The 63,230-nt window shown below is 53.5% G+C and overlaps 3 protein-coding genes across 6 annotated transcripts; all 3 read left to right on the top strand.

The window, feature by feature from the left end:
* The first annotated feature begins 7,414 nt into the window (after nt 1-7,414).
* On the top strand, nt 7,415-16,871 carry zbtb18 (zinc finger and BTB domain containing 18). Of its 4 annotated transcripts, none has more exons than XM_086122193.1 (3): nt 7,416-7,823; nt 10,094-10,197; nt 12,697-16,871. In XM_086122193.1, the coding sequence occupies exons 2-3, from the start codon at nt 10,182-10,184 to the stop codon at nt 14,226-14,228; spliced, it is 1,548 nt and encodes a 515-aa protein (XP_085978319.1). In that variant the 5' UTR covers nt 7,416-7,823; nt 10,094-10,181; the 3' UTR covers nt 14,229-16,871. The 4 variants fall into 4 exon arrangements, with proteins under 4 accessions (XP_085978320.1, XP_085978319.1, XP_085978318.1 ...); XM_086122192.1 differs by having other exon boundaries at nt 10,004-10,197; XM_086122194.1 differs by lacking the exon at nt 10,094-10,197 and having other exon boundaries at nt 7,415-7,823.
* Nucleotides 16,872-32,287: 15,416 nt separating this feature from the next.
* LOC147198730 (equilibrative nucleoside transporter 1-like) lies at nt 32,288-45,256 on the top strand. The gene is made up of 13 exons (XM_086121949.1): nt 32,288-32,417; nt 35,615-35,723; nt 36,254-36,335; nt 37,130-37,311; nt 37,848-37,987; nt 38,856-38,990; nt 39,418-39,515; nt 39,597-39,678; nt 39,758-39,840; nt 40,097-40,205; nt 41,829-41,914; nt 42,095-42,294; nt 43,519-45,256. Exons 2-13 carry the CDS (start codon nt 35,695-35,697, stop codon nt 43,628-43,630), a joined length of 1,338 nt encoding a protein of 445 aa, XP_085978075.1. The 5' UTR covers nt 32,288-32,417; nt 35,615-35,694; the 3' UTR covers nt 43,631-45,256.
* An 11,432-nt stretch (nt 45,257-56,688) lies between these two features.
* On the top strand, nt 56,689-57,861 carry olig3 (oligodendrocyte transcription factor 3). The gene has a single exon (XM_086122376.1). It carries the CDS (start codon nt 56,715-56,717, stop codon nt 57,624-57,626), a length of 912 nt encoding a protein of 303 aa, XP_085978502.1. The 5' UTR covers nt 56,689-56,714; the 3' UTR covers nt 57,627-57,861.
* Nucleotides 57,862-63,230: the final 5,369 nt, after the last annotated feature.

The following is a 63,230-nucleotide window of genomic DNA, read 5'->3' as shown; positions in this document are numbered from 1 at the left end:
AGTCAAGTCAACGGTATTTATAGAGCACTTTCAAACAGCCATCGCTGCATACAAAGTGCTGTACATGGAGCAATTTAACATGCACAATAAACAGTAAGACAAATCGGTAATAAAGGCGGTAGAAAGCACCAAACGGTAAAACCAAGAACAAATCTAAGTCATGCTGAGTCGAATGCCAAAGAATACAAGTGAGAATACGAGTCTTAGCTCATCAGTACGGCACTAATTGTAGTGGTCCTACACAGAGGAAAAAGAATCTATGACTTCAAGCACGCAAATGCGATTTAGCATTCACATTTTCATTTGTACAATGATGCTTAGCGAGCCGTTGTGTGTGTAAAAAGTGATGTGGCCGTCCGTCCTTTACTCTTTTGCATGATAGATGTGGACTTTTTTTTCTCTCTTTCAATTGTGTACTGTCGGAGTTGACCTGGTTAGTTGTGGAGTTATTCTTCTTCCCTTTGGTGTTAGCACGTGTGTTTCTTTGTGCAATGTGCAATGCGTGTGTTTGTGTGTACCTTCTGCTCCCGTGCAGACAGGTTGTGCACCCCCCACCTCTACCATCCCATGCCCCAAAACACCCCCGCCCCCCCCCCCACCCACCTACATTGCATGGCCCCCAGATTGTAGCAGTCTGCTTTCTCAGGTTGTTCAGCTGCCGTAAGCCTAAAATAAATACGTTCATAAATAAATAAAGACACGAGGTGCTTGGGGCCAGAGGAGGCAACGCACATGTGTATTTTTATGCTGCGATGAGTGCAATTCTATTGTTTTTATTGCTACATGTGTTATTGTGCCCCCCGTCCCTGTCCCTGTAGTATCTGTAATCATGGGACATATGTCCAAAGAAGAAGCACTTGGGCAAGAAAAGCACCTTGTTCAAACAACGACGCGATTCCGAGACATTTCCATTCATGTTGCGTGGCGGGATGTCGTACGCTCAGGTCAAGCTTGACACGAAGTAGCAAAGAGGGTTTTCGGAAAAAAAGTACCCCTCACACGTTCAAGAATAGTGCTGATGTACTCTTTGTCATCGTGATGATGTGATACTGAACTCATTCCAAATGATAATAATAGAAAAGAAAAAAAAGTGCAAATATTTGGCTGAATTTCCCAACTTCACAACATGGATTAGTTTGTTGCCTTGAAAATATCGGCGCTATTTCACCGTCGCCGCGGTACGGCCCCGGGCCGCTTGTGTTTTTTTGAGCCTGTGATTTTTCACAGCCCCATTTTGTTTCGCGGACAGTCTGCGTCGGCGCGGCTGGATGGAAGGTTTGTGGAGCCGACGATGAGGAGAGAGGAGGGAGCGTCGCCGCTTGGAATTGAAACGGATTTACACGGGACAGAAGAAGTGAACCAACCTTTTTTTTTTTTTGTCAATGGACGCTACAGCTACTTGCTTGTTGATTTAAAAACTTAGCTTGTAGCTGACGCGTGCACATTTTGAGCACGACGTCTCTGATCCACTGGTGAAAGGACACTTGGATTCTTGCCTCTTTCTTCTCGAACTGCTTCAAACAATGAAAGCTTCTCCAGGTCGAGTGGTTAAGATTGCATGACTTGTTATTTTATGATAACTGTTTCGTTAAGGGCCGTGTTACGGCTGCAGCTGTTGTGAAAGCGCGATATGACTAAAGATGCACCGTATCGTATTGTCAGTCGTCGCAGCATAAACCGCTCCGGGCCACTAGGGGGCACCCTGTTAGCTTCCACGGCAGGCGGCAGCTTGCTTCTGCGACCCGCGTGCCGAAGAAAAACCAACAATGGGTTCGGATTAGTCATCGAACATCTGGAAGGGAAAGGCTCGGCCCCGGCCCTCCCCTGAGGCTCACTTCTGGAATAACTCGTATTTGATGTGCCGCTCCGGCCGAGAAGAAAACCAAGAGCGAGACGTCTCCGGAGGGAGCGCGCAGGAATCGTCGCGGCCGCCGCCAAGTGAGGCTGACGGCGGCACATCTGTCCGCATCTGGATGCGCAGAACGTGTTTGGCTTTCCGGCAACTGGCGCAGCCACGCACGGAGGCACCAAAGCTTTTTTTTTTTTCGATCCTGACACTTCATGCTGGCGCTCCTCCGCTTCCTTCATTGACACAACCATCCTCCTTCACGTGCGCACACACACACACGCGTTCTCTTAGCCAGCAGATCCATTAACACCCAATGTGTGCAAATATGCCGGTGGCTCCCCCGAGGAGGCTGGCCAGGAATCGTCGTCTTGCTTTCAGACAAACATCTGTCCAGAGGAGGACAAACGCGTCTCTTTTCGTTCGCAATCCCCCAGCGTGCCGTTGCGGCACGTCATGTGGTGGGGAAGTCGTCACAAAGAAACTAGGACATTACTTTTTGGGTAAACAACTTGACTCAAATTTTCGCAAGGAAGTGCTAAAAACCACCGTGCGGCAAACACGTCAGCGGGAACAAAACGCAAACAAATGATACACGGCAATGAGGGCTTCTTCTTTTCACTTCTTCACCTGCAAGGGAATAGAATAGAAAGTATTCATTGCCATTGTACGGGGCATCCAAACTCCAAATTTGTGTTACGGCGGAGCACCCCGTGAATCAGAAATAACCGTATGATTGACGGCCATGATGAACGTAGTGAGAACCCTCACTAGCGTAGCTTCTTCCCGGAGCCTTCACCGATTCCAAGATTGTTTCTTGAGATAAAACCATTTTTTGGGGGGGTATACCCCTAACCCTACTTTGGGTTGGAAAAAAAAGGTGCAAATACAATGGCTGTCAATGATCCTTTTGCAAAAAGCGGGCCAGGCTGATCCCACTTTTATACTTTTAAAATTGTTTGTGATCTAAAAATGCACATTTCAGTGACTTTTTTTGCGACTTGTTGACAAAAAAAAAAGAAGCAGTCCTGTAATCACACATGAGGTCATTCAGTCGAAAAAAACAAATGTCATCTGTCAACTTTAGCAAATCAGATCATGTTTTTGTTTTGTTTTGTTTTTGGAGGGGGAGGGGGGTGGTGCGGGGACAAAACACTACATGATCACTCACTGCGGTGTCCAGTTGTTGTTTACCCGGTCAGGCCGGCTGAAAGGTGACACACAGGGGACGGACGCCACGTGTTAGCCCGGCGTCAGCTCACCATATGGGGCGGGAGGACGAGAGCTAAGCCCCGTGCAAGTCCCGACACATGGATCTCGCAAACACGGGCAGATGCCGCCTCTGTGGTGCGCACACACTCACACAAAAAAGAAGCCAAATCTGCCCCAGCATTCTAACGACATGATGATGGAGCTATTTACTGGTTGATGGCAGCCCAACATGTTGTTGTGTTATTTTGCTCTCCCAAACTAAGATCAGCTTCATTCGGCCCACCGTGCGGACATTTGCAAACAAAATGCACTCCGTTGATCGAAACAAGTCCGTTCTCAAAGCTACAAAAATGCTCACAAAGCCATGCGAAGCTTTGGCTTGAAAATTAAAAGCGAGCACGTGAGCTATTGACGTCGGTACAATCAAAATAAGAATTTGAATTTTTAATCAAATGTGAAATTCTGTATGTTTGTTTTTTTATAATTGGCTCGTTAAATGTTTAAAATAAATTGAATTGAATACAACTTTATTGTCAAATGCGCTGTACGTACGTGTAACATACAGCCCAGATGAAATTTCTTCTCTCTCAACATAAAACAAGAGGAGCCGCTGCGGCTGTCCGCGCCGCCATCATAAATAAATCTCATCAAAGCAGAATAGGATATTTGAATTTCAAATAAGATGAAACAATTTGATTTTGAAATCACGTTTTGCAAGCATATTTTATTCTGTTCCATTAAATTTTTATAGACAACATTTAAAATGTAGATTTTGCCCACGTTTCACTTCCTCGCATTGTAGTTTGAGTGAAAATCCTTGCCATGTATCCAAATAAAATTGCATCCCGTCTCACGCCCTTTGAAAATCTGAAAAAAAACCCCGTTAACAACTCAACACAAAAACAAGCCGCAATTTAGCAGCGCTGAATATTAATAACGCTGCTAAAAATAAAAAAAAAACAATAAGTGTGCCGCGGGCTTACAAGGCTAACATCTGGACGGTTTGGCAGGCGAATTGAGGCGCTGAGAAGCCTCTTCTATGCTGCTCCAGATGCGCGCACGCACGCACGCACACACAGTGAGAAGCATCCATACATGCACATGTGCAAACACAAATACAGATGTGCACAGAGGGTCACCGCAGATGCACACGCACACAAAGCAATATCTCAGCCCCAGATGGAGACGGCGCGAGTGGCAGCTGAGGTGTGGCATTGTTGGCACAGGTAGCATGTTGTCAACAGCTGGCGCAGGTTAGGCATTCCTGGGAATTGGAGCCACAAGGCAAATGTTCCCGCTGGCTCCAGGGGTGGGGGGGGGGGCACGCTGGTGGTGGCGGCGGCTGACTGGCACAACAACATCACCCCCACAATGGGCGGCGGTGGCAAAACACTCCATACTTCAATATGTGTCTGTGACATGCTGATAGGTTGACGTCGGAGTGTGTGTGTGCGCGCGCGTGTACGCGTGTGCGTATTAGCCGTCTTACCGCCCAGGGACTAATTTCCTCCACGGCCACAGCTGCTGGCCGCCATCTCCTCTGACATCTGGAGCGGAGAGGGACGGGCGAGCAGGCAGACGGACAGCTCGAGACACAGAGGATTGACTTGTACATCACATCTCTCTGATCTCTCCCCAATAAACACAATTTGTTGCGGAGGCTCAGAGAGACGCGCGCGCACACTTTGTGTCTGATGTGACCGCCCTGAAAATATCTCCGTCCTCACCGTTTTGTACGATACGCCACCCGCAACCTATTTTATATCTCGAAATAAACTAGCTAATAAAAATAAAACTAGCTCAACGGATGTCATGTCATTTCGACACGTGGATGATAGTCACGGTTGCGAGTTAAAACACGAGAACCGACAAAAAGGAAGCGAGAAGAAGAGAGCAACAGCCGGGAAGACAGACTGGAAGGGAGCAAAAGAGCAGAAGAAAGAGGAAGACTTGCCTTCTCGACATTTTGCCTTGCCTTATTGCCAGGACAGAGCTGCGAGCGATATCAACACAACACCATCCTGAAATCAGATTCAATCGCCAAATTGGGACGCGAAGAAAGCGCAAGTGAATGACGCCATCATTTTACGATACGGCTCAAGTCTCTGCTGTTCGCGGCCAGCGGCTAGCCGCTAGCAACTAGCAACGAGCTTTCTTCTTTTTCAGTGATGTTTGTCATTCATTCTCCATCTTTAAAGGAAGAGGATGTGCTTTCAATTGCACTTTGAGGTCTTTTTCATTCACACGCCATCACTGGACAGATGTACAACCCCCCCGCCCCCCCAAGACACACACACACACACAGATTGGAGGTGTCATTAACCAATTTAGCTTCCAGATGTCCATCATGGAGCCACAGCCAAAGTTGCACAGCTCCATGTGGGCTTCGCACAAATCCACACACAGGTGCAAACATCCCCCACACGCACGCTGCCAAGTTTCACTGTGTGGATGCTGAGGCAGAAACGGAAGCACTCACTGAGCGTGTGATGTACAGAAAGCAGACGAGATGTTTGATTGACAAGCGCACATCTTGATGAAAACTTGCTGGCTTTTCTTTTTTTTTTTTCATTTTTCTGAACATTCCTAAAAATGAGTCTCGGTACCATCTGGGAGACAGGCCAGTTAAACACACAGTTGGTCTTCCTGGTGACTCACACACACACACACACACAGACTCGCTCAGAGTGGATCTAAAAAGTCTACACACCCCTGTTCAAATGCACATTTCTTTTTGTGTGTGATCAAGAAAAATGAGACCAAGATGATTCTTTTGCAAACCATGAAAGTGACCTCTAACCCGTGTCCAACTCAAGAGAAAAATCCGATCAAGCAGGCGAGCACACAAACAGCCACGATTATATGGTTGCAACAATTGTATCCATTCTCAAGTAAGCCAAAAGTGATACGAGTGATGGGGGCGGTGAGGCTTGACCAGGACGATATTGCCATTCTACTAGTGGGCTGAAGTGACATGCACATGAAGACGTGCGCCTAAAGTTGGATATCCTTCACATAGAAGAAATGCTCAACGGCTTTCAACGCGGCGACTGGCGAGCTCTCCGCGGGATCTACAGCGACCTTCGGAGGTGGAAAGGTGTACTGCAGGCTAAAGCGGGCCCGGAAGAGGAATCTTGTGATCCACTCAAGTTCGCGATCTGTCTTATTTGAAGTCGTTCGACCTCCGGGGGCTAAAATAGCCACAACACAGAAAGAATCCTTTGGGAGGTTCCCAGTTGGTCCGTGTACGCTCGCCTCCCCGCATGTGTGCTTGCCTGCGTGAGTGCGCGCGCGCGCGCGCGCGCGCACACACAAGGGCCTCATTGTCCCACCGAGCCGTGAAAGTGGAGCCCCGGAAAAGTGACGGGCAAAAACAGGGTCACCGTTCATTTGCATTTGAACGAGTGCTGTGGCTATGACACCGCATCATGTCAATTCATTAGCCGCCTATTAGTGACGCCAATTAGTTTACTAGGACGCCTTTCGCCCACGCAGGACGCGGGACGTGTCCGTCTCCCTGCTGGCCGGACTTTCCGCCAAGGTGCCTGTCCCAGTGACCCATAAAAAGAGACATTTTTCAAAATGATCTTTTCAACACTTTTTCATGTTCACGGTTGGACTTTTACTAGCCACCTCAGGGTTATGAACACGAAAAAGGATTTTTTTTTCTCTCTCATTAAAACCTCTTGGAAGGTCCGTATCCTATAAGGCAAACAAAGAGAGAGACGATTAAACCTTGCTTTTTACGAGGGCGGGATCCACGTTTGGTGATTTCAGAAATAGAATGGCCTCACTGGAACGTGTTATGAGTTAACCATGTGATTTGCCCGAGTTGTTGTTCAAAAATATTGGCGTTATTCTTGTAACGTATGTTGAATTCCATCGCCGATGTTTCCACAATGCACTTTCTCCCGCGTCACTGCGGTTGGACTACATTATCCACGATGCACCTCGAAGCGACAGCGCTCCCTCCGCCTTCTCCACCTGTCTGTAAGTCTTATTTTTGCTTTAATTCATTTTCAATTCTATGTAGAATGACGGAGAATCGGGTGAGGAACTTTTTTTGCGTCTGTTTGAACTGAACCAAAACACATATTATGACCGTATTCGCCTTCGGTACGAATAATCCTGTGAGTAAAACCTCTATGAATCAATATCAATTGATAATCGTGGATAATATTTCGAATGAGTTATGACAGTATGTGATGGGGGTTTTTTTGACACTGTCCTCCCGCTGTGGTTTCCTCGAGGTGTTCCCACGGCGCTGCACCTGCTCGCTGCGGCCGGACTACAGTACCCACGAGGCCCCGCGTCTCTCCCTCGCTCCCGTCCGCCCGTCCTCCCCTCACGCGGTCGTCTAACCGACCCGTCGGTTCGGCCGAGCCGCTTCTCCCTCCGCGCCCCTTGTCGGTGTGCGTCTTGCCGCCAGGTCGGAGTCAACCTCTGCCGACCGCCGATATACGAAGGCGAAGAACAAGAATACATCGCCGCCCCCCCCCCCCCCAGCTCCTTGTCGAGCCTCCACCATTGGCTCCCAGCCTTGCCAGTCAAGTCCCAGCCCGAGTTGTGTGAGCTGTTGTGTGTGGGGAGCAAACAGCAGGCAGGAACAGCAACAGCTCGGAAACATCTGGCCGCCGCAGAGTCCCTCTCCCCTTGCCCCGGCTCGACAAGCCCGTTATGGGAAGCGACGCAAAGTCGTCGTGAGGGGGGAAGCGAGGGAAGGCGCTGAGGAGGATTCGGCGGAGGACGTCGGAGCGTGCTGCCTGTAAGTGGCGCTCGGTCGCTCGAGTGAGTGGAGAGGGGCTGAGGGAGCGAGTGAAAAGTAGCTTCCTTATCCCTAGCATGACCGCGTCGCGTTAGCTCGCTCCTTTTCGCGGCCGTTGTCATAGCAGCGGGGCCTAACGGCGGGCGGGAAGGCGGCGAGGCGGCAAAGTCCTTCCTCTGGCGGACGCGGCACCCGGTCCGCACGCCAGCTTTCTTTCGACGCTCGCCTCCACTTCTTAGCTAGCTTCCGCGGGGGCTCGGTGTGTGCGTGTGTGCGCGCCTCCTTCGACGCGGGCGTCTTCTTCCTCGCCGATGGAAAACGCGCAGAAAGAACAACTCGCTCCAAAACTCTCCGCGTCGCCGCGACGAGTACGACGCGACTACTCGGCTCGCTGCGACTTTATTACACTGACTTGAAAGACGGCCGCCCGCGGCGTTCATTCGAGTCAATTCATTCAAGTTTCTCCTGATCAATTGGCGACGTTTTCGTGTTCGGACTTGCTCTCGCCGTCCGTCTTTATACCAGGGCTTCTCAAAAGGAAAGTTCCAAGGTGCCAAAGTTCCAAACTGCAGTACGTGCAATAGCTACCAAGTGTCCCCCCCATCCCCCTCCCCAAGACCCCAAATCCCATTGGGATGACAGATTTTGTTTTCGAACAGCTCAATCCATATTTCGTCGTCGTCGCGCGGCACATTCAAATCTTGATGCATCACCGGTAGCTGGAAATGTTGCGCAGCAAGTGATTGACTGATGCAGGGATGACAGATTGGCCGCCAGGGTCGAGAGCATAACCCAAAATATCAGGATGTGTCCTTTTAGATTCAGTGTTTGGTTTTATTCCAGAGAAATCTGTGGCTGATGGAAATTAATTTGAACCCCCCCCCCCCCAAAAAAAAAAACAAAAACGGGTCCGACCCCAAAAGTTCCCAATTGTGAGGCAGCCTCGCTAAAGTCTCGTCGGCCGTGCTGCCGGGCCATGCAAAATGTGTCCCAAAAATCATCATCATAAATATACACGATCAAATCTCACATTCGGTCCAAACCAAAGTGGATTTTTTTTGGGGGGGGGGGGGGGTCTGATGCAGATTGCGAGATTAGGCAGATTAAAAGCCAGCAAACATTCATTAATCGGCCCATTCATGAAAAGCGATGAGGGAAAGAACGTCCCACCACGCTTGCAACAGTCAAGCTATGAATTGACTGTTGGATGGTATTTTGTCCTTTACTCTTTGACTTTGCAAGAGAGACAAAAATGGGGCCTTTGTATTTGCGTCATTATCCTTGTGATTTGAAACGACCTAGTTCACGTTTGCTGATGAAAAATGGCCGATAGCGGCGAGCTGCACATGTTTTGCCAGCAAACTCCTTCCACGGCAATGGAAACGTTTCCCTTCCCAGATCGGAAACGAAAGACAAAGACTGGGAAAAAGACCGATTTTGGAATCCTCTCCCGAAACGCGTCGCCATTCGACATTGTCGAGAAGCAAGAGGCTTTGAAATCCACACGCGCGCCTTCACTGACGCCATAAGTGGCGCTCATCGTCCCAGTCCTTAAAGAGTGTTTGTTCCTTCATGTGGTAGCTTGTCCGACCGAGGGGGGGTCGGCGCTCGGCTCAAAGAATTGAGACGAGCGGCGGAGCGTGAAAAAGTGTAAAACAATATCAGCTGCGCGCGTGTGTCGGTCGCCAATGCGCCTTTTGTCTCCGAGGGAGCCGCCGGAACAACTTGCGGCCCTTCGTCGTCGGCAACTTTTCCCTGCCTTCTTTTCGGGCACATTGGGAAAAAGCCAAACGAAAATGCGCACTGCCGCCGCTGTTCGTCGCTCATGCCGTTTTCCAGAAAGAGAAAGAAAAAGGGGGAGGGGGGGCGACCAAGTTGTCGCTTGAAATGAAAGAGGAGTCTGGTGGCAGGAGTGGAGAGGAGGCAGCATATGGCTGTAGAAAGAGCACAGCTGGAGGTAGCATCTCCATCTGAGGATGATGTCAGAGCAGCTGACAGGCTGCCATCCACCCACCACCCCCCTCCCTGGCCCTTTATTGTGAGGCAGCCTGGGAGAGTTTGAGTGTGTGAGTGTGTGTGTGTGGCAGTTAGTAGCAGGCAAGAAGAGGTGGGAGGTGATATCTGGTTCCCCCTCCAACATCGCCGCCACTTTGCATCTGTCCCTCGCACTTTCAACACAGCGAGCTGCCGCTGCCGCTTCTTTCTCATTTGGCCCTTCTTCCTCCTCCTCCTCGCGCGCCTTGGCCGGCTCGCCCGCTACCCACTCGCAGGCGAGGCGAGAGAAGGCAAGAAGGACGCGAGCCAGCGCGCAAGCCACGCGGCTCCGGCTCCCCGGCCACGCTGGACATCATCGAGTGGATGCGTGGCGCCGCAGGTACCGTCCCCTACCGCTTGCCCGCGCCTCTTGCGTTTGCGGGGCTTCGGCAACGCTCGCGCTCGCACTCGATTTTGAAATGCCGCTTTACTTTCTGATGGACTTCGAGTCTTTGAAACGCGTCGTAGGGTCGCCGCGTTCCGACGCCGTTGGCGCTCACGTATTTGAAATGTTCTCCGTTGGCACTTGGGCTTACTGTTGCTTGAGTGTGGACGAGAAGCGAGATGATTTTAAAAAAAAAACAGCCAAACTTGACGAGCGACTTCAAACGTTTGAAATGTTGTCGTTTTGGCGCTTGGCGTCGCCGTCGCTCGGTGCGCCCGAGAAAGGAAGACGGGACGGAAGCGGCATCGTTTGTTTGTCCGCTGACGGTGCCGAGTGCGGCGTAGCGGATGGCTGGCTCGGTGTCGCGAGCATTTCAAAGGTTCCGCTTGTTGTGCGCCTTTTCCTATTTGAGATGTTCTCGTACTTTTTTTCCTCGGGGTCCGGTGCGGAAACGCCGGGGCCGATTTTCTCTTCGGGTCCCGGCGCGGTTCGAGGCGTTTGAACGGCTAACGCTCGAAGCCGAGCGCGGGCTTTCCCAGCCCGTTTTACGAGGCGGCTCTGAAGAAAAGCGCCGCTCTGAAACGTCAAAGGCGAGTTTCTTCCGATCCGCGGAGGTGACTTGAAAACGATCGGAAAAGCGGCGCTGGCGTCCCGCGGCGGAGGATCCTAATTTAGAAGTTTGGGCTTTGCGCTGTCCGAATTGGCTAGACAGCTGTAATCGCACTCGCTGCCCGTCGTAATCTCTTTATCTGGCTAGCAGCTGCCATATGGCCCCCGTCAGCTGGATCAGATGTGGATAAGCCCTCCCCCGACCGCCTTCCTTGCTGTTCGGGCCGGGACCGGTCCATGCCTGCGTCTTTATTTTTAGGCATCTTAAGGATTAGGATTGATGCTGTGACGAGCGGGGCACTTACAGTGATTGTCTTGTAAATCTTCTTCTTCTTCTTCGGCGTCTTCTGGGCAGAGGAGGAGGAGGAGGATGTGCAAAGGGTTTTCTCGTAAGACCGCGTCTCGGGAGCATGTGGAGAGGAGGGGCTAGGTCACCCTTGTCCCCGTAAACCCCCCCTCCCCTCCCCCCATTACACACACCCTCCCCTGCCCCTCATTAAAAGTGGCGCACACGCCGCACACACACTCGTCCATTCTTACCGAGGCTTCATTCAAATGAGGCCATTTGAGCGTTCGGGCTAACGAGCGGCGCGAGAAAAGCCAGCGAGCGGGCGGGCGGCAGGCATGTATTTTCTCAGGCGGCACAAAGCGACGTGGCTAACAGGTGGGTCTTTGTAAGATGGTGGTGGTGTGGGGGGAGAGGGGGGGGGGGCACGGTTGAGTTTTGTCAAGCCGTGTGCGGAGGCGGCGGTTAGGTGGGTGCGTTTGTTGTGGAAAGCCGCTTAGCTAAAAGGGCCGTGGCGGGCCAGGCCAAAGTGGCTTCATAAAAATAAGCCGCGTAGGAGCGGCGGCGGGCCGCGGCGCAGAAAAGACGAGGCGGCGCAAATATTCCGGCACGCCGCAAAGGAATGCGCACCTGACTTTGGATGGCTTTTCCTCTCTCGCGCACACACGCACAAAAGTCCCCAAAATGTCACGCGGGCATCGCAATCAATTCTCTTATTGTCAGAAATAATTCATTTCTGTTTGAAAAAAAAACATTCCATCGGATGTATTGATGTGATGAATTTAAAAAAAAAAGTAAAATGAAAATAGCACCGGTGAAATGTTGGACTCGGCGCGTGGCGTAGCGATATCATGCCGGCGTCGCTTTTGGAATTGAAGCGCACGGTTCCATTTGGTGAGACGCACCCGGACGAGACCTTATTTTGTCAGGGGCGACATTTTTCCCGCTATTCAAGTGAATTGACGAGATGAGCGGCATGGCATTTTCCCTTTTTGTCTCGAAACGACATGAGAGTCGAGTCGCTCCCGTCTGAGCCCCAAACAGACGACCGGAGCACACTTGGACCTTTTTCACTTTCCCAATTGATCATCCGAACTGAATTCCATTTTCAAATTTATTGAGAAGCAGTTTATGTAAGACGGTGATTTGATTTGGGGTTTTTTTTTTCCTTTTTTGGGGGGGGGGGTTTGAATTACTGACAGAAATCCTAATTTGAAAGAGTGGAACTCCTTTTTTTGGTGTCAAATAGACAAGAGCGTAATGTGCTTTGATGTACTCCCCCCCGGCCCCCCGTCCACTTTTTGAATTTGCCGACCGAAAGAAATGACATTTCGCCTCACGTGGCAATTTTTCGAGACGAAGCTCGCCTACGGTAGACGACGAGCGCATTTGATTTCCGCCCGCGTCGGAAGCAAACGGCCGTCGCGGCAAGCCGCCCGTTCCTTGAGGCGCTCCCGAAACGGCGAGGCTCGCTCGGTAGTCCGGTTGCGCCGTCCCCCCCCCTCGGAGGAGGCGCGGTAAAACAAAGAGCAAAAAAGGTTTTGTGGGCGTCTGCGCAGGTTATGAGGACAGCAGGATGGAGTTCCCCGACCACAGCCGGCATCTGCTGCGGTGTCTGAGCGAGCAGCGGCACCAGGGCTTCCTGTGCGACTCCACGGTGCTGGTGGGCGAGGCGCAGTTCCGCGCGCACCGCGCCGTGCTGGCCTCGTGCAGCATGTACTTCCACCTCTTCTACAAGGACCAGCTGGACAAGCGCGACGTGGTGCACCTCAACAGCGACATCGTGACGGCGCCGGCCTTCTCGCTGCTGCTGGAGTTCATGTACGAGGGCAAGCTGCGCTTCCAGGACCTGCCCGTGGAGGACGTGCTGGCCGCCGCGTCCTACCTGCACATGTACGACATCGTCAAGGTCTGCAAGAAGCGGCTCAAGCGCGAGGCCGCGGCCGGCGAGGCGGACGCCGGGCGGCGCGAGGACGACGGCGCCGGCTCCGGCTGCTCCGACAAGGCCGACAGCCCGTCGGAGGGCTCGGCGGGCCCGCCCGCCGCCGGCGTCCCGAGCGACGAGGAGGAGGAGGACGAGGGCAAGGCCGGGGCGGGGGCGCCGTGGCCGAGGATGCCCTCCGCCGAGAGGCCGGCGACGCCCGCCAGCCCGCGCCGCGGCGAGGCCGAGCTCAAGGCCGCCTCGCCCGCCGCCAGCCCCAGGTCGCGCCGCTGCGCCGGCTCGCGGGGCCGCCTCGACGGCGCCGACTGCGTCCTGGACCTGTCCGTCAAGGCGCCGGCCGGCCTCAACCACCAAAGCGCCGGCCACTCGGGCGGCAGCCCGCCGGCCGTCAGGGTGAAGGTGGAGAGGGGCGCGGCGTCGGACGAGGACGAGGACCCGCTGGCGGGCGGCGACTACGAGATGGAGCACAGCGGCGAGGCGGCGGCGGGGCGCGGCGGCGGCGGCCCCCTGTCGGCGCGGCGGCGCCTGGGCCTGGAGGCCCACCTGTCGGCCCTGCGCCGGGCCTCGCTGGCGTCGGAGCTGGAGCGCGACGACAAGCCGCCCGGCGAGGAGGTCCCCGCGGCCGACGGCGGCGCCCCGCCGCCGTACGTGTCCAACATGCTGGCGGCGCCCCACGCGCAGATCTTCATGTGCCCGCTGTGCAACAAGGTGTTCCCCTCGCCGCACATCCTGCAGCTGCACCTGAGCTCGCACTTCCGCGAGCAGGAGGGCGCCCGCGCCAAGCCGGCCGGCGGCGACGTCAACGTGCCCACCTGCGCCATCTGCAGCAAGACCTTCTCCTGCATGTACACGCTCAAGCGGCACGAGCGCACGCACTCGGGCGAGAAGCCCTACACGTGCGCCACCTGCGGCAAGAGCTTCCAGTACTCGCACAACCTCAGCCGCCACGCCGTGGTGCACACGCGCGAGAAGCCGCACGCCTGCAAGTGGTGCGAGCGCCGCTTCACGCAGTCGGGAGACCTCTACCGCCACATCCGCAAGTTCCACTGCGAGCTGGTCAACTCGCTGTCGGTCAAGAGCGAGCCGCTGGCGCTGCCCAACGTCAGGGACTGGGCCATCGAGGACAGCTCGCAGGAACTCTGGAAGTAGACGCGCCCGCCGCCGTCGCTTCTCGGCCGCGGCTTGGGAAAACATCTCGGAAGGGCCGCCGAGTCGTTATTCCCGCCCCGCCTAAAAATCTCGCCCGTGTTCATCGGGTCAAACCGTACGGGCGGTCACGCGGCGACCCCCGCCCCTCCCCCTCCGTTTCCAGGCCCGCCCGCAATACGTGAAGGGTTGCCGTGCAGGGATCACGGCTCCAAAAAAAACATCCCCTCCGACGTGCTTTCCCCGCCCGCGTTTGCAAGACGGCGGAGGCTCACTTTGTTTTCCGATTCTCGCGGCGCCCCACCGCGGCAAAATGTCCACCGAGAGCCGATTGATTTGGCGGCGGGTTGACGTCGACGTCATTTGAACAAATCGGCCCAGCGTACGTTTTGTTTGCGAGCCGCGACGCTCGAGCAATAACCGAAGCGCCGCCGCGTCGGCGTCACGGCCGCGGCTGAACGCCGGCCTCGGAACGGTCGAGCGTGTTTGGCCAACGTTCTTCCTTGACACCGATTTCTGGGGAAGCGCAAATGGGCGGCGGGACTTCCCCCTCGATGTCGACTTTGAAAATGTATTTGCGCGGGTCCGTTGTACCTGAGGCCATCTCGCGGGAGGGCGCGGAAATATCCCGCCTGCCACCGCGCGTGACAGCGTAGCCCGAGCGAGCTACGCGGCCGGCCGGCAAGAAATTCGCATTCTCGGCTGACTTGCGGCGGTCGGGAATGCGCCTTTGAAAGCCACGCGGGTGTCCCGGCGAGTCTTGCACTTTACTAGCACATGAACACACGTTACTACTGACTTTTCTTTTTTTGGGGGGGGGGGGGGGGGTTTCTCTCGCATTCTCAATGTAACTGAAGGTCCGGCCTTTCAATTTTTCATTTCTGTCTTTCATCTCACCGCTCGACAGGCAAGACACTCAACGGGTATCACCATGCGCACTTCGAAGATGTGTGTGCATGCCTGTGCGCGCGTGTGTGTGTGTGTGTGCGTGTGCGTGTGTGTTGGTGATGAGATTCTCCACCGGCAAGGCGGCACCATTAGCCTGTTCAGGGAGCGACTGACAAAATGAAACTCATGCAATGCACAGCCTCCTTTTCTTATTCTTCTTATTACGATGACTAATTTTCAATCGGCCTGAAGTATTTTCTAGCATTGGACAAATGATTAGCGAGGAATCATTTTTCTTCAATGTAGCCGGCGGTCCTTTTGTGATGAAAAGTATTTCATTTTTTTTCCTCCTGCTTTTGTTTCAATTCATTTCCGGTGATGATGATGATGGTGATCAATCATTTTATTGGATTTTATTTTCTCTTTTTAACCTCCTGTTGCATGACGTCTACGCTTGTACATTTGAAGGTTTTTTTTCCTTGAAGACAATAATGTGAATTTGCTGTATTACTGTACACATTGTTATTGATCAAATTTGATTTATTACTATTATTATTTTTTTTTTTTGGTGAATATGCTACTACTGCTCCAGGGCGAAGCCAAGCTGACCATGACTGGTGGGGAGGGGGAAAAACGCATGCATGGGATTTTGTCCGAAAAAGTTGGCCATTTGTGGCCGGGAAGCTCTTGAAGCCGGCGTGTGTGTGCACTGATCTCGGCTGTTTTTGTGCGCGCGCGTGTGTGTGTGTGTGTGCAAGCGTGGAAAAGACAAGCACCTTTTTAAGCTATAAAAAAACAACAACAACAACAACATGAAATTGCGTGCTGGAAAGATGCCTTTCAACTCCATCTTTGCGACTGAACATGTCTATTGAAAAAAATAAGAATCTATTTGGGAAAATGTCACGGAATTGTCCAAATCAAATCCACCAGAGCGGATTTTTAAAACGTTGTTTGTGGTTTAAAAAAAAAAAAAAATATATATATATATATATATATATACACACATTTGTTTCTATTTGGGAGATGGAGCTCGGTTTGGAATCGTCAAACGTCTCATGCAATCCCCCCCAAATAAAGAATTGCTGAATGCTTCATCGCCCTTAAGCGCGCGCGCGTGTGTATGTGTGCGCGCGCGTGCGCGGCCAGCCCGCCCATTCATCCAACCTGCTGCAGTTTGCGTCATCACTGCTGATTTTTTTTTATTTATTGTAATATTTTTGGTTGTACTCGAGCGCCTTAAACTGCTGTAGTCCAGGCTGATTGTTGCTCTGATTTTCTTTCGGAATTATTATTATTCATATTATTATTATTTTAATTTAAGCGTATTTGTAATAATTTATTTGCGAGTGTCAGGCTGTGAACAAACCACAGTCGGACCTTTTTGCTGTGTTTACTTGAAAACGAGACGGGTGCGGGTGCTCTTCTTTTGATGTTCATGAAATCAAAATTTCAAAAAACCTCTTTTATGAGGAACGGGAAAAAAAGGACAATCACCATCTTGCGGGGTCAAAACGGGCCGATTTTTTTTTCAGATCGAATCGCTCCCTTGTTGAGAGGAAAATGTGTTTATTTTAGGGGTTTTTTTTCAATTCGTTTGAAATGGAGATGTAGTCGGTTTTAGCTTTGACAATCATCGTTTGTTTTTCTCAAAGGGGAGTCAATTCGAAATGTGTTTCGTTTTTGTCATTTCCGGTGTGCTGTTGGCGTTTTTCAATTGTGTGCAAACTGCAATAAATGAAAAGATTCTTCGTTGGACCGCTGGCACTTGTTTTTTATTTTTATTTTTTGCTCAGGGAGCCTTTCCGGGCTGGGTTATCCCAAAAATCAATTCACCCGTTCGTTCTGTTTATATCCTCACCCGACGCGGGCGGGAGCCAACCCCGGCCATGCGGCAGCCCGGACTGGAAGCGCGGGGCACAGGTGAAATACGGGAGGAACCGCGGACCAGAAGCCACCCGGGAGCCGGCGGTGCCGTTCGCTTGGCCCATTCGGGGCCGATCCTTGATGCTGATCCGCCCAACGAAAAGAGAAGTCGCTGTAAAAACGAACACCACCATTTCCGGCTTTAGGCGCTGGAAACCTTGAGGGGAGGGGGGAATCCACCGGAAACGTACAAGGCACTCGTTTCAATTCGTTGATTGAAATGAATGTTCAAGTTGACATTTCAAGGACATGATTCGACTCGCATATGATTGATTTGCTGTCGTTGATCCAAATTGCGTTGGCAAGTCAGATGGCGGCCGTCTCTCGCTCCGCCTGCGAGTCTTCTCCGCCGATTGCAGCCGAGTCGGACGGCTCCCGTGTAAGTTTATGTTAAATTATTATTTCTATTTTATATTTGAGCATCATATTTTTTTGTGTTAAAGTTACCTAGGTTATATTCCGTTGAATAATTGCTTGAACAAGTTTATGTCGATATTGTCTGATTGGCTGAAGGAAACCAGGAAGTGTTTGTGTTACCGGAAGAAGATGTGTTCGTTCGAGAGTTACGGAGCAGACGTTGGAAAATCAAGAGCTGCGTTCAAACGAAGTCCGTCTCTCCTTTTTGCCCATTCCGAACGTAGAGCCATCCATCCAAAACCTACGAACCCCTCAATTTACACCCGTTTTGTTGCCCGTCCGCTTCGACTCCTGACACCGCTCGACGCCTTTTTTTTCTCTCGACTCAAGTCAACTTTTCTCGATCCGTAAATCCAAATCTGCCTTTGTTTTTTTTTTCCTCGAGCACATCCGGTTTTCACAATCACAATCATCATCATCAAGAGGTGCAATTCTTTTCTGAAACGGCAAACGCTCGAGCGCATGGGAAAATCCGTATTGCGCAAACTCTTACGTGTCGTCCTTAAAAAGAAAAAACAAATATATCGGCAACCTGCTGTGCGAGACAAAAAGCAACATTTGTGAAATCGACCTCAACAAATATTTTTCGGCTGACGCGAAATTTGCCGTTGATCAACACCTTGTCAAAAGTGGTCTGCGGAAGGTTTTGGCGGGCTCTCGCTGCGCGCGTCGACGCATGCAAACTTTGCTCAGCAGCTTGTTGCCCCCCCCCCCCCCAACACGCACAGCTTGTAAAGCTCCTCAAGGAGTTTTGCCGCAAAGAAATCAGCTTTGAGCTGCTCTTACAGATGCATCGAGAGCTGGGCAGCCATCAGTAGGCCACAGATGGCCTCCTCAGTCAGCCCACCTCGGCCCCCGCCCCCAAGACACACACACACACAAGCGACATAAGCTTGCTTCTAATCTCCATGTCTGACAAACGCCTCATTTTGCTGCGAGGAACCTACAAAGAAGCACAAGCAAGTTCAGAAGGGATGCTTGAGGGTCCCTCGGATTCACCTTTTGAGGTCACGAGGTCAGGCAAACGGTCGCGACGAGAGACGTGGAGACAATTCTCCTTCTTCACCATAAGAAAGAGCGCATGTGCCGTGTTCAGTTCACTGCGCGGCTTTGCAGAAATCGGAACGAAACGGGTCCAAATGGCCCAAATCAAAGGCAAACCAAATGCCCCCCCCCCCAAAAAAAATAAAAAATAAAGCCGCAAAAGTTCTCTCATTCGTTTTCATATTTCATGGGGAAAATGGCAGCACATGTGATGTTTATTTTGTTTTGTTGTCCAATGACAGGTCCACCGAAAATCTCATCATTGTTGATGTCCAAATCTTTCTTCTACTCGGTTGACACCAAATATGACCGTTGCAGAAAAACAATGCCCCAAAGTAGGATCCTTGATCCTCGATTTGAATACAATTCCAATGAAAGCGTCCAGTTAAAAACGTGGGTCACTCGTGAAATATTTTCATGCACTTTTTGCGCATCTTCTAACGACCCGCTACAGTATTTGGTGAATCCATCCCTCCCCAAAAGATTTTTCTGTCACCGGTCGTGTTGCGCTGTCCTTTGGAGGGCCAACCGAGGTTTGGGGAGGAACTTGTTTTTGCCTTCCCATCAGCGGGCGGCCCGAGCGGCGGCGTGTCCGAAAGGCGGCGGAAGAGACGCTTTGGCGTCGCGGGCCAACATCTGCTTGCCAGCGAGCGCTCGGTCACGCCGGAGCTGCGCGAGGTCGGCGGTGAATGTAGGTCATTCGTTCCTTTGTTGACTTGGGGCAAGAGGAGGTCGGGCGCGTCGGGCTCGGGGACAAAGGGGCGGGCGGCCGCGGAAGTATTTGGCCGCCCCGCTCGCCGGAAGCCGTCTCGCCGGACGAGCGCCGCGCCGCCCTGTCCATTGGTACCGTGAGTCGGTCGGGCCTGTCCCCGCCGCCTCGTCCGCCGTACGCGCATCGCCTCAATCGCGCCGAGTGTAAAGCGCCGGCCGGCCTCGTCTTCCCAGAGGCTTTCCGTGCGAATCAAACAAAAATCAAGCTGCGGTGAAAAGAAGGGCCGCACAGAAAGAGAAGAAGAGCGGCTTTTAGCTCCCCGCTCCTGCTAAGAGCGCCCCCTCTCGTGGGGAGGGCCCCCCCTCTGGATGCTTTTCATGCGTGCGAGAGACTTGTCGATTGTCTGCGCGAAACAACAACCCCCCAAAAACGTCACGGGTCGCGCTCCTGCCGGCCCCTGGCGAGTGAGACGAAAAATGGGAGTGAGAGCTGGGCCTGCGATGAGCGCGTGCGCGCGAGAGCGAGCTCCCCTCTTGTCTGCATATTTAAAAGGAGCCCCCTTTCTCAAAGCACTCAGCGCAGCAGGACAGAAGGCGAGCAACAAGCGGCCCGCCGCATGCACACAATACAGTGGCGCGACGCTGGCCAGGGGAGGGGGGGGGCGGCGGGCGCGATGTGTGGGAAGAACACTGGGGGATGTGTGTGTCGATGGGGCGGGGGTCCCCATCGTCCATCCGGCCGGCCGACCCACTTCATCCTCCCTCTTCCCTTTTCGGGGGGTGGGAAGGAACAAAAGGCGACACCACTTGAATATTTGTGCGTCTGCATGTGTGGGAGAGAGAATCGCAGCGACTCTCTCTCCCACACACGGTTTTGGGGCCCCCCTTTGCACAAACGCACAGAGAACACGGTGGGCACGACAGGCTGAAGACAATCCGTCCGAGTCGTGTACTCGCCGGAGGAAAGCCTGCGCGGAGGATTCGGTCTGGGCGGCGGTGAGCTGCTGCCGAGTAGCCAAACTTTGAGAGAGAATTTTCCTTTCCCGGACAAATCCGCTACTCTACTCTATGCGTGTCCCCCAAAAACTCAAGCCAATACCAAAAACAATTTCCAAAAACAAAAAGAACAAGAGAAGAAAGCATGTTATGACACCATCAATGTCCTGTTTTGAGCGCTTCCGAAGATCACGTTTTCACCTTATCGCCTGATCAACGGCACGTCCTCGCGTGCGAGCGGCAGGCGACCGCTTTCGTTTGGGGTCGGGAGGCCAGTCGCGTCAAATGATGATTGAAAGAGCAAGAACGTCCGTCTTGAAATCTGTGTGGTTTTTCAGCACTTGGCCTGTTTTTTCCGGCAAGGTATTGCCAACAAGATGGCCGCCGCCGTGCCATCTAATTGCCTATTGATGACTCAAAGGCCGCGGCGACGCCGACTTCCCGTTCCCGGCCGGCCGGGCGCGACCCGTCCGCCGTATTCTCGCTGGCATCTCGGCGCTCACCTGCGCCCCCGCGCCTCCAGCCAAACACGCGGCGGTGACATCGGAAGATTCCCGCTCATCCAAAATCAGACGGGAAATGTCACGTATGCGGCGGCCCCGCCGCGGGGCCGCGTGCCGAGCCCCCGGCCGCTCCGATCTGGGCTAGGGAGGGAAAGGAAATGTCCCGCCTAAGGAAATGGCACAGCCGGCGGTGCACTGGCACGGATGCATACGGTGGATTATCGAAGGCGGCTCGGGACCATCTGTCCGGTGTGACGGAACAAGTCGGGGAGGAAGAACGGGCGCAAACGGCAAAGGGGACACGACACCGCCGTACGGCCGGAGCGGGAAGGTTTTCTTTCGTCGCCACCCTCCCGACGTTCGCGTCCGGGCCGGCCGCGGCAGAGGCGGGGGGACGTCGAGTAGGCGCAAGGGGCCGATTTTCCTTGCGCGGCGGTCAGCGACCGCTGATAAACTTCAGCCGTTCAACGGGAAGTTGCGAGCGTCAAGCCGCGCTTTGTAACCTTTCAAAAAAGGGAAGACAAGCGGCTGCTCTACGGAGTCAAGAAAAAGAGGAAAAAGGCGGAGCGGCTGGCGAGCAGCTGCGGCCGTATGGCGCGCGCAAGCTGTTGTCGCTTAACGACCGGGCTGCACCCGAGCACATCTGCACGCCGCATCATCATCAGCTCTCTCCGGCTCCGTCTCCGGCTCCGGCTCCGGCTCGCTCTCGCCGCTCGTCGGCCCGGCTGACAAAGTGAACGATACGGAAAATGGGCCCCGTCAGCGCGCCCATACGGCCGCCATCTATATCTGCCCCCGGCCGGGCGAGGGGAAAGCGGGACGGAGACGCATTGCCGGATGCGACGATTAGCAAAATGCGGTCGGATCTTGACTTCCGAGTGCCCCAACTTTGGCCTTTTTTTTTGGTCTTCTAAAGCCCGGCCGCCTCCCAAGCCGCGGCCAAACAGGTGTGCGTTTAGACCGGGAGAATGTAAACACGCGCGCGCACCCACACAAAGAAGATGTGCGTGGGTGCGCGCGCGTGGGGTTGCAAAAGCGCGACCTCGGCGCTTCCGCCGAACACAACAAGCGCCTCCTGGGCAAATATTTCAAGTCAAAACGGGCCGGGCCCATAAAAAGCCGAGAGGCGGCGACGGTGGCGGGCTCTACCTCTGCGGAGGGAAGGGTGCTGGGGGCAAATTGACAGCAGCTGGCCAAACCAGTCAGGAAGTCGCCGACGCCGACACCTGTCCGCGCCGGCAACTGTCCGGTCCCCCTCGGCCCCCTCCCCAATCTCCACGCGATGTCATCCACCGCAGTGGGGAGCCTGGAGAACCTGGAAAGCCTGGAAATCCTGGAGCCCCAACTTGCCGGTCGGCAAAACACCACCCGGGGGTCAGGTGGCTTGTCGATGCAATCAAACAAACAATTGGAGGAGAAATTGGATGGCAACGCTCAACGGCAGCGGTGGGAAAAATCAACGCAACGGTTGCACTCTAGAAATGTGCCAAGAGGACGCAAAGGCGCCGAGGGGACACGTCCGATATTACTTTGTTTGGGAAGTGGATTGTAGCAATGCGCAAAAGACTTTTTGCCAAGCGGCAAAAAGGGCTTTAACTTGGTGGACGAGTGCGTCGTGGAAGGGGGGGAGTGCCCCCGCGTCTCCTTTCGCTTCGGTGGGTTTCGTTTTGATGGAAAATGTGGCAAAAGTCGGAGAATGGGGAAAGAAGCGCCCACGCGGCCGCATCCGTGCGCCGTCGCTCGCTCTCATTTCCGCTACAGAGTCGTCCGCGTCGCTTCGGACGCTCTCTTCGATCCCGTGAGCGACCGCGGATCCAATAGGATTCGCTTCCATTCCGTGAAAGCAGTCTAGACTATTTGCTCCCGTGGCATTTACGGGCGCACGCGTGGATTAACCCCGCGTCACCTCAAAAGTCGGACATCTCCCGATCTACTGCTGTGAGCGCAAAGGTACACCCGGACACACCTAAGCCAGCCCTTTCGTGACCCGCCACGGCCTCTCAGCTGGCTGCCCCCCATCTGTTGCGTCCCAGGGGAGTGTGTGTGTGTGCGCGCGCCTGCATCTGTGTGTGTGTGTGTTGTTGTCGTCAGGCAGGCGTTGGCTCCGGCTGCCCATTGATCAACAGCTGCCGGGCTTCTCATGCTGAGCGGGACGGCTGCGAAGGCGACAGCAGCTGGGCCCCGAGGGCGGGGCGGGGCGGGGGTGGTCCGAGCACAGCTTCCGAGGCCGCAGCGTGTTTAGCGAGCGGGGAGCTGAGCAAAAGGCCCAGAAGACAATCGCAACAAAAGTCACAAGAAAAGCTCGAGAGGAGGCCATTGTGTTGCATTCAGGTGCGGTACGTAAAAAACAAACAACCCCCCCCCCCCCATGCAAAAAAACAAACCAAATAAAACTGCCGGCCTCACATCTGTGCGCGCCATTCAGACGTAGTCAAATGCGCACAGGAAGGCCGGCGAATGGATGCAAAGGAGCCGCAGGTGAAGCCGCAGGCGAGGCCGCAAGTGAGGCCGCAGGCGAGGCCGCGCTTCAAACGAGCTCACGACGGCGCCGGCACTCCGACGACGACTTTGCGCGCGCAGGCTCGCCTCCGAGTCCCGTTTGGCAACACAAAACATGTTGTCATCATGGGGCAAAGGGGCGAAGAAACGAAATGACGAGAGACGCATTCCGTAAAAAAAAGGTGTGGCGAGCCTCCGGGTGCAATGCACATCTTCCAGCCTTGTGATGTTAACATTTCGATAAGTTGGATCATGGGCCAAAAAAAAAAAAGCCGTCAGAAGACAGAAGATGATCCCACTCGAGTCGGCGCGCGGTGCTCATTGAGCCTTCCCATCATTTGCGGCTCGAGGGCGTCACCTAGTGTTCAAAATGAAACTTTCAACTACCAGACGCCGATTTCACCTTTTGCCCATTTGTAGCGTCCGTGCTCTAAAATGACACGATTGAAGTGCTGTAAGATTCAACAAAAATGATACAGAACAAAAGACATCGTGAGGTGACGATATCCGACGAAAACAATGGAATGCGTAGCAGAAAAAGTCTTCCAAACTTCCAAATACCGTACGCACGTTCACCCACCCGCAATGTGTCAAATAGTTTCTCCGTATGTGTCTTTGGCAGTGGCGGACCCTCGGGGCCAGCGAGGCCTTCTCTGCTGGCCTAAACATTCATACAATAACATCCATTTCATTCATGTTATTTTATTTTCATAAATTTGTCAACAAAATTATTCTCTACGTCATATTATTTCCACTTAGTCGAGTGGCTTTCAATGCTATCTAAATCAGCATGTATTGTTATTTTAAATAACATTGAGAGCCGCTCGATAAATAATTTATTATGACGGTAGAGTTTTTAACCAATCATATGTCAGCATATTTGTGTCGCCAGGTCAATTCAACTCGCTCGGGGCCTTCTGATTAAACAGAGCAGGCCCCCGTGCGCCGTAAATGAACGGGCACGGTCAGGATGCAATAGCCAATCGGATCACGAGTCTGCGCGCAGGGGCCAGCTGGAAGGGCTGACGTCGACACCGGACGTGCGCGTTCGGTGATTGGATGAGCGCCTGCTAGAGGGAGCCGTCGCTGCGTTTTGACCCAAAATGGCCGAAGGAGAAGACGTCGATCCGCTTGCTGAACTTTCCACACAATTTTCAAGACGGACCTTCCACGAAAAGCTGCATATTGCGCCAAGAGGTCGCCCAACTCCCGCGCTAGCTAGCCTGTCCCAGCAAGGAAAAGGCTTTGTCCGTCATTTTCAGACGAGCAATTAGGAACGCTACCCGTGGCTCGCGGCCTCTGAGAAACGCTGCAAATTGGACCGCTGGGAATGCCGATTTGGTGTTTGGAGCCACACTGGATTGTTTTACCAAGGCGGCAAGGAAACATCAGAGCACGGCTGGCCACTTACAAGCGACGGTGCGTTTGGGGACACTGGCGTAGATCTGCAGCTCAGTGAACAGGCACTACATCGGTGAGTCAATGGATTTTATTTGACATTTCTTCTTGTCATTTTATTTCGTGAGTATTAAATTCACGGTAACGAAATAAAATGACAAAGCTACAAAAATGTAGCAAATCTGCTCACCTGCAATTTCTAATGGCGCATTGTTGTCACCTTCGTGCACGAAAGTTCGTTCAATCTCAGCTGCTCAACATTTTCGGTTATTTGCTGTTGTGTAGCCGATTTTCAAAATGCAAATGATCCGTTGACTTAATTTTCAAAGAATAGTTTGTTTTGTTATTGTTTGGTTGGTGTCTTCTATGAAACTGCGACATTGCGCGATTTATTGGACAGACTTTGTTTAAAATACAGTTTATATATGTATATCTACATATCTCACTAAAATACATTTGCAAATATTTTGCTTTTCTGGCTCTTAGTCCAAACGGTTCCCGAGCCGTGGCCGAACTAGAAAAAGCTTCGTGACAGCAATGACGCAAAGCCTCCTCTAGGTGGTACTGTCGGAAAAGAAAAAAGGTGCTCCGGATGTGGGCGTGAGCTTTCATTCTTACGCGCGTGCAGCGACTCAAGGCTCATTTGGGAGTCTTTGATTGCATCGGGAGAAAGCGTTCCGAAGTGCTCTTGGGAACGTCCGACTCGCGTATTTGACGTCCGGTATTTGTCTGTGGGCGCGCCTCGCGTTTTGCAGCGGGTCGTTGAAATGTGTACCGCATTTCTTATCCACTAGATGGCAGCAACTATCCAATGTTGCAAGACTAAGCCACTTGCGGATCGTTGCGTACCCGTGAGAACGCAGGTGAAAAAAAAAGAGGCTGACAAACAACTCGCGGTTCTCTCTGACGGTACAAAAGTGTACGCGCCTATCTTTGCGCCTTACTGAAGCCAATTTGTATATCGCTGGCAGTGTTGGGCTGAGCGAATAGCAGTCGGTAAAAACTGAATTCGTCTTCATCGTCACGTCCCAGCAGAGGGCGGCCCGCGGCAGGAGTATCGAACGATGTTGACGACATAAATCGAATCAAATCAAAATGCTGCAGTTGAAATGATCCAAATCGCAGCTTTATATGCTGCTTCACTGTAGTTGTAAAGGGAAAGTTGGTCGCCAAGGCCCTCGTCCACCGCGCGAGCCGCAGGTCAACCAGAGAGATTTGTTGATTAAAGCCCTAAAAGGCTGCAATGCTGTATGTAAAATGCAAACGGCGTGGACGAGATTTTTCCTTTTAACATATCTTGTAACCAATCTAACGTATGCGCGCAAGCCATTCTCATTCGAGTGTTTGCTTCCACGGCCACGAGAAGGCCTCGAGAGATTGTCCTCGATGTTTGCGGATCGGTGTCGAAGAGGATCGCCGGCATCCCGCAGGGCGTCCTCTGGAATGTCAAAAACATGCAAAGGAAACCGGTGAGTGCTCGAGTTGCAGATTGAAACGAATCGTCTCATATTTCTGTTCTTATTGCTCACGGTTAATATGAGGCATGCGGCACAGCCACCCGCCGGTTTCCATCTTGTGGCCAAATGGGGGGCCGGGTGACGTCGGTTCACCGTCTACTCCATTATTAATACGGAGCAGCTCACCGGATCGGCTTTTGGGGCGGCTCCGCCCTGGCGTCGACCTCCCTCGCCCGCGCCGCTCCCGATCGGCTCCGCCGAGCAACAAATGACAGAAACGCGGAACCGTTCTCAAGCGGGAAATGCCGCCAAATTTTGAGGCGTCCCGACCCTATTGTCTTAGGTTGGCCCAAAGCCCGCGGTAGGGAGGAGCAACTTGTTTTAGCCTTCGGTGCTTGCTACTCTGTTATTGTTTTATCGCCGCCCTGGCCCCCGTCCACGGCTCCGCCCGGCCAAAGAATTTCTTGCCGATTATTTCGCCGATCCCAGTTTGAGACGGTTTGAGAATGTTGGAAAGGAAGGCCAAAAGGCATGAAGACGCGCGTGTTGTGATAGCCGCGCAGGAAGTTGAAAGCGGAGCCCCGGCCGGGCCCCTGGAGATGAAGCGCCACGGCGGGCGGGCGACCGTGTGACACCGCGGATCCGCACCCGCCGCGATCGTGCGCGTGAAAGAATTGGGAGACTCCCCCGCCCCCATGAAACTGAACCAAAAGCAGTCGCGAGCGTGTCCTGTCAATGAGTGACGTACTCGCACACCTCCGCATGAAGTGGGAGTTCCACAGGAAAAAAACCCCTCAACGGGCTACATCTGTTGAGTCGGGTCACAGTCGATCATTGCTTGTTACCTCCATGTTGGTTTCTTTTTGTTTCTACTGCGGCTTCCTCCCACGTCCCCAGAACGTGCTCGTTCGGTTCATTCGAGACTCTAAATTGCCCACCCGCAAGTGCGAATGAGGATCCCGCCGTCCCGCGCGGCAGAAAATGACGGGGAGAGGCGGCGGGTCCGTTTGCGTTGCTTTTGCTTGAAGCGCGGCGGCGCCGTTGAGCAGAAACTCTCACTGGTCCGATCGCGACCGAGCGCGTGCGTTGGTAGACGGTTGTGTGGCACTCGGGTGTCGGGAATTGGACTTTTAACCCCTCCGCGCGCGGCCGGGGCGTGCCGGCGGAGTCGGAAAAGACCTCCGAGAGCTCCGCGACTTGAGAGTTGCGTGACTAATTCCGACGTTGGCTTTTACCGCGCCACCTTATGGGAACATTCCTCTCGGATTGAATTTGAGCAGAGTCGCTCGGATTCTTTCCGTCGACCTGACCGAGGAGGAACCGAGACAAACAAATATTTAGGTCAAAGCGCAGCCGCAGCCCAACGGACGGACGAAGACGGATACGCGCGGGCTAAACCGCCGGCAGGAAATGACATTCGAGTCTCGGCTCCGCATTTCAGACAGGCGTGCGCTTTCGAGCGGAGCGCCGACACCCACCCGCGCGGACGCGCGGCAACACCGTGCGCGTGGCGTGCCTTAGCCGACTCGACCGCTTGACTTCGCATGCACGCGACAAGTCACATGTTGGACGCCGAGGCGCCAACCGGGAGTCCCGTCTCACCGTCGGTCGGTCCAATTTGCCACCGCTGCGCGTTCACGGGCATATTTTCGTCAGGTGACGCGAGGACAGAGCGACTTTGTTGTTGACTTCTCGTTGTCCGAATTGTTTTCGCTCCGCGCGCGCCACTTTGCCTTCAGCGCCGGCCGCTTTCAGGTGCTCCGGCGATACACTTGCGTTGAGAGTTGAGTTGAGCCTTCTTGAAAAGACACCGCGAGTCCCCCGAAGCTACCGACCGCAGTCGTTGGTTTATCGCCACAGCGGCGGAAAAAAAATGAGTCCAAAAATAAATCAAAAGAATTCCGGGGAAAATTCCTCCCAGACTGCCCAAAAAAAGCTCCACTGATTTGGTGTTGCAAAACAAGCGTTCCCCAGCGAGATCGTCTCAAAAGGAACAAAATCAATCAAAAGAAACCTTCTTTGGCATTCGGCTCCAGTCGCGTTGACTTAACATCATGGAACACACCCCAACCCCGGCAGAGTTGGCGCACCCCTTTCACCGGCCGGCCCAGACCGACTTTATTCCCCGTGTTTGCGTGGCTTCGGACGACAACGGCGGCGTCGGGAATGGAACGAGAAGAGGAAGAAAACAAACCCCCACAGGCGGCTGGAATACGGGTGGCGGGAGAACAATCGCGCGTGGCAAACGGGATACGCCTGGCGGTGCCAAAATATTGTCAGGGAAGAGCAGTCCGCCCCCGGGCGCTTTTTCATTCGGGCTCGGCGGGACCGCCGGCGGCCGCCGATGAGACAAAAAAGAAAAAAGAAGCGGTTGCGATGAGGATTTTGGTTGGGTTTTTGTCTTTTTTCTTCAGACGTAGTCCTGAGAGTGAAGGAGGACGCGCGGGTCGGAAGAGAAGTTGTTCTGCGAGTGCCATTTGGGCTCGCTTGGAGTCCTTTCTTCGTTCTTCAAATCGAGCGCGGCGGAAAGAAAGAGGCGGAGCGCCGCACTTTCAATTCCTACTCCGCGGTTACGGAGAGACTTCTCTGGCCATCGCCGGCACCCTCGTCGGATGGAAAAAAGGTGGGGGGAGACGAGAAGGACACGCAGAACCCGCTCGTCCGACGAGATTTCCTTTTCCGGGAAGATCACGCGCCGGGCATGACCGTCACGCGTTTTACAGCCGCTCCTCAAACTTTGCTTCAATGACCAAAAGCTCCGGGCCCGTCCGACCAAATGTGCCAAAGACCGGCGCGCCTTGCCGGATGTTCTCAACCGATTGCGCGCACGCGGCATCCACTTTCTGAAGATTCGCAGCCTAATGAAATTGACTCTCAAACTCGAGATGTCCGCCGTTATCCGCGGAAAATGAGCGCAAGACAAAACGCTCCTCGGCGGACGTCGCGCCGAGAGGCCCGGAGACGCGTCGCCGTCGCTAATTGCCGACGTGTAAATATTTGATTGAATTTCCCGCGCTAGCGAAAGTCCGCGGCGTTTCATGAGAAAAGATGAGCGGCGGCCTTTTTCGGCAGATCCGCCGACGATCGGAGACGAGGTGCGAAGCGAGGCTTGCGTCGAGAGGTTTTGCCTCTCGCTTCGTTTCCTGCGCATGTCTCAAAGTGTGGAATTTGTCTCCGGCGCCATCTACCCACACGTTGACCTTTTTCCACGAGAACGCAAGTGCGACCGCACGTCACATCGCAACGTGGGAAAGGCAAAAACGATAAGAGAAACGCCCCCCCCCCCCCTCCTCAGGTGCTCCGCGGGACCCCCCCGTCAGAAAAGTCATTTCCGCACAGACGCGTCCATCCCCCAAAATGCGCGAGACGGTCACTCGGCAAAGCGGACGCCAGGGTCAAGCGTAGCAAGCGGTGTTGAAAAGGAATCTTTTTCAAGGGAAGGGCGAAAGAAATGAAACATTCCGTGACAAATGTCCACGTTGGAGAAATTCAATTCCAGATGAAAATAAAAAAAGGAAAACGAGACGTTCAAAATCAAAGGAAACGCCATTCAAATGCAATTCGATGCAAACGGCACAAAAAATAGATGCAAGGAAATGTGGAAAAAGTCATTGCGGAAAAAGACAGCAGGAACAAAGTACATACACCCCCCCCCCCCCTCAAAAAAAATCATTTAGATGAAATAAAACATGTCAATACATAGAAAAACATGACTTCAATGAAATATGGCGACTTTCAAAAATATTCTTACTTTTTTTTAAGGCTGGAAATTGCAGAAAATCATCATTTGGATCCAGCCGTCGATCGATGAAAATGTGCCGGAGTGTCCAAAGAAGTGGCCGGGCAATGCGTCGCATCGCTTTTCACATGGTTTTTATTTTTAAACTTTTTTTTTTTTTTTTAATGTAATGGAATTTTATTTCTCTATTTTGGTAGGTAGCGAAGATCGGCGCGTGCTCCAGAGCCAGCAACCCCGCACGCGTCGGTACTCGATCCCGGCACGCGGTATCCGCGGCGCTGGCACCGCACCGCGAGAAATCCACTCCGCGTGGCACATTTCGAGCGGCGCGACAAAAGATTTCGCACCGGCACGCCACGGCCGTCCGCAAAGTCGCTCGGGCGTCGCCGGGCGCGGGAAGGACAACGGGCGGATGCCGCTTTCTCGGACCTCCCCTTCGGAGGACCGGCCTCTTCCTTCGCCGTTCTTAATCGCGGGTGGAATTCACCGGTGGCGTCAGCCAGGCCGTCCGGGGGTCGAAGGGGCCCACCCCTGCTGAAATTCCTCCGCGTCTCCTCTGAAATCTCACCGCGCGGTGAGAAAGCGGCTCGGCGCCGGCCGGCCGGCCGGCCGCTCGCGGCGCGTCCCGCGCAGGATCGTTCCCGAATTGGAGCGCTCGTCGGAGGGGCTTTGGGCTTGTTGTTTGTTTGTTTTTCTTCCTCCTCAACCTCAACCTGCCCCTGAAAGAGAAGAAGGAGGCCAAAAAAAAAAATGCAACTCGATTTGTCTCGCAATGGAGAAATTGGCAATCCGCAACAGCAAAAACCATGAAAAGGAGGAGACGTTGCGCAACGCACACGTTGTCCGGGTGACGTCGCCGCCGGCGCAGCGACAAATCTGAGCGAAACTCGACGCTTCCGTACAAGGAAGAGGGGAAACTGTTCCGCCTCCATTTCCACTTCCGGCACGAGGGGGGAAAAAAAGAAAAGCCCATAAATAAAGGGCACGCGGTGAGGACGGCGGCGTTTTGGAAAGCGCTCTTGCTTTCACGGCAGCGCCACCGCGCTTTTCCAGGCCCGGCCGCCCACGTCTCTCGTCAACGGCGGCGTCTCGTCCGAGAAAACTTTTTATAGCGCCGGGTGCGGATGTCTGCACGCTGCCACCGCGACTCGGTTTATGAGCAAACGGCGCGGGCGGACGCCGGCCCTGACCGCAAAAAAGAAAAAAAGCCCTCAAAAACACCAGTGCCGTGATGTCGCCGGTCACAGAAACTCAGGAAAACAAACCTGAACTCATTCAATGCCGTGGACGTTTGTTCTTGCCGTTTGGGTTGAGTTTTTCCCCCGATTCCAAACATCCAATGCCAGGTACTTGCGGCGACGCCGCTCGAGCGAAGCGCGCCTCGCCGCTCGAGAGTCCGCCGCTCTCTGCCGAACGCGCGTCTTTTGGCTTCGACCGATCAACTAGCCGAGGCGACGGCCAAGTTAGGAAAGACGACGCGACGCTCGAGGTCGGGCGGACGCGCTCTTCGCTAATCTGTATGTTTCTTTTCTTTTTCTGTCCGAATATCTATTTTTCTACAAACGAGAGCCGTCTTGTCCGCGACGTCTTTATACATTTAGCCAACGTGTTTATAAAGAGACCGAAATCTCTTGATACTTCTTTAGGTATCCTTTTGATTTTGTTTGTAGAAGTCCTCCCTGCGTCATTACGCAACGGCGTCAAAAATATTTATGAGACTTTCCGCTTATCTAGAAATGCGGGTGTGCTGACAAGGAATGACTAATATGAGTTAGCGGTCGGTGCACCAAATGATCATTTTTAGATTGGAAGGATGCCATTTCTTATATTATTTCAACGCATAGGAATGTATTGGAACGAGACATCCGGTAGGCGGGGCAAAGCCCGAACCGGTTGCCAGCCAATCGCAGGGCGCGCGGAGACCGACGACCGTCCGCGCTCACGCTCGCGCCGCGGGACAATTTGGAGTGTTCAATCAGCCCGCCGTGCGTGTTTTTGGAATGCGGCGGCAAACCGGAGCGCCCGGAGAAAAAACCCGCGCGCGCCCGGGGAGAACGTGCAAAAGGGAGGTCGGAGCCGGGATCGAACCCACGACCTCTGCGCTGTGAGGTCAACGCGCGAACCAGAACGTTAGCACGTTGGGCTCCGCGAGCGTTCCGGTTTTTCATATGGGCCCTTTGCCAAATTAGTTCCCCATTACCGTTCCCATTGATCAAATGACAATAATAATAATCACGAATAATAAGAACGGGAATACAAAACATATCGCAAAGTTTGACATTTTATATTCTTCCAGCTCCTTCTGATGATGGATTTTTGGGGGGGTGGGGGGGGACAATGGGACTTTCCGAATTTATCAACTCGGTGCTCTTCATCTTTGAACACGTACTCATTTAAATGTAATTGGTGTAATTCGAGACGGTAGAATGTGGAATTCAAGTTTCATAAAGCACGTGCTCGTAAATTGTCGGTTCTGGGGACGGCCTTTTGTCGAGGCGGTGACGTCTTGTCTGGACGCGACTTCTTTTTCCAATGAGTCATTGAAGGCATCGCGAAGACACGCGCGCACACACATACACTCGCGCGCGGGTACAGCACGAGAGAGCCCGACAAGGTAGGAAAACTCTCCGTTCGCCCCACGAAACGCGCCGTTATCGCCCGGTGTGTCGCTCGCTACGAGTCTCGAGTGTTTTCGCAAGTCCAAACGTGTTCTCCCCGGATACGCTCGTCGTTTTACACACAAATGAGCGCAGTCGTTGATTTCTTGACGCGTGAATTTGGCACGGTTGCATTCAGGTTGACAGCGCGGACTTGTCGCGCGGGTGCAGCGTTTGCGAAAGGATACCGACGAGGGGAGAGAGGACGACGAGGGTGCCGAGCGCCCGAGCGGCGTTTGGGCGACACTCGAGCCGACACGCCGCCTTTGTTTGCGGCGAATTTAATTTAGCGCCGTGTGTGTGTGTGTGTGTGTGTGTGCGCTTCACGCTCTTGGCTAGTTGCTAGTTGCCTCGTGGTGTGCGTGTGATAGCGCCGCGCGGTCGTAAGTGGCGCCATGATGATGACGGCGGGTCGAATGTTGTTGAGCGAATGGGCCCATTTTGTCACTTGATAGTGGCACATGCGGACAGGTGTCGCAGCGGCACTCCGATGACAGCCAAAGTGCACAAATTGCCCCAAAATGGCTCTCGATGTCCGGCATCGGTTGCCATTTCCCCGATTACCAAGCACCTTGATCATTTTTCCTCAACTAATCAAACGTCTTAACATTGGGGTGTCTCTAAAAGGGACACATTTGGACTCCGCTGACACCGACCGTGTCGAAAGTGGGCTACGCGGGCCCCCAAAATGGCAGTTTGATGGCTCGCTCGCTTGCCATTTTGTTGATTCCCATCAGGCACATGAGTTCTCATTTTTGTGGCAATAACTGCGCTCTCGTAACCTCTGCCGAAATGACTGAATTTCAAAAGGCCACATCACATGTATGACTACCATGACATCAAAGCGGAGAAAAAAAATGGCCATTCACAGAGCGGACAAAGTGCCAACGATTCTGGTCATATTTCAATGTCTTCTGCCTGCCTTATCTCGGTGTCTTCTCACGTCACGCCCAAGCTGTGAAGTGACACGTTTGCATATGTGTACGTCCGGTGCGAGAACGTGTAGACCCGCCTTACACTTGATGGCGCGCGCGCGCGCGTCTTCCTTTCAGTTTGGGATCTCGACTTTGGGCGGAGGTCAGAAAGCAGTCGCGAGTTCAAATGGAGGGTCGGGCTATGAAGGATCGTGGCTGATAACTTGCATTTTTCATGTCGCACCCGAAACAAAAAAAGCACCACGGGGACGATTCGGTGACAGATTACGTTTCCTGCGGGCAACCGCGTGCGTGCGTGGCTTGATACCATTTCTCTCTGGGGTTTTTTTCTCACAAGGGAAAGTAATGCGGGTTGACCTAAACTCGAAAAGTTGCAAAACGATTACTCAAACGTCGAGCGCGGGAAGCGCCTCATCAAATGGGAATCTCGTCGGTTTTTATCTTGAGCCGGTTCGTGACGAGAGATTGCGCAAAGGTGTCCTATTACGAGTCGCATAAAGAGCAACGCCGGCGCTTTCCCGGTCGGCCGCACGTGCCCGCGCGCTATTTGTGTCGAGCGCGCCGCAGCCGACCGACGCGGGGACGACGAGTCCGAACGGTGGCTTCGTTTCCCCCCCCAAGAGCAACAGCTGATGAGAGCGTGACTGCGGCGGCTCGGCCAAAGACGCAGTTGTGCTCCGCGTTTGGATTTGCGCCGCACATCCAAGTGGCCGATTGGGATCTATGCTGTTGCCTTTATCTGATTTATTGGGGGTGCGGGGGGGGGGGGGGGGGGTTGCGACAATTTCCATGTACACGCCAAGTAACGGCATTAGAAATTTTCCCCCCAAATGAGTCGGCCAAAATGGGAGCGGCCGCTTCATCCCGTCACGTACGTGGCAAGGTGGCGGTGCGCCCCAAAAAGCAGGCAAGAGGGAGGAGCGGGGCGTACTTGACCAATTGTGTTCAAACGGAGAGAAAACTAAATCCAAAAACAGAACGAAACGAATCCAAAGTAGCAAACAAAAACCATGACTGAAACTCAAAACCATCAATGACAGAAACGTGACGGCAACAATGAGTGTTGGGGCGGGAGTCCTTTCATAGAACCAATTACTTAACGACCAACAGGGGGCAGCCCTACAGTGCCACCTGTTGGTCGCAAACAGAATCATGACACATCCCGGGTGCGGCGCAATAAGAATTTCCAGTTTTGAATGGCTTTCCCAGAAATGCGAGAAGATATCACCGACCCCCCCCCCCCCCCCCCCCCCCAAAAGTCAAGTCAAACAAACTTGATGATTTGGTTTCGTCTGCGAAGCCTTTGCGCGCTTGGCCCACTCAGAAGCCGACTCCCGTTTGAATGTGTTCGGCTCCCCGCGACCGCCTGCCACGATGGAGTCGGACAAAACTAGAACTTTGCTCAAGGTGCGGAAACTACGACCGGTCGCTGGCAAAATTTGTCGTGCGCGTTTCTGTGCCATTTTAGATTTTGCCGAGGCGATGGTGTTTTTTTGCTCGGAGGAGCCGACGTTTGATGTCAATAAATCCAAAATGGGGTGATTGCGTTGAATATGTTGAGCGATCGAAGTGGACGAGAGCAGGGCACGTACGCGCGTCGATTGGTGGAATTCAAATTTCGAGCGCTCCCCGACGCCGCGTCGCACGCTACGTGGCGAGGCTGCCACCGTCAGGCGGCACATCGGCGCGAAAATGCGCCGCTTCGCGGAGGGACCGATTGAAGAGGGAGGCGGTGAGGAAACGAGCTCCGATCTGACGACCGCTCGAATCTTGCTGGGCACGTCTGAAGGAGTCGGGAGGATTTAGCGGAGGAGGGAGGTCAAAGAGAGAAGGGTGTGTCCCCCAAAAGAGAGAGAGAGTGAGAGAGGCAGTGGCGGCTCTACATTTTGAGGACAAAGCGTCACCGCCACTTTGCGCTACGGTGCGCACTTTAGGAGACCTCTTGCTTTGCGCTCCCCCCCCCCCCCCCCCCCCCCCCCCGACTCCACATGAGGACTTTTGACGCGGTTCTGCATGCGCGCTCATCAACTGCAGTAATCGCGTAAGTTTGCCACGTGCCGGCATTTCTTGGATCCAGCCAGTCCAGTTGTGTTGATTCTGTCCGTGTGAACTTTGAACTTTGCCCAGTGAGTTGTTCACATTCACATCTCTTTATCATCAGCGGCCAAAGTGTTTGGGACGTTTGGCGCCGCCCGTTGACCCTTATCTTTGTTTTTCAGAGCCGCTGCGCCGCCTTGATCGAAACCGCCAAGTCGTCGGGCGCTTTGCGCGCGTGCGTCGGAGACCGCAAACGACCGCCATGACCGCCGCCAACTCCCCCAGAGACAAGTAAGCCGAGAGACGCGATTCTTTCAACCGCGCCGCCTTTTCCACGCTTTGGCAATTCCATTTTTACAAATGAGACAAACTTTATTTCTGTTTGGGGTCATTTCTATTTTGTGGATTTACGTGGCGGGGGGGGGGGGGGTTAAATGCCGCCACGATTTGATTTTGAAGCGGCGACGTCGGGTTCATGTGACGATGGGTCCTACGTGTGGCCGACGTGGACTTGAAAAGGTCTTTGAAATGGAAATGTGAGATAAGATGACCTTTATTTGTCCCGCCCACACTGGGGAAATTTGCAGTCGACAGCAGCAAAATGGGGGGAGGGGGAGGGGGGGGGGCTAAAGTGTTTCATTGCACAAAATAAATGTTTCAGAAAAGAACTGTACACGGTTCAATATACAGTAAGTGTAATCTAAAAGAAAGCATTAGCAATATATTTGTAGAATAAATGAAATTTTTAGAAAATAGCAACGTAGGCTCCCTTGAAGGCCGACGACACCGACTATGTCCTGGATGGCGTCTGTGTTTGTCAGGTACAATGCAGTGTGGCTCATATTCTTCATCCTGGGCTTGGGAACCCTCCTGCCGTGGAACTTCTTCATGACCGCCACCATGGTATGCCAAAAGTCACATGCGCGTGGGGTCGGGGGCGGGGGGGGGGGCATTTGAATGGCTGACTCGTGGTACTTTGTAATACAGCTGATGTCACGCAACCAACTTTTCAAAGCAGCCACGGGACGCTTCGAGATCCTCCATGCTCATAGTTGGCGCGAGGGAACTCGCCTCCGCTCTAATTGGCGGGCCAGATCGCGGAATGTTTTGAGCACGATAACGGATAAAGCGTTCCAGGAAACCTCGGTTTACTCCACCGTCCGTTTGTTGAGCAATTCATGCGTGCTACTGGTACCGGTCTCCCAGCCGAACATCTGTTGAAACGCTTAAAGCAAAGGGCGGAGTGTGACGTTCGGAGTGATGAACTCATTCGCTCCCGGAGACGAAAATGGCCTTTTCAAGACCCCCACCTCGGGAGCCCGTCGCATCCCCCCGAGGAAGGAACTCTCATCTCACTCCCGGACTCGTCGTGCCAAGATCAAATTGCGATAACCTTCCTTCGTCTCCGATTTGGACATGAGAGGCGGGACGGCCCGCCCCTCGTTGACATCGGATCCCGATAGAAACGCGAGTCTGTATTTTTCCTTTGCTTCTTGACCGAATCCGAACCTCTCGCGAGCCCGAATCGATTCGTATCGCGATGCGATAGCAGAAACGACGACGTGGCGTCGGGTCTTTAGTCCGCCTCGCGGAGACATAAAAGAAGCCGCGCCCGAGGAGGGCCGTAAGGAAATGGCCGGCTCCCCTCCGCAAGAACGGCGGAAACGTTCATACTTGCGGTATCTGCGTCTCGCCAGTACTTCACCAGCAGGCTGAAGGATCCGCCGAGCGAGCGCTCCGTCAACCGGACGGCCGACGGCACGCCGGACGGCGGCGACGCCCGCAACGTCCTGGAGTCCAAGTTCAACAACGTGATGACCTTGTGCGCCATGGTGCCCTTGCTGGCCTTTACCTGCCTCAACTCCCTCATCCACCAGAGGTAACCGGCGCGGCTTTCCGCGCGCGTTCGCTTTCGCGCTTGCCGTCGGCATTTCCTCGTCAATCAATCCCTAAAAAGAGTAGAAATTGAAAAAGCAATCTGTCGCGACGGGCCTTTTGCAAAATGGAAAACCTTCTTGCAGCTTTTAGCGAGGCGCGTCGATGGTAGTTGACACACGCAAACAAGGATGTGGTTTTGGACACCTCGGGCTTCAGCCATAACATACACTTTTAGTCGTGACAATTATGTGTGTGTATTGAGAGAGAGAGAGAGAGATGTGTTCTATTCACAGCCCCCCCCCCATAATAGTGGGAGGACTGTTCTGGTCAAAGGCGCCCTTTTGCCCCCACCGCCACGTAAGGTGACGCGATGCGTGTGTGTACGGAATGTTTGCTTTCATTTCGGAGCTCTGGACTTGTTTCCCCCCTGAATGTTGTTTGTGTTCACAGCGACTCCTCTTCCGCGCTATCGCGTAGCCGGGCCGTTGAAATGTTGACATTTGTCACTCTTTTGGGGGGGGGGCGGTTGCGGCGCAGGATCCCTCAGAAGCTGCGCATCACGGGCAGCCTGGCGGTCATCCTGGCGGTGTTCCTGCTGACCGCGTTGCTGGTGAAGGTGGAGGTGGCCCCGCTGCCCTTCTTCACCCTCACCATGATCAAGATCATCTTCATCAACTGTGAGCGGCCGCCACGCGGACAACCGGAAACGGCGGCCCGATGACCTCGTCGACGCTCGCTCGCTCGCGCTTTCGTCTCCTGCGTTCTTACTCGACACGATGAGATGCCGTATGGCCGCGCCTCGGCACTTGGGCTTGTTTCTCTCCATTTGCCAAATGGCAAGCTGCTGGTTTCGCCGGATGTTAGCCCCCCAAAGGCTAACGCGTGAGCATCGCATCAGCTCTCAGCCGAGATCCGACTTGACTGCGGCGCGGGAAGTGAAACTCTCAAACTTCCCTAAAAATAGTGACCCGTGAGAGTGTTTTCTCTCTTTATTTATCCACGTCGCACGGGGGGGGGGGCGCTTTCCACGTGTTCCGAGGCCCTGTGAAAACGACCAGCTCAGCATCACTGGCTTCCTTGCATGGTGTGCGATCTCACGCCGCGTGTTTGTTTGTGAGAGGGGGGGCGGGGGGGGGGGTGAAGCCGCAGCTCCGCCATGTTTGATTTTGACGAGGAGGAAGCCGTGGCCTTCGGGCTTTGATGTCAACAATTTCCTGCCGGGATGACGTTTAGCATCGAGGCATGGAAATGGCCGACGGTCTGGCGCTTTTCTACCACGGGAACGCTTGACCAACCTCATTGGACCGGCGCTTCGGCATCTTCCTCGACGACGCGTCGAGGCGGTCGCGACGGCCGGGGATCGAAGCGGCCGCCTGCGGGTCGGGAAACGACCGCCGCGCCGCGTGCGTCGGCGCGAATTCTCTTGGTGCCGGCGCGACAGCGGTTCCTCTCCGCGTGCGAGGTCCGCTTCTCATCCGGCGCGGGCTCCGCCGCGTTTGATGACCCCCAACGCGGACGCTCTCTCTGTTGATGTGTCCTCCGCAGCGTTCGGGGCGGTTCTGCAGGGCAGCCTGTTCGGACTGGCGGGGATCCTGCCCGCCTCCTACACCACGCCCATCATGAGCGGCCAGGGCCTCGCCGGGACCTTTGCCGCCTTCTCCATGATCTGCGCCCTGGCCTGTACGACGCGCCGCCAAACGAGGGCCGGGGGGGGGCGGAAGAAGTCGACCGGCCCGTTTTTGTGTCCGCACCGAAACGCATGGCTCAAAACCATCATTGATCATTTCGAAGCCCGATTCCGAGTCCCGGGTACGGAATCCTTCGCGAGCCCAAAAGAGTTGCGCGCCCAAACACGCCGCACAACTCGAAAGGCCGCTCAAGAGCAGACGCCGCAGCCGAGCCACCGAACGCCACAAACCGCATCGGAGCGCACAAAAGCGGGCGCACCAAACGGCACCGAGGCCGCTCGCCGATTGGCGGCGAGTTTGAAGGTCAAACAAAATCACCTGCGGGGTTTTGAGCCGAGAAAGAAGGGCCGGTCGCCGCCACCTCCCCCGCCCCGCCCGCTCAGGCCGGCGGACGGTGACCGATTGTCGTCTTTTTGCAGCCGGCTCGGCCCTGCGGGACAGCGCCTTCGGCTACTTCATCGCGGCCTGCTTCGTTATTCTCATCGCCATCGTCTCCTACCTCATTCTGCCCAGGATGGTAAGCGCTCTCCGCCCCCCCCCCCCCCCCCAGCTCCCCGGAATGCGCCGTTCTAGCTGCCGCTGTTGTGGTCACCCTCAGGAGTTTTTCCGTTACTACGTGGAGAGCAACGCATCCAGGTCGGCCGGCGGCGACGAAAACAGGATGGACCTTCTCAAACAAGGTACGCGCCCGCCCGACCGTTCACTTGCCCGCCCGTGCCGCGCGTATTCATGCGAGCGAGGCGTCGGCGTGTGCCGCAGAAAATGCCGAGAGGATTCCCGTGGCCGCTCCGACGGAAGACCGCGGCGCAGCGGGCGTGTCTGTGCTCCAAATATTCCGCAAGGTAAAAAAAACAAAGAAATGGCATCGTTTTACAGAAATGCCCCCGTCCGAGGTTACCGTACTGAACAAAATAACTCAAACGGAAGGAAATAAAAAGCATTGTGCTTGAAAAGCAAACAAACTCCAGCCCACTTGGATTGCAGCAAAAACGGCCGCTTTGTCAATTTCCACCCCAGGCATGGACGGGGGGGGGGGGGGGGGGGGGGGGTTGAGCGAGAGAGCCTTCAATCGCTAAATGTCTTTTGTTGCGGCTGAAGATCTGGGTGACGGCTCTGTCCGTGTGCTTCATCTTCACCGTCACCATCGGGACGTTTCCGGCCGTCACCGTGGAGGTCAAGTCCACGTTCCCCGACTGGGGGAGTTGGGGTGAGTCCAGATCTGCCGTCAACTTGTACCTTTTTTAGCATTTCAAATCGTGGACGGCGTATTACAACTTTTATACGGGGGGGGGGGGGGAACAAAAGCAATTGTGAAGCGATCTCACAAAGACCATTTTGGCTCAAATCCAGATGGTCTGACCCGCCGGTAGCCGACGACGGGTCAGAAAGTCATTCCTCGATCGTAATTGTTTTTTCATCGCTGCGTACGGTCGGATCGATCAAGCGTGATGTGCGCGGTAAGCCCTTGTACGGGTTTTGGTTGCTTTGTAAGGGGGATCGGAATCATTTATAAGGGCCGAGGTTGACGGCTATGCGATCGTAAATTGCTGAGCCCGCCCGTCTTCTCGCCTACGTTCTGGATCTCTTACATAAGTGTGAAGAGTGTTCATCTTCCAAAAAGAAGATCCTGCAACTCGACATCACGTTCCGCTTTGAAGTCATGTGATGCATGTTACGCCGCCTCCCTCTGCTGGCGGCTTGGCTCATTGCCACTCACTCCTTAAGGTGCTCGCCAGTTTCAGGGCCAGCGCATCGCCCGATGTCGGGCCGATGCAAAAAAAAAAAAAAAAAAATCATCGAATGACATAACTTTTTCCAAGATGGCGCCCGAGTAGGCAGGCAGCCTTCAGCAAGTGCTCTTCAAGAGCCTTGCTTTTTTGTTCTTTTTTGTTCTTTTTGTCTTTTGTTTTGTCACACGTTGTTTGTTGTTTCATGGTGTGGACCTGATATGGACTGTTTTCAGCGCTTTTTGGCCACGACATTGGTCAAAGGAGAAGTATCCGTGCTTGGTGGTCGCGCCTTCTCGGCAGCACGCCTGTACCGGCACAGATGTTGATTTGGAGGAATGTCGCCGCCATTGACCGTCGGTGCCGGACAGACCTGGGGCGCTTGTGTTTTTTGCGCCTGTAATGGGCAGCATTTTTCACAACCCCGTTTTGTTCAGTGGCGATGTCGGCGCTGTTGCACAGCGGCTGGATGGATGGCTGCTGAAGTTGAGGATGAGGAGAGAGGATGCGTATTTGGAACCGTGAGTCGCCGCTTGGAATTGAAATGGATTTCCACGGGGCGGGAGAAGTGAACCAATCTCTTTTTTCGTCAATGGATGCTACAGCTTCTTGTTGACTTTGAAACTTAGCTTGCAGCCGACGCGTGCGCATTTTGAGCATGACGTCTCTGATCCACTGGTGAAAGGACACTTTGATTCTCTCCTCTTTCATCTCAAACTGCTTCAAACAACAAAGCGTGTGAGGGAGAAGTGCTTAGGACTGCACGACTGTCCGTGTTTTATGTTATGCGTTGTGTTTATTATTTTACTTTATGTTAACTGTTTTGTGAAGCGCTTTGTTACAGCTGCCGCTGTTGTGAAAGCGCTATATAAATCTGCATGTATTGTATCGTATTGTAGAACTCGACCTCGGCACCGAACGCTTTGATTCCGAAGCGTTGTTTTAAGTCATTCTTGGCGTCCGATGAGTTCAAGCGTCACCCAAAACAAAGCCTCGACTCTGAAAACGAGCGATCGAGAACCGAAATACTGTGATCCGATCCGGTCGCCATTTTGTGTCCTCGAGAGCGGGTCCTTGTGCGTAAACGGAAGATGTCTTTTCAGATACGTATTTCATCCCCGTGTCGTGTTTCCTCCTCTTCAACGGGATGGACTGGGCTGGCCGCAGTCTGACAGCCGTCTGCATGTGGGTCAGTATTCGGTTCGCATCAAACAATTCGAATAAGAATATAGAGATTTTTGTTGCGCGGGGGGGGGGGGGGCGGCGGCCTGTTGATTGGTAGTTCATCGCCGTTTATCGAAGAATTGAATTGCGTTGAAAACGTATTCATGAATTGGCGTGCGTCTTTTCTTTTTTTTGGATGCGTTAGCCCGGCAAGGACAGCCGTTGGCTCCCCGCCCTGGCGGCCGCGCGGCTGGCGTTTGTGCCGCTCTTCATGCTGTGTAACGTGCAGCCCCGCCGCCACCTGCCCGTGCTCTTCTCGCACGACGCCTGGTACGTCGTCTTCATGATCGTCTTCGCCTTCTCCAACGGCTACCTGGCCAGCCTCTGCATGTGCTTCGGACCCAAGTGAGTAAAACGCCGCCGATTTACAAGGGGGCGGCGGACACGTCGGCGGCTGTGGCCGTGGGAAAAAAAAAATGGCCACGGTTCACTGTTGGTTAATCTGTTTTCATTTTGCCTTCTTACCAGAATTACCGGTACACTGATCAATAGCAAATTTTAAGAGAAGACGGTTATCCGTCTGTCCCTCGAGGTATTTTTGATGCTGATGAATCAAAAAACAAAACAAAACAAAACACAAGGTCTCGCCTCAAGACAAATTTTGACCTACTTGACTTGAGTGATGTTGGAGATGCTCACCTCACTCGGACAGTTGAACAGAGACTGGAGCCAGGAAGAGCTTGTCTTTGACTGGCAGGCAGGAGGCACGATTGTTTGAAGCCGCGCTAACTCCTGCTTGCTTCTCAAACCGAAACCTGAAGCCTCGCAGCTCTTGCTGATTATTGACAGTTTATGCGAATTGCAAGTCACGTAGCAGAAAAACACTTCATTTACATACCTCACCCCTCTGCCCGGTCCCCCCCCCCCCCCCCCCCCGCCCCCCATACACCCCCCCAGTGGACACTTGGAGGCCAAGACACTTCCCAAGCACCAACATCCATCATCACCAGCTACTTTGCCATTTTAACGAGTAGCCTTTTCATAAACGGAGACATCTGTAACTTTGCTCAAGGACATCTTATCACGCCGGAGCGTGTCCTGGCCGCCAGAAGTTGAAACTTTCTTCCTGTATTATCAGTTAACGAGCGCCTTGGCTCCATTCACCTCAAATTGGCCCCCGATTCTCTGTGCTCCATTGTGCACGAGCTGTATAAACACACGCGTTCGAGGTCACTTTTCAACATGATAGCATTGTGTGCGCGTCTATTCTCCATCACTTTAGCACATCAACGTTTAGAGATTTTTTTTCGGAGGGGGGGGGGGTTGACCTGTAAATGCGTGTTCGGATTTAACCACGCGCTATAATTTATTGCTGAGGTTTCAGGAAAAAAAAAAAAGTCCACCCGCTGTCGAACACGACCCCCTAATTGATCAATAGGACTTCATCGATCACGATGCCGCATCTCGTGATATCACGATGAATATGAAAACCTGATGTGCTAGGGAGAAAACCAGTGCAAAGCACAACGACCGCACATTTTGAGCTGCACGCATTTCGAAGCACAGTGTCGACCAATGTTTTGGTGTCCTTCTATAATGACGCGAATCTGAAGTGGCTATTGTGTGCAGGAAAGTGTCGCGGCACGAGGCGGAGACGGCGGGGGCCGTCATGGCCTTCTTCCTGTCCCTGGGCCTGGCGCTGGGGGCCGCCATCTCCTTTGCCTTCCGCGCCATCATCTAAAATGGCCGCCGCCGCCACCACCACGGACTGAAAACGGAGCACGCGTACTACCGCGCGCTCTAATCTTGGGTGCGCGCCTCTGCGGAGAGAGAGAGAGAGAGAGCCCCACCGTGGCAACCGCATAAGCTTTTTTAAAAAAAAAAAAAAGACTGACACCATTGAGCTGACGGGTCGGTTCCCGGCATGCAGTCGGCAACCATCGACGACATTTTTTTCTAATTGGGACTGGCGACTGACTGCGCATTTGGTGTGGGAAGGGCTTCTTTTAGAACTTAGTTGACACGTTTTTATGAACGAGGCTCTTTTCAGATGAGGTCAGCTTTCCCCTATCTTCGGGTTTTCGATTTGTTTGCACCAGAACTTGTCCAAAGATATGAATTAAGGCCACACCCAAGAGAATCAAAATATTTGTCAGCCTGACAGTAAAATAAAAAGTTCAATTGCAGGAGAATGAAGTAGTCAGCTGTTATGGGAATGAATTGGTCATATTCTGAGATGTCATATTACAAGCAACATGCATTCCCATAAAATGACAGCTATGTTGTGTGGAAAAAAACAAGCAGTAATTCTTCAATTATGATCTGATTGTGTACATAAATTTTTTATATTTATATACAATTTGGGCAAAGCAGATGCTTCTCCCTGTTTTAGCGTGCGTGCTAATTCTCAGTACTTTGACAGAAGAGACTTATGAAGTGGTGAAAGGACTCGTTTGTGCTAAATTTAGTGTGCGGGCCGGGGGAAAAATGTTTCATTTGATCACAAATGTGTTCATGCACTCGAGCTATTTTCTCAGAAGATTCTTGTAGTACCGTATTACAAAAAGCTAGCTTGACAACTGCAGTGTAAAAATGGAACATATTTTAGTCTTTGAGACTGGCTTGTATTCCAAAATGTTTTTCACGATTCTGTATAATCCTTGTAAGATGCTATTTTCTAAGAAACTTGTACAGTGACGGGGAAGGTTTTAATTTTGGAAGACTAGTTTTATCATGAAACCTTTTCAAAGTTTTACTTTTTTTTTTAAACATTTTGTCACCAAATTAGGTGTTACCCCCTATTAATACTTTTTGAGAAGCTTATAACCCAATTAAAAGAATTGGAACATGACACGAAAGATGTAAACTAAACATTTTAGCTCTACGGTGAAACTCCTCTACAACGAAATCATGTTTGCGGCGAGACGTTTTTCACAACGGGGGGCTTTTCACTGTAGCAAATTTGATCTCGGACGTAAACACGAACACACGCAAAAACATATACGTGTCCTTTTTTTATTCCAAAAGTATGTGCATACACTTATTTGACACTTCAGATAGCCAGCGTAGACGGAAAAAAAGGGAAAGAAATGTAGTCAATCTCGTTGTGAGGCGAGAGCAGAGAAAAAGATTTCGTATAACGGAACAGGGGGACCTTTTGTTGTCGGGGGAGCAGAAAAGTTGGAATGGCTTTCATGCATGAAATTTTTGTCACACACGGTATTTTCGCCCATGTGGAGGAGTTCGTTGTAGAGGAGTTTCACTGTATAGTAAAAAAGATGGACTTTTCATGTACTGGAAGGATTTTATTTTTTGCTGGAAAATGTGATTTAAATTTTCAATGTTAATTAAAAACATTTTCAATGGACTTCCCCCTCCCGCAGTAAGCAAAACTTTTTTCCTTTCCAAATATGAACTGAACAAAAGGCATTATTTACACCTTACAACATCTATAAAATAGCTGTACGGTAGAAAGCGAATCTTTTCCAGTTTTTTAAAATAATGACCGGTCCGACTCATAACGTGAAGCGTGTTCTTGTAAAATGGACGTTTCATATTTGTCCTCAAATGTCAAAATAAAACGGAATCCGCACCATATCACAGCTTTACCGTCATGACTTTTCAAATGATTTGTTTTCATATCATAACCTTGCTCTGCGATTTTTCTCCTTTTTACCCCCCTTTGAAATGTTCATCTCCATTCGAACGAGATTGAATGCGAATTTGTCTGCCCAAACCAAGTCGCTTTGACCTGCCAAGTGCCACTCGGTTCGTACGACCCCGCTGCCGTTTCTCATCCAGTGTTTACGTCATTTTTTACAAACTCGCCCAGTTGATTTTTCAGAGACGTCAAAAACGCGGTTAGTTGATCGATTCTAAAAATAAAAGAAACCTTTCAGATGTACATTTAAGATTGTTTTATTGAAAAGACTAACCGTTTGCAAAATTTGAACATGAAATTAGAAATGGCAAAATCAGAAGTGATCGTTTGATGATGAAAATAAGGTATTTCCCTTGACGTCACGGAGAACCAATGGCAACTTTTTATGCCGAAACACGCGAAAGCAGCAAAAAGGCACTAGGGGGCGTCAGATACACGCGAGCTTTCAAGCACGCCGAAAGCGGCGCCGTCACTTTGTGGCGAGCGGGTCCGCCTGCCCCGGTTGTGCTCAAGTTGAGAGTCGGGATCGCCGTCCATCCATTTTCTCATCCGGTTATCGTCACACTTTCGGGCAACAGGCGGGGGAAGCCCCGAACCGGTTGCCAGCCGACGGCAGGGCACACAAAGACAAACAAGCATTTGTGCTCTCGCTCACACCATGAACCTGCCGCGCATGTTTTTAGAACGTGGGAGAAAACTGCGGGAGTAGCCGGAGAAAAGCCACGCGGGCAGGGAGAACACGCCAACTCCACACAGGAATCGAACCCTGCACCTGTGCGCCGCGAGGCCGGCGTGCTGACCGAGTCGGCATCCCATTGTTTTTCCCTTTTTATTTCTCCTTCGCATGTTCTTCCCGTGTTTGCGTGGCTTCTCGCCAGGTTACCGCCACCTCCCTTCGACACGCATACGTCACGCCGACCGAGCCGAGGACTAAAAATTCTCGACTGCCGACGGTCATTCGTGTGTTCTGCGATTCCCCCGCCGACCGGTCTTTTGGTTGTCTGCATGCTGTGCGATCGAACGGCGACCGGTCATTGTTCTCAAAGTCCAAACTCGGGACTATATTGAGAAAAGAGACGAGTCACGTTGCCGATATTATCCCCATTTCGTCGTCTATTCATATCGTTCGGCGTATGGGCCACCGCTCTCGGCTGACTTACGGAATTCATTTGCGTTTCGGGTCCCGGTAGGCGTTACCCGAGTAGCGTTGCGAATAAGCCGCTTATGAAAGCGCCTGCTCTTTTGCTGTTCAAAGTTGTATTCCCTCCGCTTTTCTTTAACCAAGACTTTGGTGAAAAGTGTAGCCGAGCGCCGGACTTCGGTCTTTCACGATGACATCTTGGTCTTAGGTTAGCTTAGGTAATTAGCATGGCTTCCGCCACCTTTCCCTTTGCAGGGGGTGGAGCTTATTTGCCGCCTGGTGTCACGCTGCGTGGTGGCGGAGGACCTCAAAAATACAGGCAGAGGGAGGAGCGGGGCGTACTTGAAGAAGGAAACGAAATCCAGAACACGCAAAGTCTGGAAAACAAAACCACGACTAAAGCTAAAACATAAGGGTGACCGGAGCATGACTGAAAAACAAACCTGACAGAAGCAAACAATGGCCGGGCGGGAGTCCTTTTATACAACTAACCACATAACGACCGACGGGTGTGCAGCTGCGGGGGGAGCAGAACACAAACGGAATCGTGACACCTCGGAAGCGACCGCGACCGACTTTTGCAGCGCGCCGAGCCACGCGAGTACCCCGCCGAAGCTCGTTGCTAGCGGACGCGGCGAGAGGACCGCGTGGCCGAGCTTGAGTGAGTGAGCGAGTGAGCGATGCGCGCGCGTGCCGCCCGGCGAAGCTTTTGGGGATGCCTCCGCAGTTGATTTCCACTTTAGCCTTTTCATGTGTTTTGGTGAGGCGCAAACGGTGCCACCGAACCGCTTGTTTGGAGTCTCGGCGTAACCTGCGATTGACCGGCAAACGAGCTGCGGTTTTCCTCGGCGCACCCGCTGTCCCATCTACATGAGCGCGACCAATGCTTTCGACGCGAACGGTCGCCGGTGCCGCCCGTCGACGCCACCGCCGACGGGTGAACGGAACGTCCCTTCGCGTCAGCGGTGATGCGCGCCGCCGCCGGTTGACTTTATTAACGCCGGCGACGAGCCCGGCCGTAAACGGGCCCGGATTTGGCCGTCTCGCGCCCACTAAAACGCGTTTATCATCGGACGTTATTGTTCGGCCGCCTCCTTGCGGGCGGCGCGGCCACGTTGCTCTTTTGAAAAGGGCAAATCGGCCATAATTCAGTTTATAAACGGCGGCGGGGTGCGGAAGGAGGGGGGCCGAGGAGCAGAGAGAAATGCCCGCATGAATATTCACGAGGGCCTCAACTGCCGCCGTCGGTGATTCATTAGGCGTATGTAAATATCACTCACTTTAATTGCCCCGAAACCGACTCAACATAATGTTACCATTAGCAAATTATTACTTATTTGTGATACTAAACGCTGCGCGGAGACCAAGCCGTCGCCATCGCAATGATTTGTGCTCACTGACAACCACTCTCACTCCTTGTGTGCGTGTGTGCGCGCGTCCCGCCTTTACAGCGGACAATATTTGTCTTTGTGGATACATTTTGGCCGGTTGAAATGGTAGCTAGTGTAAAAATGCTACCGTGAGCTCATATCTCCTCTGTATGTGTGTGGCTTCTTGTCTTTCCATCAAGAAATGCACGTGTGTGTGTGTGTTTGTTGCCTTTCTGCCTTTGGGAACATTCCCCTGACACCAGGCGAGCCAAAAAAAAAAGCAAACGTGATTTTGTGCGTACACCATTCGTTTGTGTGATTCATGTCGTGGACCTTTGGGAAAATATTCACGGGGGTGGGGGGGACAAACACACATTGCACATAAAATGCTTCCGTTTTCCACAAATGATGTCGCCTGCCCCCCCCCCCCCCTCCCCCAGCAGGTTGTCGTCTTTTTGCCGCAAACTTGCCTGAGTTAATTGACATGACAAAAAGCGTGCGAAGAACTCATTCGAGAACAAAACAAATGAGCGGCAAATGATGGGCGACTAAATGAGCATCATTCCGCTCGACTGCAACAGCTTGCGTCAGGATAAGCCATCAAAAATGTCAACATTTCTGAAGGAGCGCGATTTTCAGTCGTAATCTCGCCTCCAGCTGTCTGAGTATCAATTATTCAAAAAGTGCGGCGCAATCAAATTTAACTAGACTTGTCTCCGCGCCGTAAACTCTGCCAAATGAAATGACTTCCGAATAGTAAACGAGCGTTGTTGGTTTTTTCGGTTTGTTTTTAACGGCGCCGTCGGCCGGCGGTGATTTCGTATCCGCCGAAATGTCGTCTTCGTTTAAAGTGAAAGCACACAAACGAGGAGGGGGGATTTTACAAGAGAATAAAAAGGCATCGTCGTCATATAATACGAGTGTTCTCGAAAGACTAAACAAACGTGGATGCGGTGGAAACGCACGAGGAAAAATATCAGAGATCAAGTCGTGCGGTCGATACTCCGAAACTACTTTCACATGTTTTTCAACTCCAAACCGATGCCATTGTTTGTCTATGGCGCTCGGAATTGAGCGGCGACCGGTTCAAAATTTGTCTTTAGGTGCCCCGTGATTGACCGGAGACCGGTCGATCGCTTGACGGTCGGCAGTGCCCCGTGATTTGCCGGCAAACAAATTCACTGCCAAATTTCGCACGCAGCCGAGAAAAACGAAAAATCCACAAAGAAATTCATGGCAATCGATTGCATAAGACCGGTCGTTTTGTTTTTCGGCTTCACCCCGAAAATGAGAGATGATGGATGATAGATAAGGGGCAGAGGAAAGCCCTCGTCGCGGCGGTGTCCGTCCCACGTTCGGCTAAGCCGCGGACGCGCGGCACATTTTCCACCAATGTTGTCATCGTTTCAGGAGGGGAAAATTGAAAAAAAAAAAGAAAGAAAAGAAACGGCCACCACCCCGCCAGTTTCCGTCTGCCGGACTGGCTCGGGAGATGTTTTATCGAGGCAAGGCAGCAGCGGTTTGAAGCACCGGCAGTGGCAAAACAGAGGGACGGCCAGAGATAAATAAGCCGCCGCGTGCGTGCGTGTGCGTGCGTGAGAGAGAAACAGAGTGAGTGTGTGTGTGTGTGAGGGAGCTAATAAAGCAGCGTGACGGATGATGGCCTTTCCCCCAGAGGCGGGAGCGCCATGTAAATTGGCCCACCCGATGCATTATGGATAAGGCAGTTGAGATGATAGCTTGTTAATGTGTCCCTCGGCGACGCCTCACCCCCGCCCCCCCGCCCCCCGCCTCCCGGCCCCAACCTTGTCCGCTCTCCAGCCCTCCGTTCGGGCTCAGGCATCGACACCTTGGCCTCATTGAGGACGTCTTTCGGTTCCAGACGGCGAAGGAGCGACCGACGCCGCCGCGACTTGCGCTCCTCCGGGTCCATTTCGCTCGGTTTTGCTCCAAACTCGGTTGCCCTGCGGCAGCAACGCAGAGCGAACACAAGTCCCACTTGTCAAACGACGTCCCCGTGTGCTCCATTCCAATTTGGTCTGGAGCATTGGGGCAAAAAAAGCCGTTTTGGGAGTCTTTGAAGAAGATGGCCAAATCATAGATTGGAGGTTTTCTCTTCCCAAATCGGAAACCCAGACAGCGACCACACTGAAAAGCGCACCCCTCTCCCACCGCGGCTCCCCTCTTTTGACCGCTCGCTCGCATCGGGCCCCGCTTTTGCTGCGATCCTTCCCGCCGGCGGGGCGGACGCGCCCCTTTCTCCCGACGTGTCTTTGGCCGCGACTCCATTCCCGGGAGTTGCGCGGACTTTTGACGTACCCAAAAACAGCCCGCATAAAAGGGGAGTCTGCGTAAAAAGCTACGCATCGCTCAACGGAACAGTTGGAATCCGACAAAAATCAACAGGAACAGCTTTAAATGGCCTAAACGAGGCAATGGACTTGTGTTATCTGCCAAATAAGTGTGTGTGTGTGTGTGTGTGTGTGTGTGTGCGCGTGTACCCGCTGTGAATGTGCTTGTGTGCGCGCACACATGATGCACTGGTCCCATTAGAACGGGTCATCTGTCTCTCATGGAGAGTTTTCACGGTTGTGAAGCGGATTAGGCGGCGAAAGAGAGACGAGGGGGGGGGGGGGACAAGGGGGGAGAGAGATTAAGGACGGAGCGCGGGGAGGAAGCGGACGACCACAAAAGCGAGCGTTAGCAGCGTGTGCGCTCGGCACGCCGGCGGCGCCCGCGGCCAGTCGCTCAAAAGCGGCCACCGAAGCTACTTTGTCTTCTTCATTCATCTTGTACGCACGTCTGTGTTAATAGCGCCCCCTAGCGGAGTCGGCGACCTCGCATTCCCGTCTGAGGGAGCGAAGTCACACGTGCGCCACGTCACCCTTTTGGAGATGGAAATCCAGTCACCGGTTTGATTTTGGAACAGCCGTCGACAGGACCAAAAGTGCCACTCGTGTCCCGGAGGAATGACCCCGGCGACCCCGGAGCGGGCCAAACGCCACGACGGCCTTTCTGGGACGTTTCTGACGGCCCCCAACGGGGAAGCGATTGCGGCTTTGACGCCCGCATTAAGACGAGGACGAGCAACTGCCCGGAACAGCGCGCACGCGTTGACTCGCTGACGTTCGCGCGCACCTCCGTACGCTGTCCCTGGAAATGGGCACGCTCAGAACACTCTCATTTTGCCTCATCTTCGGCTCTCTCCCTCTCTCTTGCGCTCGCTCACGCAGTCCGTCTGGCTTTCATCCGAAGGCGCTCACGAGCCCTTCGCGGTTCTTCTCCCCAAATCACGTTCTGCCCGCTCTCTCATTCGCCCGCACACATGAGCTCACGCAAACTCACTCTCGCTCTCACACGCACGCGCGCGCCGCCTCTTGAGACCTCCATCACGGTCGGTCTGCGGCCCGCTCGCTCTCACGGCCACGTTGTCGTCTTGCAAACGCTCGCCCCGATGCGCACGCACGCACCTCCCCCGGAACTTGTCTCCCGCTCTCCCTTTTGGTCCTAAAGAGACGACTTCCTCGGCAGCGCGTCGTAAAGCGTCCGCCGCAAACGTCGCGTTTTTGCAATCTGCGTCGGGGGCGCATCGGATTCGCGCGGCATATGGCGCCGGTGTCAAACGGCCGCGTTTAAACGGGCGCGCCGCGCGAGCGCGATCGGGGCTCGTTCGTCGGGAGGCGCCTTGTTAACGTGATTTATTCGGCCCGCGCTCGCCCCTCCCGCTTCCCCGGACGCACGCAAAGGAGACGGACATAAGATATGCAAATGGCGACGCGGACCCAACTCGGCGGCCGTAAAACGCCGCATTTGCATTTGCGTTTGATGGAGCGCATCATAAAGGGCTCATTAGCATTTTAAACGTGTCAAACAAACTTGAAAAATGTCGTCGGCGCCTGGTGTCGTTTTACTGTCGGACGTGTGCTGCGCGCGCGTCTCCAAAAGGCCGACGCGAGAGTCCCGCCGCGCGCATCAATATTCAGGCGCCCCGGTCGAGTCGCGCGTGCGGCCGATTTACCTGCGGGGAGGGGCGGGGCACCCGATGCGCACCGGCCAATCACAGCGCGGCACACTCAACGGAAGCTCACCGGGCGCACTTTTGTCCGCGTCACAATTCAAGAATGCCCCCCCCCCCACAAGACAGTTTCAAAATACATGTTTTGAATGTCCCACTCATACGCTCACTCATACACTCTATCAGTCCCCCGCCCCCATTGACCCTCCCACGCAGTTTTCCAGTCCAACCCGAAGCGAGCGCGCGCACGTCTCCAAACCCGCGCAGGCGCATCAACTCCTAAGCGGGCGTTCAATCTCTCGCGCGCATGCTCCCTGGCACCTCGTCTCACGAATTCAGACGCAGCCGCACACGGAGACTCTCTCGCACGCAGCCGCACGCAGCCAGGCAGCAGATTTGCGCCAGGGTCCTCCTTTGAACTCTCCTTTTCTTGGGAGCACAATCCGGACCCCCCCCCCCCCAATCCTCCAGCGCCACCGCGCCACTCCGTGTGCGTTTGGGCCCTTCGTAATGGGTGCACGTGAGCAGAAAATGGGTGTGTGCGCGTGGTGGGGGGCTGCACTGTGAAAGCATTTTTGTTTGTGTATCTGAGCGGAGGGGGCGAGGGGAAGATTAACATGTAAGATTTAAAACGGGTGAAGGGCTGAGGCGGGCTTGTGAATGCGTGAGTGTGCGCGTGTGTGCGTGTGCGTGTACACGGATGGTGTAAAAGGGTCCACTTGAAGGGTTTACGAGCCGCTGGTCGGACATCATCTCAATTTCACACCACAGTAGACGTATTTTGAGCTTCTCTCTTCGGGGGGACGACCCCAAGGCCCGTTCTTTCCACTCCCGTTTACTTGTTTCGCGCCTAATTAACACCCGAGCGCCGCAAATCTCAATTAGGACATCAATAGTCGCGAATAGACCGATTGTGAGCCGTGCGATTAACAACCCCCCCCCTGCCCCCCTGCCCCCCTGCGGTTTGATCACCATTAATTAGAAAGTTTTGTTTACTCGGCGAGAAACAAAGGTCTTCTTGATATTTTCTCTTTCAACTTGAATTCACACAAGATGCGGGGGTGGGGGCTGGGGGGGTGGTGGTGGTTGTCGGTGGTTCTTACAAGTATTGCGCTTGTGATGTAGTTGGAAAAGGCATAAAAAAATGGATTGCGTCCTCCGTATGCTGCAACAATCCCTCAAACCTTGATGGAAATCCTTTATTTGAAGCATAAGATCAAACACAAATCAATTCTCAAAAGGTTGGGTGTTTCCGTTCGGCGGCGCCCGATTTGCTGCAGAATGGCAAAAGGACAACATGCGTTTGACGGAAGAACATTTGCAAGGACTTTCTGCGACTCCTCCGGCTCTCCGGATCCCCGTTGTCCGCCGATGACTCTAAGCCGAAGGTTGCGACGCACCCGATTCAAATGAACGGCTCCAATGTCAGGCTTGCGCAGAGCTCGCCGACGAGCTGATCATTTGAATCGGGCGCGTCGCAACGGGGAGACTCGGAAGACATGCGGGGCAGCGGCCCCGCGGGACCCGACTTTGACGCCTATGCTCTAAGCTCAGCGGCCACTTCCCTCGGCGGTCGCGAGAGAGAAATAGAGAGGCCGGAAGAGGCCGGCTCGCTCCGAATCCCAACTCGGGCTCGTCGTCGTACGGGTGTTCCGCGGGGTTTCGTTTTGGGGCCCCCCTCTGTTTGCATCGTTCCATCTGAAGAAAGAACGGCAGGCATTTGCTTTCGCGGCGGGGCGGATGCAAAAAGGACGCTTGTAAAAGTAACGCCGAGAGTCTTCGGAGAAGCTCCGATTCGATCCGCCTGGAAAGGTGAGAATGCGTTTTCCATTCCATCCACCGAAAGCCCGTCTCGCCAACTTTGAGCGAGTAACGACGTGAAATGAACGCCACCGAAGGCGCAACTTCGTGGCCGACGCACACACCTCGTTGACACACATTGGCCGGATTAGGAACACTTTCTGTCGGGGGGCGGTCGAGCCCGATACCCAACCCGCCCCCGACACACAAAGGAACACTTGGGGACAGGATTAGCGGGTTTACAGCGGATCCACATATGTCCAGTTCAAGCAATTGGTATTCAAAGCTTGACACTTTGAAATGCCACCAGGCGAGAGCAAAGCGGCGGGCCCGCCGCTTTGCTCTCGCACCTTCGTGAGGACCAAAGGGCCCTCCTTTCTTTTGGGCTCGGCCCAACAATGAGGGCTTCGTCAATGCGCTCTTTGGTCACTTTCCCCCCCCCCCCCCCCTACCCCTTTCTTTTCTTTTCTTCTTTAAAAAAAAAAAAATCATTCTAGCAGGGCGATCTCATGGCACAGCACGCGGGAGGAGAGTGGGGGGGGGGGAGACTTGATGATTCTTTCAAGTGCCATGAGTGGACGGAGGGACGAGGTGTTGTCATTGTGTCGTCTGTCGGCCCACTCGGCTGCAACTGAATCGGGGGCATTATCTATCCCGAAATCGGCGATCTTGATTTTCAACCATATCGTATATTAAACATTTTTATTGTCAACATTTCTCAACCGACTGAATGTTTTGCTTGCATTTTGATGACGGTATTTGATCCAAAATCGACACTGAAAAGAGTGGACATGTGAAATCATTACGTCACGGAAGTGCTGGATTATAAACGTCTTAATAAATAGACCCGTTTCAAGACAAATGAAAGAAAAGCGATTCCATCGATGATACCGATGGAAAACTGAATTGTGGTGAGGCGTGAGAGACAGAAATTCACATTCGGCATGGAGACTGGCTCCCACCATCTCCACTTTTCTCTCTTTTACTCTTTTCTTTCTGTCTCGCCATCTGTCTTCCTTCAAATATTCGTCTCTCTCTCTTTCTCGATCTCTCTCTCGCCCCCCCCCAATGTGGGCGGCTGTGTCTTTATCGTATCGAATCCAGCGGTGTCCACACTATGGCCCGGGGGCCATTTGTGGCCCACTGTCCATTTTTAAGCAGCCCGGAGCGTTGATTTCTGCTTTTTATGCTCTCCCTGAAAATGACTCCGACGGCCCCAAAACCGCAATACATTTTAACTGAAGGATAAGTTCAGTCCCCCCCCCCCCCTCCCCCCGTCCTGTAATGAAGTGAAGTGTTCACGTTGACTCAAGCTTTGAACGTTGTCACAGTAGCCTACAAAAACATCAAATATCATTTTTGGGATTAAAAACCTCTGCCTGGTTGTTATGGAAGACTTTTGTTTGCCTGCTAGCCAAGCGTATTCGAATGTTAGCCATGCTGGTGGTACTTGAAGAGCATTGGTGGCAAACGTTTGCTAACCACGGTTTTCAAAGGCCACAAATGCAAAGTCTACTTCTGCTTGCCCCCATTGCTTTTTGGGGCGGGGGGGGGGGGGGGGGGGGTTCCATCTTTGTACGGCTACCCGCTTGTGTTCTGGCTTGTCAGCATCCAAACGAGACGCGGGCCGCTCGTCAGTGCTGGACTTTGTGGCTCCGGTGTGCCATTCGAGCGAGAGTGGGGCCAAATAAGAAGTTTTATAGGAAGAGGCTCCAGAAGAGGCAGGAGGGGGGCCGTTTGGAAGAGCGGGGGTGGCGGGTCACCGCTCCGCCGCCCCACATGCTGCCATATGGCCAGCGGAGCGCACACTGTCGCTGCCGATGGTCTTCATTGGCCTTCATTAGCCCCCGCCGCCGCCATCATGACGGACTCCAATGGATGAGATCGGGGACGGCCCAACTTTTTTGTCCGATGGCCACATACAGAAAAACCAAAGGATGCAGGAAGGCCTCTTTGACTTTTGTTTCATTTCTCGAGCGTGCCAAAATCAGCCTTCGTACGTCAGGTTGTTTAGACGTGAGCGTTTCTTGAAAAGCCGCGACCCGAACAGCTTTCGAGACGGCAAATCCTTTTGGATTTAAGAAAGTTTTTACGGCCCGGCGTGAACGGCAGATTCAAGCCCCAGATTCAGACGGCGCATTTACTGTATATTTGATGGGCTCCTCACCCCTTTCCCGCCTCACTCGCACAGCGCCCTCCTCCACCTCAATTGGACAGAAAGAAGTCTCGTTCCGGCCTGCCTTGTAATAAGACTTTATTCTACTTTTTGTGACTTGACTTTCCATTTCTATGAATTGAGATGTTTTTCTTTTTTGGCCTGAACTTTTCCAGGAGGACGCGCGTCGGGAAAAGAACAGCTCCGCCCCCCCCCCCAAATAAATAAAATAAAACAAAAACAGACAGAAAACGAGAAGGCTTGAGCGAAAGTGAAAGTGGAGGAGAGAGTGGGGAGAAGAGGCGAGCTCGGGCAGCCCCCCCGTCAGTGTCCTGACAATGGCGCTGAATGGATGCGCAGCGCGGTCAGCGGGGCGGTCAAAGCAAGCCGCCTCTTCCTCCTCCTTCTCCTCTTCAAAGGAAGGAGAGAGAGAGAGAGAGAGAGAGAGAGAGAGAGCCGTGCGTCAGCGTCCTAACAAGGCGTTCTGAATAGCAAAGCGGCTTTTGGGCGGCCGGCCGTATAAAAAGCCGGCGACACCTCACAGGGGCAGCACAAGAGGCGGGAAGACCAGAAACGGAGCCGCTGCGCAGGTGGGCATCGAAAGAGAGAGAGAGCGAGAGAGGGAGAGAGAGAGAGAGAGGGGGAGGGAGGGCGGGAGGAAGCCTCGGAGGCCGAGCCATAAAATGAATTCCGACTCCAACCCGAGCAGCAGAGCCTCATCCCCGGACATGGATGCCATGTTCCTCCGAGAGCACCTCCCCAGCCACCACTTCCACCACCTGCACCCGCACTTCAACCACCTGCACCAGCAGCACCCGGTCTCCTCGTCCACGCAGGCCGGCAAGATGTCCGAGTCCAAATCGGCCTCGTCTTCGTCGTCGGTGGAGAGCAGCGGCGGCGGCGGCGGCAACAACAACAAGTTCAAGCTGAAGAAGCAGGTGACCGAGGAGGAGATGTACCAGCTGCGGCTCAAGATCAACGGCCGCGAGCGCAAACGCATGCACGACCTCAACCTGGCCATGGACGGCCTGCGCGAAGTCATGCCCTACGCGCACGGGCCGTCCGTGCGCAAGCTGTCCAAGATCGCCACGCTGCTGCTGGCCCGGAACTACATCCTCATGCTCAACAGCTCGCTGGACGAGATGAAGCGGCTGGTGGGGGAGATCTACGGCGGCCAGCACTCGGCCTTCCACTGCGGCGGCCCCGTGGCGCACCCGGGGGCGGCGGCGGCGGCGGCCGCGGCGGCGGCGGCGGCGGCCGCGCACCAGGTGCACCCGCTCCTCTCGTCGTCGGCCACCTCCACCACGTCGTCCGCCCACCCGGCGCTCGCCTCCATCCGGGGCCCGCACGCCATGCTGAAGGGCTCGCCGCCGGCCCCCGCCCTGCAGCTGGGCTCCGGCTTCCAGCACTGGGCCGGCTTGCCCTGTCCCTGCGCCATCTGCCAGGTGCCGCCCCCCGGTCCCGTCGCCGCTCCCGCTGCCGCGGCCGCCCCTGCCGCCGCCGCCGCTCCTCCTCCTCCGCCGCCGCCCCACATCCCCATCACCTCCTCCGGCCTGACGAGACTGACGGGGGAGGCCAAGGACGCCATGAAATGATTTCCAGATCATTCCCGAGGACTTGCGGGGATCGCTGCATGTTGCTGTCTGTTTTCTTGTTGGGGCCATCGAAGAAAATGTGTGTGTTATTTCCCTCCTTGTACCAAGGACTCGTGCTGTGACTTAAGACCGATGCGTAAAACAAAACAACAAACGTCGCCGTGCATGAACATTTTTGCTTCTCTTTATTTTGTGAAAATGAAGATCGCTCTTTCTGCCTTGTACCAAGGACTTCCAAAAAAAAAAAAAAAAACCCCAGTCACTTCCATCTTTTAAATGGCCTTTTTTTTGTTTTGGGGTGCGTGTTCCTTTCCCCCCCAAAATGTAGCAAACACCGGCTTGATAGTTTTGGAACCCGACTCTCCGCGAGTGGCATTCGGATGCTTTTCTCGTGACTTCGGTGCATGTCGCTCCAGTTCCGACGTTCCTGCTCGATTTGTTACGCCCAAAGACTGCGTGTCTTTATTTTTTTACGTTGTCGATGAAATATTTATTATGAATCACCCAGAGGACCTGGTTGACCTTTCAATAAAACCAAAAGGACGGATGAGTGTCCGAGTCTTTTTGGGCCGGGGGACAACAAGGCAAAGCCACTTGGCATCCGTGTTCAATTGACCAAATAACACCTGCTGGATTTCCATCCTCTTTTTTTCACGAAATGCATCTCAGGGGATTTTATTTGGCGCAACCACGTGATGAAATCAATTCAACACGCCCTCTTTTTTTTTGTTTTTTTTGTTTTGTTTTTTCCACCACAATCGCGAAGCTATACCGCGCCCACCATTTTTGACTTTGACGTCCACCTCATTTCAGAGCCTGGATTTTCACGTCAGATGCCCTTGAAGGATTTGGGCCCGCCGTGGAGGGAAATCGCGTCAACGCGTGTTCACCCTCGAGAGACCAATTGTTTTTTTTCCCGATGCAATTTGAGTCTTGAGTTGGAAAAACATGAACGGGGGAAATATATTTTGCTCAGATACACGAAAAACATAAGAACGTGTCCTTTTCGAAATTAATTCACGAGAAAAGCCTGCAAACAAAGCTGATTAAAACTTTCTCTTGGGGGGGGAACTGTTGTTTTAGCATTACATATCTCTCATGGGAATGAATCAACAATAAAAAAAAATCAAAACCACTCATGCGTTAATAGAGCCTATTTATGAAATGTTCATATGAAATCGAATTGGTTGCACTGAATAATCTAGTTGGTGTATTTGCAATCAATCTTTCGATGAGAGAATGTGACGTTGGAAACAATCGACAAGCGCAACCCATCTCATCCCCGACAATAATCAAGTCAAAAGCAGGCTTCTCGTTCTGCCTCCCGCATGTTGCTTGTTGCCATCTTGTCTGTGTTCTCCTGAACGAATTCGAACGGGCAAGCCGATGCCTTGCGTGTTTTTTGCCTCCTCGGCCAATATATCGGCTTCGGATTCTGATGAACTTGACACGGGCAAACGACCGCATTCGGCTATAAGTGGGGCCAAATATGTTCACTCATTCGCCATTTTTGGATGCAAAACATCATGTTACATTCTTTCTTTTTTTTTGCCACCCCCAATTAAAAAATGTAAATTTCTAGTCAATCAAAATGCAAAGAAAAGGGACAGGAAAAAATGCAAACAAAATCATTTCCTTTGTACGAGAAGAAATAATCCCGAACATGTTCCACCATCCAAATTGCACAACATTTTCTTGATTTGAAGATTTTTCTCAAGCAGAAATGCAAAACGAGGGCAAAGAGTTACCGCGAAAGCAACCCAGTTGGATTTTTAATCCACAGGGGGAGCGCTGAGCGTTTTTTTCACCCGGTCCCTTGGGTGCCCCCCTCCCAATATGCCCCCCCCCCCATGTGTCATCTCTGCAATGACAGAATGTATGTTTGTGCAGATTACAAGATAATTGTTCGCGCGGGACCCAGAAGGCGAGAATGACATCACAGAGAGGTGGTGGGATTACACGATGCTAAAATGCAGAGGATTAGACACATTTAGGTTTGGGTGGGGGGGGGGGGGCTCATGCAAATGAAGATTAGGGGAAATAATAGAGGGAGGCAGAAAAGGGGAGAGGAGGCCTTCTGCGACTTGAGAAGGAGTGAAAGAGTTCTTTTTTTTTGTTTTTCGGAATTAGTCGCCCGCGTGCGCGCGCGCCTGCGAGCTGGCAGATGGCCTGTAAACGGGCGCGTCGCCGCGACGGCCTCCGAGGAGCGCGACGCCGAGACGACGGAAGCTGCTTCCCGATGACTCGCTGGCCCGACGCGTCAAAGCAAGCGGACTCGTCAGCGGCCGGGTGGGGAGGGGGGTGGGGGGCGCTTCCTCACTCGTCCTCATGACGAGGCCGACGGCCTCCGAGGCCGCCCGCGTTCATTGAGCGACGGCAGCGCGCGCACGGGCGCGGGCACGTTAAAATCCCGGATGTGCCCGGATAAAAATGGCGCCGGCATTCTGGTGGAACGCCAAACCGGCGAGCGAGGATACCGCAAGAACGCGTCGTCGGGAGCCGTTCGAGAGAGAGAAAAGAAGGGGCCTTCATTCCGACGCCCCCTTGGCCAGCAACGATCATGCTGCAATTCGAGAAACCGTCAAAATCGGACAAAAACGCGACATGACGCCATTCACAAGTGTCGAGAAGATCATCGGGAGCAGTTGACCAGCAATATTTAGCTAACAACAACGACATTGAATGAACAATCACATTCGCAGCCCGCCATCTATTCTTCAGCTTTTATTTTTTTTAAATGCCCCTATCCAGCCATTGCAATCCCACGCCCATGGTTTCCACCCTGGTAAGCACTTGCTAAATGGCATTCGAAATGAAGACAAAAAGCGGCGCTGTAAATCTTTGCACTTCTGCCCAAAGTTCTTCTTTGTCTTCCATTTAGAAGATGAGGATGAAGAGGATAAAGACCAAGATGTAGAAGATGACGACGAAGCAGGGAAAGACAAAGGTGAAGAAGAAGGCAAGTCGGATCAACAAGCTTTCGGTTCCCTCACCGAGGGTTTCCTGCAGCGCACGGATCGCACCTTTGTCTACACTGCGACGCGGGATCCTGGTTAAGGTAAGCCATTTTCAACTCCAAAGAAAAAGGCCAACGTGGTCACGAAGCGCCGCGAGAACACATAGCGAGGTCAACCCGCAGCGCATAAGGTCGCGGCCCCCAATGAAAACCCCGCCGTAACCAAAGCGGCGAGTCGCGAGGGAAAACTCTGTCGGCTGGATTTCTATGACCCGGCGGCTTAGAACCGGGGAAAACGGGCGCGCGGCTCTCTTCAAGAAAGGCCCCCATCTGTGGGCCGATCGCGGGGCGCTGATGTCGCGGCCCTCCTCGGCCCGCGTTCTCCAGCCAGGTTGCAAGAGGTTGCCTTTGGAAGCGCGCCGCCCCCCGGGCTGGGAGAGGGCCTTCAATGGCTTGTGGGGCGACGGCAGAAAGTGAATTGAGAGGGAATCGAGCGGCGGCGGCCGAAGACGACGGAAGCGGTTGCGGGCGGAACTTTTTGACCCGGACGACGGGCTCAACCGGGGTAGTTTGCGCGTGTGCGCAGAGGCCCAGCGCGCCCGCCCCCCGTCGCGCGCAGCTAACTGCCGGTGAAGCCGCGCGGGCCAAAGGGGAAGAGCGGGTTGCGACGAGCGCTCGCTTGCAAGTTCGTTGCGCCCCGAGCGAGGGGCCGGTGACCACGCGGTCCCTTCAGGGAGGGGTCGTCGCCGCTGCTTCATCAGCATCATCATCCATATCATAAAGGGTCACGTGACGCCGCTCGCGTCGCATTCCGTTACAAGCTTTTGGGATCGAAACTCGTCAAAAGATGAATTAAAATGTCGACAAGTGATGAGCTCGGCAAATAAGATGCAAGGACTTTTTTTATTTCGAGAATACGCGGCGTGCCATTAAACACCAGGATGCTCCTTAAAGACCCCATCTGCAACATTTAAATACTCGCGAGGTGTTCTCGCATCAACCGCCATCAATCAGCGAGACAATAAAAGTGACAAAAAATGCAATTGACGCTAAAAGTAGCAAACAACTTCTCGCACACCAAGGGATCTGGTTCGATGGTGTACGATGAGCCCAGGAAATGTCATTTTATGTACTGGCTTTGTATTACTTGCTTTTACGAAAGAAAAAAGAAGGACTGTTTTCATTCATAATCGTAATTAGGGCCCAACCTGTCACATTTAAAATAGGCCTTTTTTTTCTCGCACATAAACACAAAATAACACGATCACATGGAAACATCCCACGCCTCCCAAAAAGAAAATCAGACCCCACCCCTCAAAAAAAAAAAAAAAAAAAGTGTTCAAAAGTGCCCCTGTTCAAAGTGCCATTCGTCCAAGTCCGTTCCAAATGACGTCAACGGGATTGGGCTTGTTTTTCGCGTCGGCAAGGAAACGTTGCGGCGGACGAAATAAAAGCCCAAAGGAAACGCAGCCCCGCCGGCATGAAGACTTTCCCTCCTCACCAGGACAGAAGCGTCACTTTCGGACACCCGTCGCTCATCCCCGAATGTCCCCGTCTGTCCGTCAAAGCCCCAAGCCCTCTTCCCCGAGTGTCGGGGGGCCGGCGGGGGGCTCATCCCGTTGGAGGCCTATTAAGGGTCGGGGAGGAGGAGCCCATCCCTCTCAACAATACCTGCGTGCGGGGGGCCCTCCCGCCGGCCTCCGCTCCGGTGCGACCCTCCCGTCAGACGTGGACAAAGCGCCGTTTGAAAGGGCACGCTTCCTCATCCCGTTGGCGCCCTTTCACGCCGGCGCTCCTCCCCTCTGGAGCACATCTGGGCCGGCCCGCCCGAGGAGAGAAAGCGCGGGGGTGGGGGTTGGGGGTCGGGGGGTCCTTCTTCTGCAAAGTAGGATCGATGAGGTCCAAAGCTCCTCGTCTGGAAGTGGTCTCTTCTTGCTCAAGGCAATGGCATCCGAGCTCGCCTTTACGCCCGCCCGCAACGGTTCCCCGCGACGCTGGGACAAGACGAGCGTCTGAAAACAGCCAACATCACCCAGCAGGCCAAAGTGGGCAAAACTTTATTCTTGCCGTATTAGCAGCGACCGCGTGTGCACAACCCTCTCGAGCGCATCCCAAATAATTGGGCCGGAAAAAAGACCCGCGGACTACAACGCCAGCGTACGATCGCGAGCCGCCCATCGCTCGGGTATTTCCAAGCGGCCTTTCGGGGACATGGCGAACGTGGCGAGGTGCCGTATCCCTCCAGAGCTTTTCGAGCAAGCTTTGGAGCCGACGGTCACCCTGCGCTTCTCGGTCACCTCCTCGGGAAGCGGCAAACAAACGCGTCACCTGCGTCCATCTGTCTTGATGTTCGCAGAGACCAGAGGTCCCTTCCCTCATTAGCGGCTTATTAACAGCCGCTGCCCAGCGGAGAGCACTCTCCCCGGAGGGCGTGGGGTGGGGGGGCTCAAGGCGGTGGAAGGATGGCGGGGTAGCGGGGGGGGGGCTTATTTGAATGGCACAGGGGGCTTTTGTCTCCAGCTCCGGCCTCCTGCGCGGGCCTGCCCAGGGGACGCCGTGTTGCTGTGTTATGCGACGGGCATCGCGGAGGGACGGCTGTGGGGGGGGTGAAGGAAGCAAGGAAGGAGGGACGGAGACTTGGGAGGAGG

Source organism: Hippocampus guttulatus, chromosome 10 (assembly GCF_054856545.1).
Source record: "Hippocampus guttulatus isolate MCC_2025c chromosome 10, RoL_Hgut_1.0, whole genome shotgun sequence".
NCBI lineage: Eukaryota > Metazoa > Chordata > Actinopteri > Syngnathiformes > Syngnathidae > Hippocampus > Hippocampus guttulatus.
Note: the sequence above shows the minus strand (reverse complement) of the source record. Positions and strands in the feature narration are given on the sequence as shown.

Excerpts from the sequence above, each read along its gene's own strand:
- zbtb18 (XM_086122191.1), top strand. The coding sequence starts at position 11,476 with ATGTATTTTCTCAGGCGGCACAAAGCGACGTGGCTAACAG. Across the intron at positions 11,516-12,696 it reads CAAAGCGACGTGGCTAACAG|GTTATGAGGACAGCAGGATG; the intron begins GTGGGTCTTTGT and ends GCGTCTGCGCAG.
- LOC147198730 (XM_086121949.1), top strand. The coding sequence starts at position 35,695 with ATGACCGCCGCCAACTCCCCCAGAGACAA. Across the intron at positions 37,988-38,855 it reads CAAGATCATCTTCATCAACT|CGTTCGGGGCGGTTCTGCAG; the intron begins GTGAGCGGCCGC and ends TGTCCTCCGCAG. Across the intron at positions 42,295-43,518 it reads TGCATGTGCTTCGGACCCAA|GAAAGTGTCGCGGCACGAGG; the intron begins GTGAGTAAAACG and ends TATTGTGTGCAG.
- olig3 (XM_086122376.1), top strand. The coding sequence starts at position 56,715 with ATGAATTCCGACTCCAACCCGAGCAGCAGAGCCTCATCCCCGGACATG.